This window comes from Lissotriton vulgaris, chromosome 2_1 (assembly GCF_964263255.1).
Source record: "Lissotriton vulgaris chromosome 2_1, aLisVul1.2, whole genome shotgun sequence".
NCBI classification, from domain to species: domain Eukaryota; kingdom Metazoa; phylum Chordata; class Amphibia; order Caudata; family Salamandridae; genus Lissotriton; species Lissotriton vulgaris.
The window spans coordinates 488,084,384-488,156,472 of NC_141687.1; positions in this window are offsets into that span (position 1 = coordinate 488,084,384).

Here is a 72,089-nt window from a genome sequence, read left to right on the forward strand (position 1 = left end):
GTTATCCACCTTCCATTGGATAACAGAAAGCTGATTGGCTCTCCGGTGTCTGTCAACATTCTAAATAGTCCGGAGCGGCCGCCATCTTATCTCTCAGTAGGATCGAGAGAGAAGAAGAGGTGAAAAACGAAGGGGGAATTTATTGAAAGGGGGCAAGGTATACCCCTCTTGACCCCCTAGGAATGTTGTTGGAGTTATTAAAGGGTCCCGTGGGGAAAATAAAAAAAAATTGATTTTTCACGGTAGAAGCGCTTCACGGGCCGCGAACTGGGCCGCAAACTGGTAGTGAAACGGGAATTCGCCATTTTGTGCTTCGTTTTAATTGTTTAGAGACAAAAATGATCGCCGCACATCGGCCACAATGCATGAATATCGCTGAAAAGTCAGCGATATTCATGCATTATCCAGCAAATGCTCTTAGCCATGTTATCCACCTTCCATTGGATAACATGGCTAAAAACCGCTCTGTGCGTGAGCTTTTTTTTTTTTTTTTTTTTTGCTGCGTGACGTTTGTTAACGTTCGATTCGATGGAAATCAGGAAGTGTTGAACACCATTTTGTCACTGCGAGTAAATATTTTGTTATAAATGAATCCTTATTGATAAACATTGTCTGCGCCATCTTGCGTTTTTGTCCAATGCCACAATTTTGTCGTGCACGGCAGCCATTTTAGATGCCTTGACCAGGGCCACTCTCTGCACGCCGTCGATTCTCAGCATGGCTCCCCACCCTCGCACGCATCTCCCCCACGCAATGGTCACCCCCGCTCTCTCTCTCATGCATGGGCCATATACTTCCCCCATCTGCGCTGCTCTTCTCTGAGAATCACACCCTGTGCCCGTTCGACACCTCCCTTTCACCCTATTCACTACCGCACCCTCTGACACTTCTCTTCCTCTGTGTCCGATTGTCCAGGCCGGACCTAGGCTATCACCTAGCCCTGCGGATGTAGTTTATGGCTCCAGCTGTAGAGTATCCAGACATGCCAACCCTCCCGATTCAGGTGTGAGACTACTGATTTCAGTGCTAGTCTTTCGCTTCCCGATTCCTGCAAGGAAAAACCCGGGGGCATATTTCCAACATCTAGCGGTAATTTTTGTCTCTAACTTGTTTAGAGACAATAATTATCGCCGCACTTTGGCGAATTTTATCGCACATAAACCTTGCTATTAGCAAGGTTTATCGCAAATGCGATAAAAAAACGGCCGCAATGCATGAATATCGCTGAAAAGTCAGCGATATTCATGCATTAGTCAGCAAATGCTCTTAGCCATGTTATCCACTTCCCATTGAACAAGCGCATGGTCTTTTATAGATTTGTGAAGTACTCGGGGCGGCGGTGTGTGTGTGTCCTCTTTCAGGAGCGGGCGGGGGGGCACTGGCAGCAATTAGCAGGCCAGGCAGTGTTCAACACGTGCATCACCTTTTCTCTGCCTGCTATTGCGCTCCATGCTTCGGAAAGGTAAGAAAAAGAACGTGCATTTGAGTTTGAAATGTCCGATCTTGTAGTAGTACACTTGCAAAGCCCACACATGACAATAACCCGATTCAAGGCCCCATTCACCCGATTTTTAAAAAAAATATAGTACTCCAAGACAGTTACATTTTAAAACTTTATTAATATTTAAATATAACGAACGCAACAAAAACTGTAAATATATTTAACCATTTTTTGAAATTAACCAGAACTATAACGATAACAACAACAACAATAATATAACTTTTATGCCTAAATTACGCAAACATTTAGCTAATCTGCTAAAGGGGGGAGTTGCCATTTCTTTACAATAATCAATAATGAAAAATCCACATCAATAGGGTTGCCCGTTTTCTCGATGCAGCACTATAGTGCAATATACACAGCACCTGGGGTGTCAAGAGTGAACAGGTCTTTCTTTGTTCCTTAAGATGTTATCTCCGAGAATGCTGATGCATTGGTGTCTGTACACTTCTTTGTCAATTCTGTCAAGATGATAACTGCTTTATAAACAGACGATATCTTTGTTTCGTCATTAGTGTTAAGTGTGTCTGAAACTACAGTGCCCTTCTGTTTTTTTTTCTTCAGGCTCTACAGAGTTTTGTGTGTTGTTCTTTTGAGCGACAATTATTCCAGAGGTTTCAGGTTCACTTGTTTTGTTCTGCAGTGAGTTAACAGCTTTAGAGAGTTCATGTTTATTTGCTATGTCCTGCTGTTCGTGAACTGCTTCAGAGACGTCAGCCACATTTTTTATGTTTCAGTAGATCCTGGACCTGCCCGGCCGCGCCCAAAATGGCGCCGGTGTAAATGGGACTCGTAACTGCTTGTTCTGTACTGGTTGCCCAACCTTGATATCACGAGATACATATGCAGTTTTGAAGCACATGGCGGAGGCTTGTCTGCTGTAGTGGGGCGCCCCTTTATCGTTTCAGTCGCCATTCCGTCCGCTTTTGCTACACTGTGCCTCATCCGCCATTCAGCTGTTTACCGCCCGCTCTTATGGCTACAGCGTCTCGCTCACCATGTAGTCGAGTTGTTTCCACTCTTGCGGTGCAGCGGTAGGCGGCTGCCACAGGACTCTTAAAATGGCGGCCGGCTCTTCGGATTTGGGCCTGGTCCAGTAAAATGGCCCTGGGACACCTTGGAACTCGGACGCTTGTCTGCCAGGGTTTGGGTTCCATTCTCGAAAGCGTCCCCTCAGCCTTGAAGATTGTACAAAAGTCTTGGGGGCCCTTCCGGTGGGGAGCGGCTGCCATGATTGCTTGCGGAATGGCCACGACGGAGCTACGAGATGGTGGTGCTCTCATGGTGACGCCAGCTTCAGTCTGAAACATTCAGAAACAAGGTGGGGCTTTCATCGTTTGGGGAAAAAAAATGTTTTAATCCAATGAAAAGTGTTATTTTTAGGTCACATGACCTAGTCTTACATAATTAGGAAAAGAAAAGTAAAATGAACCAATGAAAAGTTTTATTAACAAGTCACATGACCTGTTATGCTTACGTTACGCGCTGCGCGGCGCGCTCTGGATCGTTTCCGGGAAGCTGCGCCTTGCGCACCGGAGCACTTCCGGGTGCGCTAACGCGTCGCGTCATATGACGCATTACGCGACAATGCAGGTGCCGAATATAGTCAAAATGTCTCCACCAACTAGCGGTCGGAATTCCACCGCTTTCCGCAGTCCAAAAAGTTCGGTCAAATCTTAAGAGCGGGAGCAACTCAACTACATGGTGAGCGAGACGTTGTAGTCGCAAGAGCGAGCGGTAAACAGTTGAATGGTGGAAGAGGCACAGAGTACCAAAAGCGGGCGGAATGGCAACTAAAACGGTAAAGGGGCGCCCTACGACAGCGTGTCTTCAGGTGAAACGGATTGTGGGACAAGGTCCAGAATGAAAGATTCTTCAAAAGGGAAAAAATTCCGCCGGACCCCGGGAGCCGGCCGCCTATGCCGGGGGCGATCTCAGGCCTCACCAGGGCAACACGACTTGGGGAGGGGGCATGAGCCAAGCGCCCCCTCTCAGTCCGCGCCATCTCACCGCCCCTCGGGGGCCTCCGTCAAGCGGTTTAGGGAGGCACCGTATCACATTGTTTTCCAATGCAGTCAGGTCCACAAATGGACCCCACTTTGAATAGTGCAGCTGCAGCAGGTGCAAATAAGGTTTAAACAGTGTTACAAGAACTGCTTAGAATTCTGAAGTATGGCACTCAATAACCAAGACTTATGCCATTTATGTAAGGCAGTGACATGGAAGCAACTCAGGGACAAAAAGCATGAACGAACATTCACGTATGAAAATCTTATTTGGAGAAGGGGTAGAATCCAAACGCCCCCTGCCAGTTCGCGCCACTACACCGTATGTGGAAAATCTGAAGCCATCATTCTACAAACTCTCAACGCTTGTTATCAGTGCATGAGTTTCATGCTCGATCGATTGAGCTAGCCGGATCGGGCAATAAAAAGTATAAAATAGTTATGTAAATAGTTATTTAATAAAATGTTTTATTCTGTTTCTTTGGTGGTGTGTTGTGTATATTTATAATATTTGCATAGGGTTTGCCGTTATTTTGGGCGGTGTGGGTGGCGGAGTCGAGCTGTTTTGCAGCCCTCATGGTGTGGAGCTCAATTCATTTCACTATTTTCGTATTTCTCATGAAGGGTTATTCCTAATGTTTGTATTTTACCGAGGTTAAAAAGAGATCGAATTAGTGGCCTACTGATTTTGCTCGATTACTTTTATTTTTTTACACGATTTTTCACTATCTGCAAAGACTAAACAGAGTATTGCGACTTTGTGCTTGTTTGTAAATAGAGAATGATCCAAAGAGAACCAATTGTAAAACAGTAAATGCTTGGATAATAATCAATCAAATGGAGAGACAAGCAGGTACGACGGATTACAACAGGGGTAAAGGTCTGCGTTAACTACCGTTCACTATCTGCAAAGAGAGAGTACTACTAAGAGAAAAGAGGGGAGTGGGGAGGGGGGGCAGCGTTTAAAGCACATCAGCGTGCATAAACACGAAAACGTTTTTACCTATCACGTACTTGACATTTGACAGCTTTTGATGTTTGCTATTAAAAAACCATTGAAATTCACAGAAAAAACCATAGGTTATACTCCATATATAGTTAGGAATTTGCATTTACAAAACCTTGAAAATTCAATGAAAAAACCATTGGTTTTAGGCCATATATAGTTAGGGATTTGCATTTAGAAAACCTTATTTTACTCGCATAAAACCATTGAAATTCCATATATAGTTATAAGCGCTAACTATATATCGCGCACCCACAATCCACTGCTGATGATGTCACATATTACATCATTCATGACATGGTTAGTGACATCACTGATGACATCACTGATGACATCTCAAATGACATCACTGATGACATCACTGATAACATCTCATTTGACATGACTGATCACATCACTGATGATATCATTCATGTGATAATACCATGAACCTCTTCAGACTCTAATATAACCTTAGATACAATCAGTGTAAACAGACAGTCACTCATCCATGGAGTTACTCACACACCTAGTCAGTTATGCCAAAAATCAATCACACCTCCATTTTCTCAACTATACAGTTATACACACCTTACTTATTCAAACATATACTAACACATATTTACTTTACTCTCTTATACAATCTCTGATACATGTTCACAATGATCCATACAGCCACTCACACATTCACTGGCTCTTATGCACAGTTATTTATAGATGTCAACTCTCACATGTACTGTGTTTTACATATGTACTTAATTTGACATGTAGCACTGAGATATCCATTCACTCACTAATACACTCATGCACAGTCAACCGCCCATACAGCTGTTTCCACATGCAGTTTTGAATCTATACATATAGTGAATCAACTACTCACACATCTATGTACAGAGTCACACACCTCCCAGCCACCCATACACACACACTCAGTTTCCCATACAAATACTTGGACAACCAATCAATAACCCATACAGTTACTCATATAGCTACTGATCAACATATGCAGCAGTTTGTAGAACAACAGATATAATGATGTACAAATTAAGACAGTTTAGTCACTAACTCATGCCCTCAGTGAGACACATTTAATCACTCACTCATACAGTCAGTCATGCACCTACTAAATCCTTCATCCAGACACTTATATATCTACTCATTCTTCAATATGTAAAACATATTTTAACTTTACAGAAACATAGAGTCACTGGATGTTGTAATCAGTGATGTCATCAGTGATGTCATTTGAGATGTCATCAGTGATGTCATCAGTGATGTCACTAACCATGTCATGAATGATGTAATATGTGACATCATCAGCAGTGGATTGCGGGTGCGCGATATATAGTTAGCGCTTATAACTATATATGGAATTTCAATGGTTTTATGCGAGTAAAATAAGGTTTTCTAAATGCAAATCCCTAACTATATATGGCCTAAAACCAATGGTTTTTTCATTGAATATATATATAAATATGTTAGAAGAATAAATTTTGACTCTAAACTAACTCATTCCAGATATGAATTTAAATAAAATTTGAGTTAAAATCATTGATATACTGTCTTTGCCTACACATACCAGAAAACACGGCTGCATTATTTTGAAAATGACATCACGAGTCACATGGTGCATTTTAAACACTCTTAATGGTGAATTCAAACCTCTTTGTTGTAACCGTGAGCAAGTTATCAGGGGATAACGAAACGCCTCGGTTTTTGTGACCTGGGAATATTGATTTCTGATGAAATAAAGAAAGAATTGGGAACACGATTGTCCTGGCGAGTGCGTGTTCATTTTTCTCCTTGGAGGAAGTTGTGGTGAATATATATGTATCTATCAAGCTGCTGTACTCTGGAATTCTCTTCCTCTCCATATAAAGCAGATTGATAACATACTTAGCTTTAGGCAATCTCTGAAGACCTGGTTGTTTTCTCAAGCTTACTACTGATAGCACTGCTTGTCCTTTGACTGTCCTGTTTGGCTCCTTCTACAGCGCCATGAAGCCTCCGGGCGAACGAGCGCTTAACAAATTCCAACTAACATTGTAACATTGTATATATATATATATATATATATATATATATATATATATATATATATATATATATATATATATATATATATATATATATTTCCACTGAAAAAAACATAGGTTTCAGCCACGTCATAGTTAGGAATTAGCATTTAAAAAACACTGCAAAATCACTGAAAAGACCATAGGTTTCACACATGTTATAGTTAGCCTGACATTTCACTCATACAAAACCATTGAAATTCCTGATTTCGCCTCCAGCACACAGGATTCGAATCCAAAGAGACGATGCAGACCCAGATTTCGTGCAAATATTCCTTTTTTATTTCATTACTCGCCCAACACCACCGCCATGATGCGTTTCGGTCCCTCTCGGACCTTGATCACATATATATATATATATATATATATATATATATATATATATATATATATATATATATATTCACTGAAAAACCATAGGTTTCACACATGTTATAGTTAGCTGGACATTTCACTCATACGGACACTTAATGGCGAAGCTGTGGTCGGAACTATGTCCAAACCTATTTTCAGCTCAGGAGATGGGAATTCACTTACCAGGAACTCACTCTGGGGGCCCACGAAGGGTAACAAACATGCTGTAAAATCAAGGAAGATGACGAACCTTACTATCAGGGAATAACGGTGCTCGAGTGGACCACAAGTCCCTACATGCAGCACAGTGACCACGCCCACTGAGGGTTAAAAGCATGAAAATTATTGAAGCATCAAACAGTCCTTCCGAGCAGATTCCAAGCCAGCTATGATTAAGAGGCTGAAGCCTCGAAACGCGTCAGCAAAAGTGAGGAAACAAAGCAAAAGCAAGGATGCAAGGAAAATGAAATGGATCCAAATACCGGACTGAAGCTGCTGGTGTCCTTTTTAATAAATCGAAAGGTTTCATCACTGTGTGCGCGTCCTCAATGCTCTTGGACCATTGTGTAACATATATATATATATATATATATATATATATATTACCTACTGGCGGTCGCCAGTAGGTATATATAGTTAGGATTTTTTCCCTATGGGATTTCTGAAAATTCTATGTCTAATAACTTTGGCGTTTGTGGACGGAATCGGCTGAAATTTTCAGGAAAATGGCACATTTTGTTTCTGAGCAGCTCCTGGAAATTTGGGGGGGTTTCGTCAAGGGGGGGCTGAGAAAAAAGGGGGGTCCCAAAACACGTTTTTAACATTGAGTTTTCCATAGGGCGGTTGGACTCACTTTTAGCTCGAACGGCTGAATGGATTTGCACGAAACTTGGCAAAATTGTAGGGACTGTTAGCCCGATGTGCCTTTGCTAGGTCTCAATATATGTGCTTCAGTGGATTTTGAGAAATTAACGTTTAAATCAAGATATATATCTGTAACAGCGCTCCGGGCAGCGATCCGGTTCGCGTACTTTTCGCTTATCGGAACTTTGCGAAGCGAAGCTGATTGGCTCTCCGGTGTCTGTCAACATTCTAAACAGTCCGGTGCGGCCGCCATCTTGTCTCTCGGTAGGATCGAGAGACAAGAGGAGGCCAAAACAAAGGAGGAAATGAAGGAAAGGGGGCAAGGTAGACCCCTTCTGACCCCCTAGGATTGATGAGGGGATATTATAGAGCCACGCTGGGCCCAAAAAAAAAAAAAATTCTGTTTTTTTCGCCGTAGAGACGCGTCTTGGTACGCGAACCGGGCAGCTAACCGGGAAGCTAACCGGCAGTGTAACGGGAGTCTGACGAGTAGCTGATTGGCTGTCAACATTGTAAACAGTTCGGAGCGGCCGCCATCTTGTCTCTCGGTAGGATCGAGAGACAAGAGGAGGCCAAAACAAAGGGGGAAATGAAGGAAAGGGGCAAGGTAGACCCCTTCTGACCCCCTAGGATTGATGAGGGGATATTATAGAGCCACGCTGGGCCCAAAAACAAAATTCCGATTTTTTCGCCGTAGAGACGCGTCTTGGTACGCGAACCGGGCAGCTTACCGGCAGTGTAACGGGAGTCTGAGGAGAAGCTGATTGGCTGTTATCTTTGTAAACAGTCTGGAGCGGCCGCCATCTTGTCTCTCTGTGGGATCGAGAGACAAGAGGTGGAAAAAAGGTGTAAATGAATGAAAGGGGTAAGGCAGACCCCTCCTGAACCCCTAGGATTGATGAGGGGGCTATTAAAGTTCCCTGGGGGGTGAAAAAAAAAATGCGATTTTTCGCGGTAAAGGTGCTTCCTGGTACGTTAACCGGGCAGCTAACCGGCAGCGTAACGGGAGTCCGACATATTGTGTTTTTTGAACGTTTGTGATATGTGCACGTGTGGATTTTGTCTAATTAAGGTTAAAAAAATATATATATATCTTTAAGCGTGTTTTGGCGCGCTTACGTTTTGGGTTTGGTTTGCGCTGCAGAGACGATACGTCACGGTTATGCGATGCATCATGAGGCGTCTCATGGGCTACGTGATACGTCACTTAATAAAGAATATATTTTACAGCTATAGATATTAGCTTTTAAAAAACCAATGAAATTCACAGAAAAAACCATAGGTTATAGACCATATATAGTTAGGAATTTGCATTTACAAAACCTTGAAAATTCACTGAAAAAACCATAGGTTATAGACCATATATAGTTAGGGATTAGCATTTAAAAAACCTTATTTTATTTGCACAAAACCATTGAAATTCCATATATAGTTAGTTGCACTAACTATATATCGCGGACCCGCAATCCACTGCTAATGATGTCACATATTACATCATTCATGACATGGTCAGTGACATCACTGATGACATCACTGATGACATCTCAAATGACATCACTGATGACATCACTGATGAGATCTCAAATCACATCACTGATGACATCACTGACATCTCATTTGACATTACTGATTACATCACTGATGATATCATTTATGTGATAATACATCTTCAGACTCTAATATAACCTTAGATACACTCAGTGTAAACAGGCACTCACAGACTGTCACACATCCATGGAGTTACTCACACACCTAGTCAGTCATGCAAAGAATCAATCACACCTCCATTTCCTCAACTATACAGTTATACACACCTTACTTATTCAAACATATACTAACACATATTTACTCTCTTATACAATCACTGATACAAGTTCACAATGATTCATACAGCCACTCTCACATTCACTGGCTCTTATGTTCAGTTATTTATATATGTGAACTCTCACATGGAGTGTGTTTTACATATGTACTTACTTTGACATGTAGAACTGAGATATCCATTCACTCACCAATATACTCATGCACACAGTCAACTGTCCATACAGCTGTTTCTACATGCACTTTTGAAGCCATACACCTAGGGAATCAACTGCTCACACATCTATGCACAGAGTTATACACCTCCCAGCGCCCACACACATACTCAGTCTCCCATACAAATACTTGGGCAATCATTCAATAACCCATATAGTTACTGATATAGCTACTGATTTAAACATGCAGCAGTTTACAGAAGAACATAAATAATGATTGCCAAATTAAGACACTTTAATCACTAACCCATGCACTCAGTGAGACACATTTAATCATTCTCTCATACAGTCAGTCATGCACCTACTAAATCCTTCATCCAGACACTTATACACCCACTCATTCTTCAATATGTAAGACATATTTTAACTTTACAGAAACATACAGTCACTGGGTGTTGTCATCAGTGATGTCATTTGAGATGTCATCAGTGATGTCATCAGTGATGTCACTGACCATGTCATGAATGATGTAATATGTGACATCATTAGCAGTGGATTGCGGGTCCGCGATATATAGTTAGTGCAACTAACTATATATGGAATTTCAATGGTTTTGTGCAAATAAAATAAGGTTTTTTAAATGCTAATCCCTAACTATATATGGTCTATAACCTATGGTTTTTTCAGTGAATATATATATATATATATATATATATATATATATATATATATATATATATATATATATATATATATATATATATATATATATATATATATATATATATTACCTACTGGCGGTCGCCAGTAGGTATATATAGTTAGGATTTTTTCTCTATGGAACTTTTGAAAATTCTATGTCTAATAACTTTGGCGTTTGTGGACGGAATCGGCTGAAATTTTCAGGAAAATGGCACGTTTTGTTTCTGAGCAGCCCCTGAAAATATGGGGGGGTTCTGTCAAGGGGGGGGCCAAGAAAAAAGGGGGGTCCCAAAACGCGTTTTTCCCATTCATTTTTCCATAGGGCCTTTGGCCTCACTTTTAGCTCGAACGGCTGAATGGATTTACACGAAACTTGGCAAAATTATAGGGACTGTTAGCCTGATGTGCCTTTGCTGGGTCTCAATATATGTGCTCCAGTGGATTTTGAGAAATTAACGTTTAAAAAAACAGATATATCTGTGACAGCGTCCCAGATAGCGCATCCGATCGCATACTTTTCGCGTAACGGAGCTTTGTGTAGCGAAGCTGATTGGCTCTCCGGTGTCTGTCAACATTCTAAACAGTCCGGTGCGGCCGCCATCTTGTCTCTCGGTAGGATCGAGAGACAAGAGGAGGAGAAAAACAAAGGGGGAATTTAATGAAAGGGGGCAAGGTAGATCCTTCTTGACCCCCTAGGAATGATGTTGGGGTTATTAAAGGGTCCCGTGGGGCAAATAATAAAAATTTGATTTTTCGCGGTAGAAGCGCTTCTCGGTTCGCGAACCGGGTCGCAAACTGGTAGCGAAACGTGAATTCGCCATTTTGTGTTTCAATTTAATTAAATTACTAGGTATAAGGGGGTACGGGAGACGTATCCTGACCCCTTATGTTTTCTGAGGGTGGCTGAGGAGGCTCATATATGTTGATACATGTCTTCCAGTGGCTGTGCGTGAGCTTTTTTTTTTTTTTGCTGCGTGACGTCTGTTAACGTTCGATTCAATGGAAATCAGGAACTGTTGACCGCCATTTTGTCACTGCGAGTAAATATTTTGTTAAAAATAATTGTTATAAATTAATCCTTATTGATAAACATTGTCTGCGCCATCTTGCCTTTTTTGCAATGCCACACTTTTGTTGAGCACGGCAGCCATTTTAGATGCCTTGACCAGACCCACTCTCTGAACGCCGCTGATCCTCAGCATGGCTCCCCACCCTCGCAAGCATCTCCCCCACGCACTGGTCACCCCCGCTCTCTCTCTCATGCATGGGTCATAAACCTCCCCCCATTTGCACAGCTCTTCCCTGAGAATCACACCCTGTGCCCGCCCGACACCTCCCTTTCACCCTATTCACTACTGCACCCTCTGACACTCCTCTTCCTCTGTGTCCGATTGTCCAGGCCGGTTCCAGGCTATCACCTAGCCCTGCAGATGTAGTTTATGGCCCCAGCTGTAGAGAATCACCCCTCTTCAAAGGAGTTACAGTAGATCAAGGCCCCCACCCGATGAGATCCGTCAAAGTGAAAGTGAATTTTATCTGGCAATTTTTTTCTTTTCCTTCTCATGAAAAGAAAGTTAATGCCAGGTTCGTTACCTGCCTCATCTGCAAAAAAAAAACTCTCGAGAGGGACCGAAAAAAAATATAGCTATGGTAATCATACCATGCATCGGCACATGGAGAGGTGGCACTCTCTTAATTATTCTAAAGCACAACTTCGAGATTTGGTGGATAATCCCCGACCGGCAAAAACATCCACCAACGACTTAGCAATAAGTGAGTCAGAGGCAAGGGAAACGGTCCCAAATCTGTAAAAGAACTTTAGGCAGATGAAATTGACTTGTGTAGCATGTGGAAAATGTATTTCATGCGGAGAGATGAGTATTACTTTAATAAATACATCATATGAAAATCATCAATGTCCAAAACGTCCTAGAAAGTAATTTTTGTCATTTTTGAGGAAGAGAGATAACCTACAGTGGTACGGGGTCGTTTTCGTTCGTACTAGGGGGGCCAGGTGACATTCGTTCGGGGTGGCTTAGGGGCATTTAAAACAACTTCCCTGATACAGGTAGCATATAAAGTAGAGGCTAAATACCAGAATCTTTATCGATTGCTTTATGCTGTAGAAAAATGAAAAACACACAACAAACCTGGACCATTCATATTTTCAATGTTTCTGCGTACTATACTTTTTAACCCTTAACTAATTGAGCTGCTTCATTTCACCTGCTTTTTTTAAGAAAAAAAAATCGGAAACAGTGGCCATTTCTTCGAAACTTACCAATCTACGCGTTACAACTACGTTTGCTTTTTCAAAAACCTTTAATAAAAATGTTGGTGCCCAAATACGGGCTTACAACCCCGTGGGCCGGACATGGAGCAGGCTGGAACTGAAAATGGGGGGGGGGGTATTTATTTGTGGAAAACATAACAGAGAGTCAGTGGTCGTTGATTTCATAGTAAAAAGTGCGACAAGTGCAACAAAATCATATCGATATTTCATTGTGAGCAAGTACCAAAAGTGTCGACAATTCGAACCTTCAATAATAAATACAGTAATCAATGATGCATTAGAAGTTAATATCAATTCATTGTTCGAACGTGTAATCAGTACCCGTCCCATGTCAATTCATTGTTCAAACGTATAATCAATACCCATCCTGGATCAATTCATTGTCCGAACATATAATCAGTCTTATTCCATATCAATTAATGTGCTAAAAACTGCATACATATCTCATGATATCAAGGCTGAGCAATCGGGGCACAACAAGGAGTTGAGAGTTTCATTTGTACCGGCGCCATTTTGGGTGAGGTCAGGAAGGTCCAAGTATAGTCAAAATGTCTCCACCAACTCGTGGTTGGACCGGGACCTCTTTTGGCAGTCCAAAAGTTTTCGTTGAAGGGTAGCAGAGGGGACTGGTGAAATGAACCATCAGTGAAAGTGGGGTGGGAGGAAACAATCTCTCCTACCGGGTCATACTGGTGTCCCACCGGAACTGATCAAGTTGGTAGTCTTGCAGGATTTTGGTGATTTCAAGACTGAGGCCGGCGCTGGCATGAGCGCGCCGATGTCCCGCGGCTGCGTCGTGGTCGTTCCGTGGGTGATCCTGGCAGTCATTCCCCATCGGGGGTCGGGGGCCCCCGTGGCTCTTATAGAATCTTCAAAGTTGAGGGGAACGTTTCTGGACGCAGGAAACTAGAAGCGTCGTTGCACCGCAACAGTGGACGAGACCCCCGCTGGGTGAGCGGAGCATCATTGCCTCGCAATAGTGGATGAGACCTTTTGTCGGGTGAGTGCAGCGCCGCTGCATCGCAAGAGTGGAGGAACCCTTTTGTTGGGTGAGTGGAGCGTTGGGGGTGCAGCTGAGGGGCCCCCACCTGTGGAGGTGGGAGAGGCTCGTTCGCGCCGCCTCTCCCTCCCAGCGCACCCCACGCCGACACCTGGCGTTGATATCCGTGATGTCCGGACCAGGTGATAAGAGGGGGGGGTCGGAGGCAGAGGCAAGACATCCCCCCCGTGGCCTGCAGGGCGTCGCTTCAGGCCCGAACGGGGAGCTCATATCAAGCCCACGTGGGAAGCGGGTCAGCGAGCCAGTCTAGAAGAACACCCTCCGGCCTTGTTGCCTTAAACTTCATGGGCTCACGCCAGGAATTCAAGGCAGCGAGCACGTCGCCAAGTGTAGGAAAACCTTTACAGTATTCAGCAAACGTGCCGACACCTGGCGTTGATATCCGTGATGTCCGGACCAGGCGATAAGAGGGGGGGGGGGTTGGAGGCAGAGGCAAGACATCCCCCCCCGTGGCCTGCAAGGCGGCAGAAGAAGGGAATCCGAAGACCAGTACATTTTGGGCCATCCACCCCACGGCTGATGGCGGTTAGCCGGGCCCCGCCCTGCACGTGTCGAGGCCTCATCTTCCGGATGGGCGTAACCGTGGTCCTGTTGCACTTCGGGAGTTTCCGGAATGGGGGTAGGTATCTGCTGATTTGTATCTATTTCATGTTACCGTTGATGGGCGTGGCGGGCGGTGGGACAGACATGCTTGTAGCAGTGGGGGGGTGGCGGAGCCTAGCTACCTCGTGGCTGCCGTAACATCAATCTTGGCTTTTTTACCACTTCCATGTTTCTTAAGGTATTGGTGAATTATACTTCTCCGGAAATTTAAAACTCACAAATGTTTTATTTGTGTAATCGTTTCAGGTCAAACGGATTGTGGGACAATGTTCAGAATGGAAGAGTCACCAAAAGGCAAAAAGTAAATGGCGAAAAGGTATGTAGGCGCCTACATCCAGGGTCACATGTAGGTAAATTTACATTTACAGAATCGGAGAAATTGTTTTTGATGGTAAAATGATGTGACTCCTGCAATGCGTCGCTTTTGCGGAACAGATATATGATGTAATTGTGTTGTTAATGTTACGGTGTACATGTAAAAAATGATGCATAAGTGTTGCACGGGCATTGTAGATACTCTCCTATGTGTGCTTAGCAATTTCAAGTCACTTCCCCCAGGTTCAAGGGCCTTGTAAATACGTCCCCATGTGTGTCTGGTCATTTGAAGTCATTTTCCTTGTAGTGTAAGGCCCTTGTAAATACGCCCCATGTGTAAAATTAATTAATTTGCCCTTAAATGTTGCGTTTTCGGTAATTTTACCGATTCGGTAATTGTACCGAAATTGCAAGATTGAAATGTGGGTAGCCAATTTTCCATTGGCACATGGCTTTCAGAATCGGTATTTTACCATGGAATACAAATCCATGGTAAAATACTGATTCCTGTGTATATGCACATCTGTGCATGTACACATATGCCATGTGACAGACAGACGTGTCCTTAGGGCATGTCTGTGTGCCACATTGCACACATGCCCGTTTTGGGGGTGCTAGATGGTGTCAAAGTGATACCCCCTGCACCCTTGACAAATTCGGTATTTACCGATTCGGTAAATACTGAATCGGTATTTGAATTGAATCCTATGGGCTTCAAGGGCCATAGGATTCAATAGCAAATACCGATTCGGTATTTACCGAATCGGTAAATACCGAATTTTTAAGGAATCGGTAATAAATCTGATGTTGGTACTTACATCCCATTTACCGATTTTGAAATACCGAATCGGTAAAATTCGGTAATATTCGGTATTTCAAAATCGGTAAATGTGATTTACCTACATCTGGCCCTAGGTGTATTATTGTTTTACATAAAATGTTTTAAAACTTTGTTTGAAATCAAATGCATGCACACTTAGGGCCAGATGTAGGTGGTCGTTTCAGGCCATTTACCGACCGGTTACGATCGTTAAATGGCAAATCGGTATGTAGGGGCTTAAATCCAAGGCCACGTGTAGGTAAATCTACATTTACAGAATCGGAAAAATTATTTGTTCGGTAAAATACTGAAACGGTAATTTTACCGATTCTGTTAATTTGTTATGTAGGGGGGAGTCTTCTGAGTCCCAAAGGCCTTAACGAATCGGTATTTTAGCATGAAATCAAACTTCATGGTAAAATACCGATTCCGGTGTGCATGCACATGTGTGCTCGCACACCTATGTCATGTGAAAGGCAGACCTGCCCTTAGGGCTGGTTTGCTTGCCACATGGCACCTGTGCCTGTTTTGAGGGTGTCAGAGGGTGTCAAAGTGATACCCCCTGCACCCTTCTGCATACTTTTTTTTTTTTATAGCATTGTCGAATCTAGTTCTTACTGTTATTAATTTACTGTTTGGTAATAGTGGTTAATAACATTTTTTATTATATTTCACCACAGATTCAACTGCAGATTATTTGGGAATTAGACAATGCCGTCTAAAGATAGAAGTCGAAAGGCTACAAAACGTCAAAGACAGCTTGACCCCGGGAGCCGGCTGCCTATGTCGGGTGCGATCTCAGGCTACACCAGGGCTATAAGACTTGGGGAGGGGGTCGGAGCCAAGCGTCTTCTCCGAGTCCGTGCCATCACACCGCCCCTCGGGGGCCTCCGTCAAGCGGTTTAGGGAGGTACCGTATTACATTGTTTTCAAATGCAGTCAGGTCCACAAACGGCCCCCACTTACTTTGAGAATAGTGAAGCTGCAGCAGGTGCAAATAAGGTTTAGACAGTGTTACAAGTGCTGCTCAGAACTCTGAAGTATGGCACCCAACATCCAGGACTTACGCCATTTGTGCAAGGCAGTGACATCGAAGCAACTCAGGGACCAAAACCATGAACAAACACTCATGTATGAAAATCTTACTATTGATGCTTGACTGAGGCCAAGGAGATCAGAGTGCATGAGTCTCATGCTCGATCGATTGAGCTAGCCGGATCGGGCAACTAAAAGTATAAAATAGTTATGTAAATAGTTATTTAATAAAATGTTTTACCCTGTTACTTTGCTGGTGTGTTGTATATATTTATAATATTTGCATAGGGTTTGTCGTTATTTTGGGTGGGGTGGGTGGCGGAGCCGAGCTGTCTTGCAGCCATCATCGTGTGGAGCTCAGTTCATCTCACTAGTTTCGTATTTCTCATGAGGGGTTGTTCTTAATGTTTCTATTTTAGCTAGGTCAAAAAGAGATCCCATTAGTGGCCTACTGATTTTGCTTGATTATTGCGACTCTGTGCTTGTTTGTAAATAGAGAATGAACCAAAGAGAACCAATTCTAAAACAGTAAATGCTTGGATAACAATCAATCAAATGGAGAGAGAAGCAGACACGACGGATTAGAACGGGGGCAAAGGCCTGCGTTAACTACCCTTCACTATCTGCAAAGAGATAGTACTGCTAAGAGAAAAGCGAGAGGGGGGATGGTGGGGGGCAGCGTTCAAAGTACATCAGCGTGCATAAATACGAAAATGTTTTTACCTATCACGTACTTCACATTTGACAGCTTTTGATATTTGCTATTAAAAAACCATTGAAATTCACTGAAAAAACCATAGGTTTTAGGCCATATATAGTTAGGGATTAGCATTTACGAAACCTTAATTTACTCGCACAAAACCATAGAAATTTGCATATATAGTTAGATGCAATAACTATATATCGTGCACCCGCAATCCACTGCTGATGATGTCACATATTACATCATTCATGACATGGTCAGTGACATCACTGATGACATCAGCCGGAAATGCGGTGCTGCATGCGGCGAGCCACCATCCGACTCCCCTCAAGAGGAGCATCCCCTACGGGGAGTTGCTGAGGGCTCGCCGCAATTGCAGCACCGACATGGATTTCCATAAAGAACAGAAGGCCATGATGGAACGCTTCAGCCAGAGAGGATATAGCGAAGAGACTTTAAAAACTGCCCAGATTAAAGTCCAGGACCTAAAACATGAGGAAGTCCTATTTAGAACATCTAAGAGTGACTCCAAAAGGAAGGTAATGGAGAATAGGAGCCAACCTAGTGCACCCCGGATGATTACCAACTACAGTAGGGGAGCTTGGGCCCTGGAAAAGATAATGAGAGCCAATTGGAAATTAGTTACATCTGACCCAATTGTGGGAGGACTAGTGGGCAATAGACCTCAGATAACCTATCGCCGGGCACGATCTCTGAAAGACAGACTAGTGCATAGTTATCCCAAAGAATCGGCTAAAATGAAGTGGCCTCCGATTACGAATGGCTTCACCACTTGTGGCAGCTGCAAATGTGACCGCAATGGTAAATCATGCAAAAATTACAGAACAGAATCAGGTCAGATTAGAACCATCAATCAACAAATCAACTGCAATACTGAGTTCACTGTTTACGTGCTGGAATGCCCATGTGGGCTCCAGTACGTGGGCAGCACCAAACATCCCCTAAAAGTTAGGATTCTACAGCACCTCCGTGCGATCTCTAACAAAGATCACAACTATCCCATGGCGCGCCACTATGAAGAAATTCATGGTGGAAACAATGGTAGCCTGAAATTTTATGGCATAGACAAGATACCTAAAACCATTAGAGGTGGGGACCGCGAAACACAGCTGAGAATTAGAGAGTCCAGAAACATCATAGACATGGAGAGCAAGGCTCCTAAAGGACTGAATTATGGGGAAGAACTAGCATCCCACATAGGCTCCTAAAACTAACCAGTACAGAGTAGAGGCAAACCCGCAGTATGATGAATGTTGTTTTGTGTCACACTATCACGTTTTTATCATTAAAATCCCCCTATATATGTATATGTAATGCATAAGGGGTAGGAAAGGCATAACCAGTACTCATGTAATAGGTTGTATCCTGTGGTTCCTACTGTCTAATTTTCAATATTATAACATAGGGGAATGGCACCATACTCACAAAGATAGATTGTATGTTGGGTATTGTTGTTATTTTATTTTAATTGTATCACTTATTTTCACAATTTTTGACACATTCACTTAAATATATGCATCTCACCTTACACTCGTCCCTCATATAAAAGCACTCGAGCCCTGACCCTACCACCGCCAGTTACCATCTTACAAGCTACACATGACGGTCAGATTGCGAGGGGAGCTCTCCTCGATTGACATACCCGGCAATGATCCAATTAGTATAGTATCAGACCGGGTCCCAATGCCTACCCTTTGCTTCTAAATCCGGGAGCTCCCGTGATATAACTAAATTTCGAGACTACGGTCTCGAACCCACGTACTGTCACCGGCTAAACTACATTTCCCGGTAGACTTAGCGTTCGTCCGTCAATCCCCGGCCTTACATTGGTCGGGATTATCGTTACCGCGATATCACGGACTACTGCCTTAAAACCTGACGGGCTACAGCAATTTATGCGAGGCACACAATGAACTACAATTCCCCATAGATATACCGCCTGGGGTAGTTCACAGTCACTAACATCTGACCAGTATCGGAAATCCATCTCATGATAGGTAATGTGACTATTGCCAAACCCATTACACCACATGCTCCCACCAACTAATGGACCAACACTCATTTTCATGAACTTAAGTTTATCAAAAGTTTGTATATATTAGCTTTGAATGTTAAATGTGCTTATTAGGCATAATGTACCTAGCAGAGTGTTTTTTCTATGTTCATTGAGCAATGACACAAATGTGGGACTATAAGTTTGGCAAAATACAAGATGGTGGTTACTTCAAAAAGGCTTACGCCGAAACGCGTCGTCCTTGGTTAAAGAGTGCACAATAAAGGATTTGTGCAAGATTTCCTGGTGTGCCGTCTCTGTGTCCTTCTATATGGTGGGATCCAGTACTTGAAAAAAAAAAAATATATATATATGTGTATATATATATATATATATTACCTACTGGCTATCGCCAGTAGGTATATATAGTTAGGATTTTTTCCCTATGGGATTTTTGAAAATTCTATGTCTAATAACTTTGGCGTTTGTGGACGGAATCGGCTGAAATTTTCAGGAAAATGGCACATTTTGTTTCTGAGCAGCCCTTGAAAATTTGGGGGGGTTTTGTCGAGGGGGGGCCGAGAAAAAAGGGGGGTCCCAAAACGCGTTTTTCCCATGTTAATTTCCATAGGGCGGTTGGACTCACTTTTAGCTCGAACGGCTGAATGGATTTGCACGAAACTTGGCAACATTGTAGGGACTGTTAGCCCGATGTGCCTTTGCTAGGTCTCAATATATGTGCTCCAGTAGTTTTTGAGAAATTAACGTTCAAAACAAGATATATATCTGTAACAGCGCTCCGGGCAGCGATCCGGTCCGCTTACTTTTCGCGAAACGGAACTTTGCGCGCAGAAAGCTGATTGGCTCTCCGGTGTCTGTCAACATTCTAAACAGTCCAGAGCGGCCGCCATCTTATCTCTCGCTAGGATTGAGAGAGAAGAAGAGGTGAAAAACGAAGGGGGAATTTAATGAAAGGGGGCAAGGTATACCCCTCTTGACCCCCTAGGAATGTTGTTGGGGTTATTAAAGGGTCCCGTGGGGAAAATAAAAAAACAATGATTTTTCACGGTAGAAGCGCTTCACGGGCCGCGAACTGGGCCGCAAACTGGTAGCGAAACGGGAATTCGCCATTTTGTGCTTCGTTTTAATTGTTTAGAGACAAAAATTATCGCCGCACATCGGCCACAATGCATGAATATCGCTGAAAAGTCAGCGATATTCATGCATTATCCAGAAAATGCTCTTAGCCATGTTATCCACCTTCCATTGGATAACATGGCTAAAAACTGTTCTGTGCGTGAGCTGTTTTTTTTTTTTTTTGCTGCGTGACGTTTGTTAACGTTCGATTCGATGGAAATCAGGAAGTGTTGACCACCATTTTGTCACTGCGAGTAAATATTTTGTTATAAATGAATCCTTATTGATAAACATTGTCTGCGCCATCTTGCGTTTTTGTCCAATGCCGCAATTTTGTCGTGCACGGCAGCCATTTTAGATGCCTTGACCAGGGCCACTCTCTGCACGCCGCCGATCCTCAGCATGGCTCCCCACCCTCGCAAGCATCTCCCCCACGCACTGGTCACCCCCGCTCTTTCTCTCATGCATGGGCCATATACTTCCCCCCATCTGCGCTGCTCTTCTCTGAGAATCACACCCTGTGCCCGCCCGACACCTCCCTTTCACCCTATTCACTACCGCACCCTCTGACACTCCTCTTCCTCTGTGTCCGATTGTCCAGGCCGGACCTAGGCTATCACCTAGCCCTGCGGATGTAGTTTATGGCCCCAGCTGTAGAGTATCCAGACATGCCAACCCTCCCGATTCAGGCGTGAGACTACTGATTTCAGTGCTAGTCTCCCGCCTCCCGATTCCTGCAAGCAAAAACCCGGGGGCATATTACCAACAACTAGCGATAATTTTTGTCTCTAACTTGTTTAGAGACAAAAATTATCGCCGCACATCGGCGAATTTTATCGCACATAAACCTTGCTATTAGCAAGGTTTATCGCAAATGCGATAAAAAACGGCCGCAATGCATGAATATCGTTGAAAAGTCAGCGATATTCATGCATTATCCAGCAAATGCTCTTAGCCATGTTATCCACTTCCCATTGGATAACATGGCTAAAACTGCTCAGGGCAGGTGTTAGGTTTTGGAGATATTCGCGCTTAGCGCGAATATCTCCAAAAGTTGGTAATAGGAGATAGCGATGGTTAGGGACTGTTTCCAGTCGCTAAAATCTTGGCACGCCCACTTTGCATGTCATTAGTGATAAATATCACTGATATGCAAAGCGGGGCCCAAGATGGTCGCTATCTCCTTTTAGCTGTCACTAACTGGTGTTAGCGACAGCTTGGTAATAGGGAGATAATTTTATCTCTTTTTTTTTTGGCTTTTAAAGCCAAAAAAGCGGAAATAAACCCCCTTGATAATATGCCCCATGATTTCTCGGGGGTTTCAGCTGACAGGGCTTGGTATTGTGTTATGTGCTAATTCTTCCAGGAAACGTCAGAGGGTCGATGCAGGGGTTCTAGAAGGGGTAATAAACCATTTAAGCCTCATGAACAAGCGCATGGTCTTTTAAAGATTTGTGAAGTACTCGGGGCGGCGGTGTGTGTGTGCCCTCTTTCAGGAGCGGGCGGGGGGGGCACTGCCAGCAACTTGCCAGGCCAGGCAGTGTTCAACACGTGCATCACCCTTTCTCTGCCTGCTATTGCGCTCCATGCTTCGGAAAGGTAAGAAAAAGAACGTGCATTTGAGTTTGAAATGTCCGATCTTGTAGCAGTACACTTGCAAAGCCCACACATGACAATAACCTGATTCAAGGCCCCATTCACCCGATTTTTTAAACATATATAGCACTCCAACAAAGTTAGATTTTAAAACTTTATTAACTTTTAACTATAATGAACGGAACAAAAACTGTAAAAACATTTAAACATTTTTCACCCAAAAAAGCAACAATGGTCAGAAGCTGTTTTTTGTGCGAATAGTCCCAAGGCAGCACAACGTGCAGAGTTCTGGACGGCACCCAGGTGATGTCGCCTGGGTGCCGCACTGGTTTTGGGATCCTACAATGCTGCTCCGAAAATTGGCGTGGGGCGTCCCGGGTGGTGCGGGGGGAGGCCTCGTCAGTAGCGGTCTGTTGTGCGAATAGTCCCAAGGCAGCAGAACGCGCTGAGATGTTGATGGCACTCAGGTGATGTCCAGTAAACTGCCGCACTGGTTTTGCGGCTACAGCGTCTCGCTCACCATGTTGTTGAGTTGCTCCCACTCTTGCAGTGCAGCGATAGGCGCCTGCCACATGACTCTTAAAATGGCGGATGGCTCTTCGGTTTTGGGCCTGGTCCACTGAAATGGCCCTGGGACACCTTGGAACTCGGACGCTTGCCTGCTAGGGCTTGGGCTCCATTGTCGAAAAGCGTCCCCTCAGCCGTGAAGATTCTACAAAAGTCTTGGGGGCCACCGACTCCCGCAGGCTTCCGGTGGGGAGCGGCTGCCATGATTGCTCGCGGAATGACCACGACGGAGCCACGAGATGGTGGTGCTCTCATGCTGACGCCAGCTTCAGTCTGAATGATCCAGAAACAAGGTGGGGCTTTCATCGTTTGGGAAAAAAAAATGTTCTAAACCAATGAAAAGTGTTATTTTTAGGTCATATGACCAAGCCTTCCATCTTTAGGAAACCAAAAGTAAAATGATCCAATGAAAAGTTTTATAAACAAGTCACATGACCTGTTATGCGGCATAGGGCTACAAAAAGCGTAGAAAATCCATTGGCACGTGAGGCGGCGTCAGTAGCGGACCGATGTGCGAATAGGCCGAAGGCAGCACAACGCGTCGAGATCCGGATGGCACCGAGGTGGTGTCCAGCAAATTGCCGCACTGGTGTGGCCATCCTACAATGCTGCGCCAAAAGACGGCGTGTCCAGCTGAGTTGCGGTCACTCTTGCGGTACAGTGACTCGAACGAGCCGAGATCCGGATGGCACCGAGGTGGTGTCCAGCAAATTGCCGCACTGGTGTGGCCATCCTACAATGCTGCGCCGAAAGACGGCGTGTCCAGCTGAGTTCCGGTCACTCTTGCGGTACAGTGAGTCGAACGCGCCGAGATCCGGATGGCACCGAGGTTGTGTCCAGCAAGTTGCCGCACTGGTGTGGCCATCCTACAATGCTGTGCCGAAAGTCGGCGTGGGGTGCCCCGTTGGCTTATGAGGTGATGTCAGTAGTGGACCGATGTGTGAATAGGTCGGAACCAGCACAAGGCGCCAAGATCCGATTGGCAAGTCCTGGATGTTGAGTGCCATAGTTGAGAGTTCTGAGCAGTGCTTGTAAGACTATCTGAAGCTTATTTGCACCTGCTGCAGCTTCACTGTTGCCCAAGGTGGTGTCCAGCAAATTGCTGCACTGGTGTGGCCATCCTACAATGCTGCGCCGAAAGACGGCGTGTTCAGCTGAGTTCCGGTCACTCTTGCGGTACAGTGACTCGAACGCGCCGAGATCCGGATGGCACCGAGGTGGGGTCCAGCAAGTTGGCGCACTGGTATGGCCATCCTACAATGCTGCGCCGAAAGACGGCGTGACCAGCTGAGTTCCGGTCACTCTTGCGGTACAGTGACTCGAACGCTCCGAGATCCGGATGGCACAAAGGTGGTGTCCAGCAAGTTCCCGCACTGGTGTGGCCATCCTACAATGCTGCGCCGAAAGTCAGTGTGGGGTGCCCCGTTGGCTTATGAGGTGATGTCAGTAGTGGACTGATGTGTGAATAGGTCGGAACCAGCACAAGGCGCCCTGCACTGTTGAGCTTTTTTCAATGCCTGTTTTTTGTTGTTTCCCCTCCATCAAAAACAAAAAAAAAATATAAAACTGTGCAAAAATACAAAAAAATGTTTAGAAAAGCAGTGCTTGTAAGACTGTCTGAAGCTCTTTTGCACCTGCTGCAGCTTCACTATTGCCCTGGTGTGGACAAAGATCGCCCATGACTTAGGCTGATTGAGAGTTTGTAGAAAAATGGCTTCAGATTTTCCACATATTACTCTTCAACATTCTTCCTAAATGTAACAATGTGAGACTTACTAGGAGAACGGCTGTTTATCTTTCCTTTCAAAATGCTGCCAACAATATTTTCTGAATGGAAGACACCATCTTGTAGCATAAAGGGCCGAAAGGGGTTCTGGTCTGGCCGATTGTTGGTGGAGACATTTTGACTATATCTTGGACCTGCCCGGCCTCGCCCAAAATGGCGCCGGTATAAATGGGACTCGTAACTCCTTGCCCGCAAATGTATATCTAGAAAATTTTATTGTAAGTGGCCCTGTCTTATTTTAATTACAAAATGTACGTCCACCGATTCCGCAACTGTTAGACACCTTAGTTATTGCAACCTAATGGCCCGCTCGTTACGTTCCTCTACAGTGTAAATGTCTCCTCATCATATACGATTTCAGTTTGCTCCGTGGCCGGCCCAGGTGGTTATAGGCCCGTATTTGTATACTGACATTTTCACAATAAAGGTTTTTAAAACAAAACACGGTAGTAGTATTTACATTGGTAAAGTTTTTACTTTTAGTCACTGTTTTCGAATCAGTAAAAGGCAAGTGAAATAAAGCAGTCCAATTACATGACGGATAAAAGGTATAATATGTAGGAACGTAGTAAAGATAAATGGTCAAGGGCAGTTGTGTTTTCCACTCCTGCAACATAAAGTGATCGATAAGAATCTGATAATCAGGCGTATCAGCGACTAAGACAGCAGGCCGAGTCTCTTTTACTCAACGGCTCCGTCATGGAACGAAGAAACGCCCTTTTTCTCGAAAAAGGAATATATTTTACTTGCAGGACAGTTGTAAATTTTCCGGGAAAGTACATTAGCCTGGAATATTATAACATATATGTTTAAAAAAAATAATGTTCGAAAACAATAAAAAGCGTAATTTTTAGGTCATATGACCAAGCTTTTCATCATTAAAATAACAAAAGTAAAATGAACCAATGAAAAGTTTTATTAACAAGTCACATGACCTGTTATGCTTACGTTACGCGCTGCGCGCCGCGCCCCGGATCACTTCCGGGTGCGCTAACGCGGCGTGTCATATAACGCATTACGCGACAACGTAGGTCAAGAATATAGTCAAAATGTGTCAACACAACCCCTTTCAGCAGTCCAAAAAGTTCTGTTAAATGACAACAGAGGGGACAGGCAACAAGAACCATCAGTCAAAGAGGGGAGGGCAAGTTCTTCTCTTCCGGGTCATGTTGGGGCGCTACCGGAACTGATCGAATTGGTAGTCTACAGTGTTTCTGGATGTTTCAGACTAAAGCTGGCGTCAGCATGAGAGCACTACCATCTCGTAGCTCCGTCGTGGCCATTCCACGAGCAGACATGGCAGCCGCTCCCCACCAGAAGCCTGCGGGAGTCGGGGGCCCCCAAGACTTTTGTAGAATCTTCACGGCTGAGGGGACGCTTTCGAGAATGGGACCCAAGCCCTATCAGGGAAGCGTCCGAGTTCCAAGGTGTCCCAGGGCCATTTTAGTGGACCAGGCCCAAAACCGAAGAGCCGGCCGCCATTTTGAGAGTCCTGTGGCAGCCGCCTATCGCTGCACCGCAAGAGCGGGAGCAACTTAACTACATGGTGAGCGAGACGCTGTAGTCGCAAGAGCGGGCGGTAAACAGCTGAATGGCGGAAGAGGCACAGTGTAGCAAAAGCGGGCGGAATGGCAACTAAAACGGTAAAGGGGCGCCCCACTACAGCGTGTCTTCAGGTCAAACGGATTGTGGGACAAAGTCCAGAATAGAAGAGTCATCAAAAGGCAAAAAGTTCCGCCGGACCCCGGGAGCCGGCCGCCTATGTCGGGGGCGATCTCAGGCTACACCAGTGCTATAAGACTTGGGGAGGGGGTCGGAGCCAAGCGTCTTCTCCGAGTCCGTGCCATCACACCGCCCCTCGGGGGCCTCCGTCAAGCGGTTTAGGGAGGTACCATATAACATTGTTTTCAAATGCAGTCAGGTCCACAAACGACCCTCACTTACTTTGAGAATAGTGAAGCTGCAGTAGGTGGAAATAAGCTTCAGACAGTCTTACAAGCACTGCTTTTGTAAACATTTTTTGATTTTTTTGTATTTTTGCACAGTTTTATATTTTTTTTTTGTTTTTGATGGAGGGGAAACAACAAAGCACAGGCATTGAAAAGGGCTCAAACTCAGAACTCTGAACTATGGCACCCAACATCCAGGACTTTCCATCCGGATCTTGCGCCTTGTGCTGCTTCCGACCTATTCACACATCGGTCCACTACTGACATCATCTTATAAACCAACGTTATGTAAATAGTTATTTAATAAAATGTTTTACCCTGTTTCTTTGCTGGTGTGTTGTCTATATTTTTAATATTTGCATAGGGTTTGTCGTTATTTTGGGCGGGGTGGGTGACGGAGCCGAGCTGTCTTGCAGCCCTCATGGTGTGGAGCTCAGTTCATCTCACTATTTTCGTATTTCTCATGAAGGGTTGTTTATAATATTTCTATTTTAGCGAGGTCAAAAAGAGATCCAATTAGTGGCCTACTGATTTTGCTCGATTACTTTTATTTTTTTACACGATTTTTCACGATCTGCAAAGACTAAACAGAGTATTGCGACTTTGTGCTTGTTTGTAAATAGAGAATGAACCAAAGAGAATCAATTGTAAAACAGTAAATGCTTGGATAATAATCAATCAAATGGAGAGACAAGCAGGCAGGACGGATTACAACGGGGGTAAAGGCCTGCGTTAACTACTCTTCACTATCTGCAAAGAGAGAGTACTACTAAGAGAAAAGAGGGGAGGGGGGCAGCGTTCAAAGCACATCAGCGTGCATAAATACGAAAATGTTTTTATCTATCACGTACTTGACATTTTAAAGCTTTTCATATTTGCTATTAAAAAACCAATGAAATTCACAGAAAAAACCATAGGTTATAGTGGATATATAGTTAGGAATTTGCATTTACAAAACCTTGAAAATTCAATGAAAAAACCATTGGTTTTAGGCCATATATAGTTAGGGATTTGCATTTACAAAACCTTATTTTACTCGCATAAAACCATTGAAATTCCATATATAGTTATAAGCGCTAACTATATATCGCGCACCCGCAATCCACTGCTGATGATGTCACATATTACATCATTCATGACATGGTTAGTGACATCACTGATGACATCACTGATGACATCTCAAATGACATCACTGATGACATCACTGATTACAACATCCAGTGACTGTATGTTTCTGTAAAGTTAAAATATGTTTTACATATTGAAGAATGAGTGGATATATAAGTGTCTGGATGAAGGATTTACTAGGTGCATGACTGACTGATTGAGTGAGTGATTAAATGTGTCTCACTGAGTGCATGGGTTAGTGACTAAACTGTTTTAATTTGTGCATCATTATATCTGTTGTTCTACAAACTGCTGCATATGTTGATCAGTAGCTATATGAGTAACTGTATGGGTTATTGATTGGTTGTCCAAGTATTTGTATGGGAAACTGAGTGTGTGTGTATGGGTGGCTGGAAGGTGTGAATGTGAATGAACAATTAGCAGGCCTGGAATAGGTGGGCTAGGTCAGGTGGTATGTACTACGTAGGCTTAGTTAGTATTCTGGAATCAGAATGGAAGACTAATGATAAATAGTAAGTAGTCGATTTGCGAATCCCCCGATACTACTTGTTGACCAGATGAGATTTGTCAATTTATTTATTGCAATTGTTGTTTACATACATGTTTTTTTGAACATCCTTTAAAAATATTTTATTTGTTTCACACCAATCATCAACGGTTGTCTCTTTCTTATATCTTTCCTGTTCGGCACCCAGGGGCAGGCAGACGAGGTCGCAGTCGACGGGAGGAGCACAACAGCAGCAACAGGAGGACACCGACGCGGGCTCTTCTTCTGGCCCTAGTGAGTCTTCTTGTTTTTAATATTAATTATTCTTATTCCAGAACTTTTGCTTTTACTTTTCCTTTAATTTTTTTCCAAACTATTTTTTCCGTTTCCTAATGCTATTTTTTATCAACAATTATCCTTCGATCTGGACTATCTTTTTCAAAATTCTTGTTATCCCTGCCTCTAACTGCCGCTGCTATGTTGACTCTCTGTACTGCTACTATTAGTCTGTCTGTATTAGCTAAGCTCACCAAATTGGCCACTCTTTATTTAAAAGGTTTTAAATAAGACTCAGATTCACCAGTACCTCGAGCCATTGAGTCTAGTCCTTCAGGTTTTCTTCTTGTACTACTTGAGTCTTTTGTAATCTTGAGGCTTTTCGACAATTCCCACCAACAAATGCCCAACCAGATGTATTACTATTTTGATAGGATAGTACATACTACTACTGTTGTAGGGATTTTGCACATACAGAACTTTGCAGAAGAAAACAGGATCTGGTGATGGGAGGTTAGACCTTCCACACAACGTAATCAGAAGTGTCCATGTACCATTATCAGGATGTATCTCAGCAGCAATTTTATGTAATTTGGATATGGCATCATACACAGAAGGTGAATTATCTGGCACGTATACACAACAACTACTTCCGATTATGCGGCATGCTCCTCCACGATCAGCTAATACTACATCTAATACCATTCTGTTTTGGAGCATTACAATTCTGGTAATTTGAAGTTCCTCAGTTAAGTTTCCTAGAGCAAAAGCAGTATCATTAGCAACAGCTTCTACAACACAAGTTAACCGTCTTATTTTTCGACTATTCAAGCAGCTCCAACAAATGAAAAGAAACCCAAATTAAAATCGACATATTGTTGCAATGCACTGTCAGTTTGGTCAATGTCTTCAAGGACTAATGCTCTCTTTGCCCTATTCAATATGAAGTCATGATAAAGGACGTAATTGTTATGATACATAGGTGGGGCAATAAACACAGGGGGTAATACAAAAGATATATAACATTTTCCTAACCATCTCATAGGGAGACGGTGATAGCCTTTATTTCCACATAAAAAATACGTATTTCGGGAGGCCACAAATGAAATGCCATTTGGAGTGTCGAAGGTAAGAGTGGTGTTACATTCACTTCTGCCAACTGGGATTGTACCTTTATTACAAACACAGAGATCAGCTTTGGTATCGATAACAGTAAGTACATGTGAACTAGACATATTGACACTCCTTTGGTTATTGTAAACTCGTGGTGCTGACACGTTGTCAGGGCGGTACTCCTCCCATTCAAACTTAGTTCCTTCAGCCTGCGGATAACCATCTCGATCATTGTAGCATATTTTGTTGAGTCGAAAAAACAGCCCCCTTTCGTTGGCCATCGCAAAGTGAATAAGAGTGTATACCAGGCATTGCAAGAGCCATTATGGGAAAATGGGAGTGGGATAAGCGGTGTGCCCCCTTTCTTTTGATGTCCAGGCAACATCCCACATACCCAGCAGTTCGAAGTGTTAGTCATATTGTGGGTGTGATGCAGAATCTGAATAAAACTGTTGTTCAAATAAGTTTGTCGGTGTCACTCCTCATGATCAGTCCTTTCACATGGTTTGTCCTTTGTTCCAACCTTTAAAAATGAACTGTTCACCACCAAGTTGGAACTCTACAAGTTCTTTAGAGCGATCCGTCTTAAAAATTTATTTGCTGACAAAACCTCAACCGTGCCGGTTGATGTAACTGGTTTACGTCCATCATCTACTTTCTTTCCTACCAATAATATGGTTGCCAAGGAAATTATCACCTTTGAAAATGTTGTAATGACTCAAATAGAGCATCTATTGAAACAACCTAAATGGGTTCCATTTAACTTAACCAAAGCACAGCAAAAGGCACTTTTTCATCTACAATCTCTCCCAGACACTATTTTCAAACCGGCTGACAAAGGCGGTGGAATAGTACTCTGGGATGAGAAAGCCTATAACCTTGAATTAAAAAAACAACTTTCAGTAGTATCCAACTACCAAAGATTACCATGTAATCCAACCACAAAACTGGAGAAACGTATCCATGACCTAGCAAGGGCAGGTATCGATGGAGGTTGGTTAAGCGACAAAGAGGCATCATTTTTCATCAATAAAGCCCCAACCGTCCCTGCAATATATATATTGCCTAAAATCCATAAGAACCAAACCAATCCACCTGGACGTCCTATTGTGTCAGGGTGCAATTCCATCCTCAAGCCCCTGGCACAATATGCAGATTTTTTTATCCGTCCCTTTGCAACTGAGAATGACAACTATATTAGGGACACGATGGCAGTCATTAATAAGGTTGAAAATACTCCCTTTGACAGCAATGTAGAACTTTTAGTGTCCATGGACATTGAAATTTATACACTAACATCCCACAAGAGGAGATATTAAGCATTTTACTTTCTTTGCTTGATAGTAGACCAAGACCCCACCAGGTTCCATCGGAATATATTATTGATTGTTTGAGAATTCCCCTTTGTGAAAACTTTTTCATTTATGAAAAATCCTTTTATCAACAGCTGAAAGGAGTCGCCATGGGCGCAGTCTTTGCTCCGGATATTGCCAATATCTATGTGTCCAACTTCGAGGAAAATATCATCTATAGCTCTAACAACCCCTTCGCAGCCCATCTAAGATGTTGGCTGCGTTACATAGATGACATCTTTTTCATTTGGCATGGTAGTTCCACTGAACTTACCAGTTTTCATGATTGGATCAATTCTCAAAATTCTAATTTACAATTCACTATGGTTTCTGATAACCTTAGTATGGACTTTCTAGATATATCTATCAAAACCAATGAAGACAACACCTTGTATACTACCTTGTATACCAAACCAACTGCTAAAAACACCCTTTTAAAATATAACAGTTGCCATCCCCAAGCCCTTCGAGATGGCCTACCATTTGGTCAATTTCTACGTTTGCGTAGAAACTGTACTAGATGTGCTGACTACTTTAAAGAAGCACAAATACTTAAATTGAAGCTGCTCTCGAGAGGGTATCCAAATAGATTACTCAAACAGTCTTTAAAACGGGCTTGGTACAATGACCGAGACCTACTCTTACAGGTCAAAGAAAGAGACACTGAACCCAAATTGGTATGTGTTACAACTTTCGGTACATCCAGCAACTCAATTAAAAAGGTGATTTCAAAAAACTGGTCTCTTCTTTCAGATCTACCAGAATTGGTAGACAAACCAACGTTTGCCTTCAAAAGAGGCCGAAATCTTAGAGATAGGCTAGTACATGCTTATAAGAACAATGAAAGTGAACTAGTAGACAACATGAGACAACTAAGTCCATTAAAGGGACATTATAAATGCAACCACTGTGCTGCTTGTTCCACCACCGCCAATTTGAAACAATTCAATTTGAACAACAAGAATTTTCTCTTAAAGAACTTCTCAAATTGCAATACAACCAATGTTGTCTATTGCATAGAGTGCCCTTGTGGACTCAAATATTTTGGTAAAACTACACAGCCAATTAAAAAAAGAATTCTACAACATCAGTCAAGAATTCGCTGTCATTAGACCATTATTCTTCAAAAAATCACAGTGAATATGAACTTCTCTGGTATGTGGTAGAAGTGATAAAACCTACAATCAGGCAACCTAATGTTGACCATTTATTAACTCTTAAAGAACAACGCTGGATCTGCTTGGCAGACTCAGTTAGATATGGTCTAAATTCATGTACGGAATGGCATACCTTAGCATGCCTCTAGGTATAGGAAGTCTTTGGTCAACTATTGGTGCTATTTGAAGTATGTCAACAGTAAGAGATCAAGCTGGATATATATATGTTTGAATAACTACAATACTGTTGTAGCTGCTATTTAATAATGTATATTGAGCTGACTCTGCCACTTTTGTATTAATGATGAAGATCTATCTGCAATATGACTGACATTGTTTGTTCTGTCACAATGAATCCTGATACATAAGAACTCTGTCACAAAATTTGGTTTTACTATTTTTTCCTTTTTTTGATTAGATATTCTCTTTCCCGTTAAAAATACATTTTAGCGTGTAGTCAATTTGATCCATCGACAATAGCGATCCGTTTCAGAAGTATTTGTTTCCCAATCTAAGATGGCGACTACTTTAGTCTCTTCACGTTATAAATACTTAGGAATCCTCGAGTTGTTGCAAAAACCTGCACAGATAGACTCAGACATATGCCATTTACCTACCTCGAATAAACATGACATATACTGTATATAACCAAGGTTTGAATAAAATATATAATAAGCAAAGCGATTGAATAATGATTCACTTCCGGTTTACTTCCGTAACACTTCCGGTACACGGACATATAACCCCCCCGATTCGAGTCCACTCCATGTTTCCAAATAACTGATGACGACACGCCCGTATGCCGCTTTTGAATACTGCTTAAAAGTAAGTAGCCTGTTTCGTGGTGAGGGGGAACATAACTAACGCGAGTAAATTTCGTCCCTCGTTTTGAAAAAATCGGTCCTTATTTTCTTAAAACAGGTCAATACTCATTTCCATAGTTGTATTTATTATTCAGTTAAACCTAAAACGACTCATATGCCAATTGTGATAAATGCTTGCATTGTTCTGTCTCACATGGGCAATTCATTAGTATCGGTATTATTTGAAACTGATCGGGTTCCGACCAGCGGTAACTCATCCCCCTTTTCTGCTATGTGATGCCTACAGTTTAAATATAGATCAGTTCTAGCAGTGACTTTTGGCCACATTTGAACTATAAGTTAGCGCTATAGATTCAGAGTTACGCTTTTCAGACTCGCAATATAAATATTTCGCAGACCAATAAAACAACTAAACATTAATTTCCCACAGAAATCCTTGATGTTAATCTGCGCGTGAAATTTGGCAAACAGCCATAGCCCATGCTTCTTAAATATAAGGTACGGTGTTTTGTTCATCCAATCAAACAAATTGAGTTCTTGGTTGTTGACTGGCTCTTTATAGGACTCCACATTTTACTTATTTTTTAGTCGAAGCTCCGTGTCTGACATCTCTGCCACACGCCATTGCTGTTTCCGTACTTGTATGAGACATTTTTGCCACACGCCATTGCTGTTTCCGTGCTTATAAGAGATCCATTGAAGATTCAAGGTGACAAACCGAACTAACTATTTTGATTAATGCTCTGATAAATGCACCAATGTATTGACTTTTAGTCTAAACATGTCCTCACTCACTGTTTGCTCAAATTCACCCTTGGCCAGTGTATTTATTTGGCAAATTGAGGTGACAATCCAATCATATTGATTAATGCTCTGTGTAATGTGCCATTGGAACCAATGAAGAATGTATCAATCTTTGAGTGGCGATAATAATTTTTTTGTTTAGAAATGTTTGTATATATTTTTGCTTAATTCAAATGAAATCTTTGGCAACTTTTTTAATGAACATTAGTTCTTCTTTTTTATAAATGAATAACTATACACGTTTTCAAAATTGTTTTAACGTATTAGTTTTAGTAGTATCATGTGAAAGATACGCAGATATACTTTTGAGCTATACTGTCTCAGGTTTATTTTAGAAACCAATTCTCAGTGGTTACTAGGAAGGAGTGATCTCTGAGAATAAACGGATATATAAGTTTTATTCAACACATAGAGCATGTATATTTATGAATGTATTTTTAATTTTAAAGACATTTGTTTATAATATTGCATTTATTATTTTGTATAGGGAGTTTTTCCTGCATAGAAAAACACCGTCCTGATGATGGTCTATCTGACGACTGCTACTTAGACCGAAACGTCGACACTCCATCATCTCCTGTCACGTTGCTTTGTCACCAATTCACAACCTTTTTTTATTAATTAATTTCGGTTGTGTCTTTGAATATTTGGAGTTGATGTTCCTAGTTATGAACTGTAGTGAAAATTTGATTGACCTCTGTTCATGACCTTTTTGCTTTACTTCATTTGTATTTGTCTCCCTACTTTTGTTGCAGTAAAAAAACTTTTTTGAACACTGAATACGTTTCTTGCTCTATGTGTTCCTTTTGCCTTCCACCAATATATTTGATTCAGTTGATATAAGACGGTTATCCTGTTGATACACGAGAGTGTGTTACATATGTACAACTCATGAATGAATTTAAATCTTTTCTAAATAAGTCCCTTGTAGCACCCCTTGACTTAAACTACTTTGTGCCCAAGCCTACAAGGGTTTATTGGGTTTCCCCTGCCTTTAACAGTGTATTTGTGCAGATCGTTATCTGCTGTGGGTCACTTTTTTAAGTGGTGAACTTTTTGGATTTCTTTTCCATTCCGTAGTCTATTTCGGATATCTACATGTCTGAAGCCGAAACCTTGTCCTATACAGATGAGTACATTTTAAAAATCTCATCAGGCCCATCACTTTTGGGAACTAAAGGGCCTGCTGTTCCCCTACCCTGTGAATCTGATCTGAACCAACTAGAGCGACTACGTAAGAAATTGGTACGAACCGAACTACATGCCAAATTTCTTACCGACTGTTTAAGCGCCAACATCATCCCCACTGGCTTGCAGATTAGAAACATACCAATTATTTTCACAGAAGACGAAGACTTTAAGCTACACTTTAGCTTTGCTTCCAGCAAATGCTCATGCACCTGGATGGTGCTGAGCATCGAAACAGCCCTTAAACACATCAAAAGTCTAGTTAAAGACATTGAAGCATTGGAATTGAAAATCAACTCTGATTCCACTATTGTGAATGCCAAGGCTCTTCTAGATAAAATAAATCTCACCATCAAAGATTTTGAAACCTTCAACTCGCAAAAGAAGACATCCAAATTACAGTTAGACATCAAGAGATACAACAAAGAGAGGACCTACCCCTATCTTAATAATAACTTTTACAAACCCCAGGGGCAACAACAGGGTTTCTCTCGTGGCCAACAAAAGAGGGTCACCTTTTCAGGTACCGACTCAGATTCAGAAAACAAATCAGTATCAACTTATCAACAGAGAGGCGCACAGGAACAACCATCAACCTCTAGACAGCCTTTTTTAGGACAGGGCCAGAGAGGACAAGGCCAACCAATACGAGGCCAACAGAGACAATCCCGCAGAGGATGGGGGCGCAACAACTACACCCCAGGGTTCAGATGAACGAGGAACCAGTATTACGAGTGGTAAAAGAAAAAGAAAAAAATGTAAGTGTACCCATCTTTAATCTTTCCACACATCTTCTGTCAGCCGATGAAATATCAGTCCTTTCACATGGTTTGTCCTTTGTTCCAACCTTTAAAAATGAACTGTTCACCACCAAGTTGGAACTCTACAAGTTCTTTAGAGCGATCCGTCTTAAAAATTTCTTTGCTGACAAAACCTCAACCGTGCCGGTTGATGTAACTGGTTTACGTCCATCATCTACTTTCTTTCCTACCAATAATATGGTTGCCAAGGAAATTATCACCTTTGAAAATGTTGTAATGACTCAAATAGAGCCTCTATTGAAACAACCTAAATGGGTTCCATTTAACTTAACCAACGCACAACAAAAGGCACTTTTTCATCTACAATCTCTCCCAGACACTATTTTCAAACCGGCTGACAAAGGCGGTGGAATAGTACTCTGGGATGAGAAAGCCTATAACCTTGAATTAAAAAAACAACTTTCAGTAGTATCCAACTACCAAAGATTACCATGTAATCCAACCACAAAACTGGAGAAACGTATCCATGACCTAGCAAGGGCAGGTATCGATGGAGGTTGGTTAAGCGACAAAGAGGCATCATTTTTCATCAATAAAGCCCCAACCGTCCCTGCAATATATATATTGCCTAAAATCCATAAGAACCAAACCAATCCACCTGGACGTCCTATTGTGTCAGGGTGCAATTCCATCCTCAAGCCCCTGGCACAATATGCAGATTTTTTTATCCGTCCCTTTGCAACTGAGAATGACAACTATATTAGGGACACGATGGCAGTCATTAATAAGGTTGAAAATACTCCCTTTGACAGCAATGTAGAACTTTTAGTGTCCATGGACATTGAAAGTTTATACACTAACATCCCACAAGAGGAGATATTAAGCATTTTACTTTCTTTGCTTGATAGTAGACCAAGACCCCACCAGGTTCCATCGGAATATATTATTGATTGTTTGAGAATTCCCCTTTGTGAAAACTTTTTCATTTATGAAAAATCCTTTTATCAACAGCTGAAAGGAGTCGCCATGGGCGCAGTCTTTGCTCCGGATATTGCCAATATCTATGTGTCCAACTTCGAGGAAAATGTCATCTATAGCTCTAACAACCCCTTTGCAGCCCATCTAAGATGTTGGCTGCGTTACATAGATGACATCTTTTTTATTTGGCATGGTAGTTACACTGAACTTACCAGTTTTCATGATTGGATCAATTCTCAAAATTCTAATTTACAATTCACTATGGTTTCTGATAACCTTAGTATGGACTTTCTAGATATATCTATCAAAACCAATGAAGACAACACCTTGTATACTACCTTGTATACCAAACCAACTGCTAAAAACACCCTTTTAAAATATAACAGTTGCCATCCCCAAGCCCTTCGAGATGGCCTACCATTTGGTCAATTTCTACGTTTGCGTAGAAACTGTACTAGACGTGCTGACTACTTTAAAGAAGCACAAATACTTAAATTGAATCTGCTCTCGAGAGGGTATCCAAATAGATTACTCAAACAGTCTTTAAAACGGGCTTGGTACAATGACCGAGACCTACTCTTACAGGTCAAAGAAAGAGACACTGAACCCAAATTGGTATGTGTTACAACTTTCGGTACATCCAGCAACTCAATTAAAAAGGTGATTTCAAAAAACTGGTCTCTTCTTTCAGATCTACCAGAATTGGTAGACAAACCAACGTTTGCCTTCAAAAGAGGCCGAAATCTTAGAGATAGGCTAGTACATGCTTATAAGAACAATGAAAGTGAACTAGTAGACAACATGAGACAACTAAGTCCATTAAAGGGACATTATAAATGCAACCACTGTGCTGCTTGTTCCACCACCGCCAATTTGAAACAATTCAATTTGAACAACAAGAATTTTCTCTTAAAGAACTTCTCAAATTGCAATACAACCAATGTTGTCTATTGCATAGAGTGCCCTTGTGGACTCAAATATTTTGGTAAAACTACACAGCCAATTAAAAAAAGAATTCTACAACATCAGTCAAGAATTCGCTGTCAGACGGAAAATGCCCCATTAGTTGACCATTATTCTTCAAAAAATCACAGTGAATATGAACTTCTCTGGTATGTGGTAGAAGTGATAAAACCTACAATCAGGCAACCTAATGTTGACCATTTATTAACTCTTAAAGAACAACGCTGGATCTGCTTGGCAGACTCAGTTAGATATGGTCTAAATTCATGTACGGAATGGCATACCTTGGCATGCCTCTAGGTATAGGAAGTCTTTGGTCAACTATTGGTGCTATTTGAAGTATGTCAACAATAAGAGATCAAGCTGGATATATATATGTTTGAATAACTACAATACTGTTGTAGCTGCTATTTAATAATGTATATTGAGCTGACTCTGCCACTTTTGTATTAATGATGAAGATCTATCTGCAATATGACTGACATTGTTTGTTCTGTCACAATGAATCCTGATACATAAGCACTCTGTCACAAAATTTGGTGTTTACTATTTTTTCCTTTTTTTGATTAGATATTCTCTTTCCCGTTAAAAATACATTTTAGCGTGTAGTCAATTTGATCCATCGACAATAGCGATCCGTTTCAGAAGTATTTGTTTCCCAATCTAAGATGGCGACTACTTTAGTCTCTTCACGTTATAAATACTTAGGAATCCTCGAGTTGTTGCAAAAACCTGCACAGATAGACTCAGACATATGCCATTTACCTACCTCGAATAAACATGACATATACTGTATATAACCAAGGTTTGAATAAAATATATAATAAACAAAGCGATTGAATAATGATTCACTTCCGGTTTACTTCCGTAATACTTCTGGTACACGGACATATAACCCCCCGATTCGAGTCCACTCCATGTTTCCAAATAACTGATGACGACACGCCCGTATGCCGCTTTTGAATACTGCTTAAAAGTAAGTAGCCTGTTTCGTGGTGAGGGGGAACATAACTAACGCGAGTAAATTTCGTCCCTCGTTTTGAAAAAATCGGTCCTTATTTTTTTAAAACAGGTCAATACTCATTTTCCATAGTTGTATTTATTATTCAGTTAAACCTAAAACGACTCATATGCCAATTGTGATAAATGCTTGCATTGTTCTGTCTCACATGGGCAATTCATTAGTATCGGTATTATTTGAAACTGATCGGGTTCCGACCAGCGGTAACTCATCCCCCTTTTCTGCTATGTGATGCCTACAGTTTAAATATAGATCAGTTCTAGCAGTGACTTTTGGCCACATTTGAACTATAAGTTAGCGCTATAGATTCAGAGTTACGCTTTTCAGACTCGCAATATAAATATTTCGCAGACCAATAAAACAACTAAACATTTATTTCCCACAGAAATCCTTGATGTTAATCTGCGCGTGAAATTTGGCAAACAGCCATAGCCCATGCTTCTTAAATTTAAGGTACGGTGTTTTGTTCATCCAATCAAACAAATTGGGTTCTTGGTTGTTGACTGGCTCTTTATAGGACTCCACATTTTACTTATTTTTTAGTCGAAGCTCCGTGTCTGACATCTCTGCCACACGCCATTGCTGTTTCCGTACTTGTATGAGACATTTTTGCCACACGCCATTGCTGTTTCCGTGCTTATAAGAGATCCATTGAAGATTCAAGGTGACAAACCGAACTAACTATTTTTATTAATGCTCTGATAAATGCACCAATGTATTGACTTTTAGTCTAAACATGTCCTCACTCACTGTTTGCTAAAATTCACCCTTAGCCAGTGTATTTATTTGGCAATTTGAGGTGACAATCCAATCATATTGATTAATGCTCTGTGTAATGTGCCATTGGAACCAATGAAGGCCGGGTCTGGTGGCTCAGTGGACTAATGCATCCACTGCAGGGGCCTGTGTTCGACCTCATGGTCACAGGTTCGAATCCCGGCGGGTCCACTCAGCCTTTCATCCATCTGAGGTCGATAAAATGAGTACCATTGAGTTGGGTAACAACAAACATCTGTTATTCAGCGCCAAGATACCCGTAGTGGTGAACGTGCGCTTTACAAATACACATGTTATGTCATCAATCTTTGAGTGGCGATAATAATTTTTTTGTTTAGAAATGTTTGTATATATTTTTGCTTAATTCAAATGAAATCTTTGGCAACTTTTTTAATGAACATTAGTTCTTCTTTTTTATAAATGAATAACTATACACGTTTTCAAAATTGTTTTAACGTATTAGTTTTAGTAGTATCATGTGAAAGATACACAGATATACTTTTGAGCTATACTGTCTCAGGTTTATTTTAGAAACCAATTCTCAGTGGTTACTAGGAAGGAGTGATCTCTGAGAATAAACGGATATATAAGTTGTATTCGACACATAGAGCATGTATATTTATGAATGTATTTTTAATTTTAAAGACATTTGTTTATAATATTGCATTTATTATTTTATATAGGGAGTTTTTCCTGCATAGAAAAACACCGTCCTGATGATGGTCTATCTGACGACTGCTACTTAGACCGAAACGTCGACACTCCATCATCTCCTGTCACGTTGCTTTGTCACCAATTCACAACCTTTTTTTATTAATTAATTTCGATTGTGTCTTTGAATATTTGGAGTTGATGTTCCTAGTTATGAACTGTAGTGAAAATTTGATTGACCTCTGTTCATGACCTTTTTGCTTTACTTCATTTGTATTTGTCTCCCTACTTTTGTTGCAGTAAAAAAACTTTTTTGAACACTGAATACGTTTCTTGCTCTATGTGTTCCTTTTGCCTTCCACCAATATATTTGATTCAGTTGATATAAGACGGTTATCCTGTTGATACACGAGAGTGTGTTACATATGTACAACTCATGAATGAATTTAAATCTTTTCTAAATAAGTCCCTTGTAGCACCCCTTGACTTAAACTACTCCTCATGATAAGGCAGAGTAAAATGGAAATGTTCAGATTGAATCGGGGTAGTTGGCAACAAATGTTCTCGTACCGGCACCACAAGTTCTACTACCCAAGCTATCACAGCTATCACAACAAGTGTCAGAACAAATAGTACTGCGCCAAGAATTCTCTTGTCTCGTACTGCAGAAGATGCCATTGTTCAAAGTTCAAAATGTCTCAAAAACACAACTAAAAAATAAAAATATGAGTGCTGATCTCCGAGGTAGCCGTTGGTTTCTTCTCCGAGATTCAAGACGGGTGTCGCTACACCTGGCAGAACAGATCCCCCCCCTGATATTCCCGGCTTCCGTTTCACAAACCCCAGAGCGGTAACTCAACCAGTCTCGCACAAAAAAAACTGCTTATCGTGGTCGTAAGTTTTATCTCTCTCTTCCAGAAACAGTGTGGTCCGGGAAGGCTCCCTCCAATTCGGCAGACGTTACAGCTGGGCTCTTCTCCTCATCCAAGATGTCTCGATAATCAGACAGCACAGTTGGGTTCACCAGATCCGGAGAGACACGGCGGCAGTGAGTAGAGTGCACCCACCGCTTCCTGTTGGTGACTCGCACAGCCGTACGAGTTGCAAGCAATACCTGCTCGGGGCCACGCCACCTCGGTTCCAGGCTGCTTGTTCTCTTGAAAGAACGGATCATGACATGATCCCCAGGACGAAGATTATGAGCCTCTCCAATAGAATTGTCGGGGAGCGCTTCTCGAACGCTTATCTGCTTCAAAGATAGAACACTCTTTGGATTGCTCCGTCGACCCCGGCGCAGGCAGGTCTGCTGCTTTTTGCGCTTCCCGCAATCTGAACACCTCATCCCGTAGGTGGACCAACCGTCGGAAAAATTCATCCGCATCTGCAATAACAAATAAACCTTTACTGATATTCTCACGATGAACTGATATATCCTTAGGCTCTAAATCAGTTGAATTTTTCCTAAATCGTTCTACAACTTCATCTCCGAGAGCGCTTAAAAAATACAACTGTTCTCACTCTGACCACTTATTCATTTCATTTTTAATCTCTGACATAGTTATTTTATTCAAATTAAGTTTGCGAGCAAAACTGCGCAACTCCGCAGCTTCACCAGCAGTTAACCTCATACTCTTACTCCCGTACTCCTCATTGTCCGAGTCCTTGTCCGGGGCCGTAGGCGAAACGTACGGAGGCGGGCACCGATCTAGTAATGAAAAATCATCAACTTCATTAGTAAGGACAGGATAAAGCGGACGCCAAATAGGAAATTGACTGCTCGTTTGCAAATTACGTTCCCGTGCCTCCCTCTCTTTCTTTTCCTGCAACTCCTTCTCCTCCAGCTGTAGAGCCTTATCCCGAGCAGCCTTACGCTGCTCTTTCTCCACCAAGGCTATCTCACGCTTCATTCGTTCCCGCACTGCTTTCTCCCACATTCGTACACAATCAAACATATCTTGCCTAGACCTGCGAAGAAACAAACATAGCTCCACAAACTGAACCTTTCGTAAATCAAACGACCCATGTAGTGGCCATTGCAACTCGGGATCAGATCTGGTGTACTTATTCCATAATTTACAGTATAATATAGGGGGAAGGCCAAATTTTATGTACATCTCCCGATTGGGAGTCCCTTCTGGGGGAGCCGGCTGAGATTCATTTAATCGATAAGTGGTACCATTTCCAAGACAGCACATTCCTCGAAGTGTGCTTAAAACAGGCATGTTCAAAAAGTATCACAGAAACGTGATACCACAAAAATGGCACTTACTATACTTCACACAAATGTGCCGTTCAAACACAAACAATTTTAGAGAAATATCTCTACATGCCTGCCTATGTGAAGTGCATTGCACATATAGTTCAAATCATAGGATCAAATGTTAGCTAACTCAAAACATATTCATAGAACCACAGTAAGCGTCCGCAGACTACCTTACCAATCACACGCTTACCAAAATCTCAAATATCCAGATTTCAACTGCCACGGTCTGTGATCAAATCAGCCAAATCGGCACTGTACGACAACTTGAACGAGCAGGATCTCAGTCGGAGACCGGCGCCACCTGGAAGGTCAGATCAGAAGGAAAGGAAGATAACACCGTGGGTGCCAAGACTCGGGTCACTCAGAGGCAGCGTACGCGTCCATGGCGAGTTTCCAATCCTTCGTCACGACCTCTCCTTCAGGCATCCGAGTCGCCGATGAGTCCCTTCGTGGTCGCCAATTTGTGGTATTGGGTTCTCGAGGCCTACATATTCCGCAGAATACCCTCTACACCATAAGAACTGTTGGCACGGAAACTAGAAAATGCAAAAGACAAGTTTATTAAGACCCCATGGGGTGGTGGTACATTCCTACAGCACCCTTCGGTAATGCAAGAAGTATCACACCGAACATCGGTGCAAGTCCTTCTTTTATACAGTTTTACATTAATAAAAACATAGGCGGTACACAGTTACAGAGTTTTAGGTACATATATGGTCATTTTTGGAACACAGCCAACTCGTGGGAGGAGCTACAACACCACTGGTCAGTTTGGCGAAACATTCCTAAGTGATGACTGGTCAATCTAAACTGCGCATGTGTGAGCTTGACCATTACTAAAAATAGCCTTTTGCTGGGCAAACTCGAGTGGTCAGTGGTACAGAGGAAGGACAAAGGGCATGCTGACCACGAGGCAACGCATTCAACTAAAATGGCCGCCGATACATACAAAATGGCGTCCGACAACTATAGTCAAGATGAGGGAAAAGTATGTGTAGCAAAGCTTAACGCTAACCCGATCACCGTCCAATTACGACACGGCACTCGGCACTGTACGACAACTCGAACGAGCAGGATCTCAGTCGAGGACCGGCGCCACCTGGAAGGTCAGATCAGAAGGAAAGGAAGAAAACACCGTGGGTGCCAAGACTCGGGTCACTCAGAGGCAGCGTACGCGTCCATGGCGAGTTTCCAATCCTTCGTCACGACCTCTCCTTCAGGCATCCGAGTCGCCGATGAGTCCCTTCGTGGTCGCCAATTTGTGGTATTGGGTTCTCGAGGCCTACATATTCCGCAGAATACCCTCTACACCATAAGAACTGTTGGCACGGAAACTAGAAAATGCAAAAGACAAGTTTATTAAGACCCCATGGGGTGGTGGTACATTCCTACAGCACCCTTCGGTAATGCAAGAAGTATCACACCGAACATCGGTGCAAGTCCTACTTTTATACAGTTTTACATTAATAAAAACATAGGCGGTACACAGTTACAGAGTTTTAGGTACATATATGGTCATTTTTGGAACACAGCCAACTCGTGGGAGGAGCTACAACACCACTGGTCAGTTTGGCGAAACATTCCTAAGTGATGACTGGTCAATCTAAACTGCGCATGTGTAAGCTTGACCATTACTAAAAATAGCCTTTTGCTGGGCAAACTCGAGTGGTCAGTGGTACAGAGGAAGGACAAAGGGCATGCTGACCACGAGGCAACGCATTCAACTAAAATGGCCGCCGATACATACAAAATGGCGTCCGACAACTATAGTCAAGATGAGGGAAAAGTATGTGTAGCAAAGCTTAACGCTAACCCGATCACCGTCCAATTACGACACGGGAACAACGTAATCAGCGTGGTCGAGGAGGTGGAAGGACACGGAATAGTTATTCAGGAGCGAGGGGTGGAGCAAGTGATCGCAGCAGGTTTGAAGCGATTGGTCGTGGTCGGGCTGATGATAATGCTTTTGATCGACGGAATCAGTATCAGATATCGGAAGGTGAGAATGTGGAGTCTCAGGACTATGTGGATGCATAGGATTACGTAGGATGGGGTGTGGAATCGGTTGAAGTACCTGTAGATCAAAGAGGTCCATATGTATCAGCGGGCGTTTTGGGTTCTACTGATCAGTTCCTGGTTGATACAGGAGCTACTCGTAGTGCTCTGTCTAAAAACTTGGTTCTAAGGGCTCCCCTGTCTGGCGAAACAATTACATCTATAGGGTTCGATGGAACACCCTCTCTTAGCCCATTGTCACAACCCCTTACATTTTACATTGACAGATTCTTTGGTCCGTGCCAGTTTTTATTGTCACCAAATACTCCAGACAATATTATGGGAATAGATTTGCTCAAATACTTCCGAGCAACAATACGCTGCGCTCCTGAAGGAGTGCGGGTTATTTTGAATGACAATTACCCAGATGTAGAGAGATTGTGTACTATGCAAGAAATTGAAGCGCTGGCCTCCCTCCCACAAACGCTATGGGCCACTTCAGACAATGATGTGGGACAGATGCTTATCCCCCCAATGCGAATAACTGTCAAGGAGGGAGTGCCTCTGCCTCGTGTACCACAGTACAGAATTTCCAGGGAAGGTGAAGTTGCCTTAACTCATATTGTACACAATTTGATTATCGCAGGTGTTGTGGAAGAAGTTCCCTATAATGTCTGTAATAGCCCTATTCTTCCGATCTTAAAGAAAGATACTGATGACAAAGTCTATCGATTTATTATTGATTTGAGGGAAATTAATAAGATTGTAGTTCCCCAGTACCCGGTGGTGTCTGATATTACCACCTTACTTACTCTGATTCCGCCCACTGCTACCACATTCACCGTGATTGACCTCAAAAATGCCTTCTTTTCTATTCCCATCCATCCCGATAGCAGATATCTATTTGGTTTCACTTTAAATAATAAATCGTATAGATTTTGTCGAGTTCCTCAAGGTTATACAGAAAGTCCTAGCATTTATAGCCAGGCTCTAAAAAGACAGCTCGATTCTTTTGATTTGCAGCCTGGCGTGGCTCTCATTCAGTATGTCGATGACATTATACTTGCAGCAGATATGCAAGAACAGTGTGAGGAGAGTACTCTTGCTTTGCTCTCCTTTCTTGCTCAGAATAATCACAAGGTATCTAGGAAAAAACTTCAATATTGTAGACCAAAGGTGACGTACCTCGGTCATCTTTTGTCTAAGGAGGGGCGTGCATTAACATCTGATCGAATTCAAGCGATTTTAGATACACCAGTCCCCCGCACCCAGAGAGATGTGCGTGCTTTTATAGGCCTAACGTCTTTTTGTAGGTAGTGGATAATGGGGTTTTCACACATTATAAAACCTTTGTTAGTGTTATTGTCCAAAACTACACCAATGCCCCTTGAATGGACAGATGAGTGCCAGAATGCGTTTGAGCAATTGAGACAAGCCCTTTGTTCTGCACCAGTGTTAGGTACACCAGACTACACGAAGATTTTCACATTGTGTGTACACGAGAAGGATGGGTGTGCATTGTCAGTCCTAGTGCAGACACACGGGGATAAACAGAGGCCCTGAGTGTATTTCTCGGCAATACTGGACCCCGTAGCACGAGGATTACCTGGGTGTTTTCGAGCAGTTGCAGCAACAGCAGTGGCCATACGGCAGAGTGAGGGAATAGTTTTGTCACATAAATTGCTGGTGTTAGTTCCCCATGCGGTAGATGCTCTGTTAAATCAAACAAAGACCCAGTATCTCACGAGTGCACGTTTAACAGGATATGAGCTCACACTGTTGGAACCGCACATCACACTAAAGAGATGTGCTACCCTGAACCCTGCTACTTTATTGCTGTATCCAGTTGCTGAGGGCCAGGAGGAAGAACACCATGATTGTGTTTTCCTGACTGAAGAACAAACAAAGGGTCATGTAGACTTACAGGATACGCCACTTCCAGATGTGGATGGGGAACTGTGGGTTGATGGATCGTGTTTAAGGCTGCCAGATGGTACAACTTCCGCAGCTTATGCGATCACGACACTAAAGACAGTGGTAGAATCAGCGCGAATACCACAGAAATCGGCCCAGGCAGCGGAACTGATAGCCTTAACAAGAGCATGTGAATTGAGTGCTGGCTTGTGTGTGAACATTTACACTGATAGTCGGTACGCCTTTGGAGTAGAGCATGATTTTGGCCTACTCTGGAGAGAGCGAGGGTTTCTGACTTCACATGGAGTGCACATCATGCACGGAGATCTAGTGCATGACCTTCTGAATGCGCTACTCTGTCCAAAGAAAGTGGCGATAATCAAATGTAATGCACATAAGAAAGTGACAGACAAAGTAGGACAAGGAAACGCCTTTGCAGATTGCATAGCGAGGAAAACTGCTATGTTACGAAATACCTCGCCAATGTATGTAGTGAAATCGCAGGCTGAGCGATGGCATGATGCTAGAGAGGAGATACTAGACATTCAGAAATCAGCGTCTGAAGCAGAACTCGCAACCTGGGCAACGGAGGGAGTGTTGGACGATGAGGGTTGTTGGAGAATTAAAGATATGGAGAGATGGAAATTGGCTGCAGCTTACTTACAGACAATGGTCCAAATGACACATGGATTGGCACATGTTGGAGCTCTCGCAATTAGTAGATTGCTTACGCGAGTCTGGGAGCATCCTGAGATTGCCAATACGGCCAAAAGAGTAGTGCAGACCTGTCTGATATGCTTGCAACATAATCCTGCTAAAGGGACGTATACTCCGAAAGGAGGGTTTGTTCCACCTACTGCACCGTTTGAAGTGCTGCAAATGGATTACATCCAGCTTGAGCGTTGTAATAACCTTAAGACCTCTGAGTGGAAACAAGCAGTGGTCAATCCCATCCGGAAAAATACCTCTTTGCCCTGGTCTGACCTGTCTAATCTCAGACCCATCTCCCTCCTACCCTACCTCAGTAAACTCACCGAGAAGCATGTGAATACCCACTTGTCAAAATACATCGAGGCAGCGGAAGGCCTAGACCTTTCCCAATCTGGTTTTAGGCCTAATCACAGCACTGAATCAGCCCTCCTTTCCGTGACCGACAACATCAGGATGTCACTGGATAAGGGGGACTCAGTGATTCTAGTGCTGTTAGATTTGTCCGCTGCCTTCGACACGGTATCACATGAACTTCTTCTCGAAAGACTGAGTGATGTGGGGGTAGGAGGAATGGCCCTATCGTGGCTACAAAGTTTCCTCACAGGCCGCACTCAAGGAGTCAGACTGGGATCCCACGTCTCACCTTCCAGGGAGTTAACCAAGGGAGTGCCACAGGGCTCGTGCCTTAGCCCCACGCTTTTTAACATTTATGTGGCCCCCTTAGCAAATCTAATAAGATCATATGGATTTTCTCCGGTGTCGTACGCTGACGACACCCAGCTCCTGTTTCCCTTTCAAACTCTGACACCTGCAATTCAGTCCACCTTCGCAGATGGGATGAGAGCGGTGGCGCATTGGATGGCTCAGAACTTCCTCAAATGCAATGTGTCCAAAACCGAGGTTATGTTGTTCGGGGGGGCGACTCTCTTGTGGTCCCCAGATTGGTGGCCCTTGGAGCTAGGCCCAGTTCCCAACCCCAAACCAATAGCAAAAAATCTGGGTGTCAAATTAGATCAGGCACTCCGGTTTAAGGAGCACACCAATCAGGTGGCAGGTGCCTGCCTCCACACGGTGGGGCTACTGCGACGCGTATTCCCATTCCTCCCTGACAGTCACAGGAAAACGCTCATACAAACCCTCATAATAAGCAGAATAGATTACTGCAACGGATTATACCTATCAGCAAATGAGGAACAACTGGACAAACTTCAGGTTGTCCAAAATACGGCAGCCAGACTGGCCCTCAATGCTCCTCCAAGAACACCATCCCGTCCTCTTCTTCGCCAACTTCATTGGCTGCCAGTAAAACAGCGTATTAAGTTCAAAATCTGTAGCATGATTTATAGATGCCTGTTTGGATCTAGTCCAAAATACTTAAAAGAAATATTCGTCCCATACATCCCTGGACGTTCACTTCGCTCAAGAAATCTTCAACTGCTACAGGTTCCAAAAATAAAAAGAGCTAGACAAGGCGGGCGTGCCTTGTCTTACAAAGGACCCATCCTATGGAACTCCCTACCCACTGAACTCAAACAGATCAGCAATCTTGAACATTTTAGAAAAAAACTTAAAACCTATCTCTTCACCCTGCCATAATCCGAGGCAATCTTCCAGCACAGCTCCTCTCGCATAGTAAAACTGTCCAGTACAAGCAACAGCGCAGAGATATCCCTTCGGGAATTGACTCAGGCGCTCTATAAGCGAATAAATAAATAAATAAATAAAGTATGTTCTAGTGGTGGTGTGTGCCTTCAGTAAGTGGATTGAGGCCTTCCCCACGATGGATAATACAGCCCTGACAACAGCTAAGGTTTTGCTCAAGGAGTACTTCCCACGCTATGGTGTTTGCAAATTTTTGTGGAGCGATAATGGTCCTCATTTTGTCGGGAAAATTGTGGAATATGTGATGAAGGGATTGGGAATTCAGCAGAAATTCCATGCTGTATTCCACCCGCAGCCAGCAGGTCTTGTGGAAATGTATAATGCTACTCTGAAATTGAAGCTAGCAAAGATCGTGGCATCCACGTCTTTGAAATGGCCAGATGCTCTGCCTCTAGCATTGTTATCTATCAGATCAGTGCCCCATTCCCGAACTGGCCTCACACCCTATGATGTGGTGTTTGGAAGGCCTATGAATATATGGGGAGTTCCTAAGCCTCGATTGTTAGCACGATTAACAAATGATTTACTTTCCATTCATCAACAGGTTCGAGAAGCGCTCCCCGACAATTCCATTGGAGAGGCTCACAATCTTCGTCCTGGCGACCATGTGATGGTCCGGTCCTTTGAGAGAGCAAGCAGCTTGGAGCCGAGGTGGCGTGGGCCCGAGTAAGTGCTACTTGCAACACGAACGGCTGTGCGAGTTACTAACAGGAAACGATGGGTGCATTCGACTCATTGTCGTCGAGTCTCTCCGGACCTGGTGAGCCCAACTGTGCTGTCTGATTATCAAGACATCTTGGACGAGGAGAAGAGCCCAGCTGTCACGTCTACTGAATCGGAGGGAGCCTTCCCGGACCACACCGTTTTTGGAAAAGAAAGATACAATTTGCGACCAAGAAAAGCAGTTGTTTTGTGCGAGACTGGTTGAGTTACCGCTCCAGGTTTGTGAAACGGAAGCCGTGAATATCAAGGGGGGGATCTGTTCTGCCAAGTGTAGCGACACCCGTCTTGAATCTCGGAGAAGAAACCAACGGCTACCTCAGAGCTCAGCACTCATATTTTTATTTTTTAGTTATTTCTTTAGACATTCTGAACTTTGAACTATGGCATCTTCTGCAACACGAAATAAGAGAATCCTTGGGGCAGTACTCTTTGTTATGACAATTGTGGTGATAGCTGTGATAGCTTGGGTAGTAGAACTCCTGGTGCCGGCAAGAGAACACTTATTGCCAACACCAGGGTGAAATTCAAGTCACTCTGCATCGCCCACAAAGTTCTGCACGGGGTAGGTCCACCTATTCTGGAGGAGATGGTCCAGCCCTACAAGGCCTCTCGCTCTCTTCGCTCTGACCACCAACATCTCCTTCAGGTTGGCAGGGTGAAAAAGGCAAGAACTGGTGGCAGAAGGTTTTCAATAAATGTGGCCTCCTTGTGGAACTCATTGCCCCTACAACTGCGCTCGGAAGCCAGCCTTCTCAGGTTCCGTAAACTTTTAAAAACCTTTTTGTTCTCCGCTTAATCCCTGCATTCTTTTAGTAGTGTTATGTTCTGATAAGCGCTGGGATGCCTATTGGTAACCAGGCGCTATACAAAACTCAGAATAATAATAATAATAATAATAATAATACTACCCCAATTGCATCTGAACATTTTCATTTTACTATGCCTTATCATGAAGAACGACACAGACAGACTTATCTGAACAATAGCTTCATCCAGATTCTGCATCACACTCATAACATGACGAACACTTCGAACTGTTGGGTATGTGGGATGTTGCCTGGACATCAAAAGAAAGGAGGCACTCCGCTTATCCCACTTCCTTTTTCCTATAATGGTTCTTGCAATGCTTGGTATACTCTCCTATTTACTTTGCGATGCCCGACAAAAGGTGGACTACTTTTCCGACTCAACAAGGTCTGTTTTAATGATTGAGATGGTTATCCACATGCTGAAGGAACTAAGTTTGAATGGGAAGAATACCGGCCCGACAATGTATCCTCGCCACGAATCTATAGTAACCAACGAAATGTAAATATGTCTAATCTACATGTAATTACTGTTATTGATACAAAAGCCGACTTGTGCGTCCGAAATAAAGGTACAATCCCAGTAGGAAGAAGTGAATGTAATACTACTCTCACCTTTGACACTCCGAATGGTATCACCTTTGTGGCTTCACGAAACACGTATTTTATCTGTGGAAATAAAGGTTATCACCGTCTCCGTATAGGTTGGTTAGGAACATGTTATATATCTTTTGTATTACCCCCGGTGTTCATTGCCCCACCTATGTATCATAATGATTTCATTCTGTATCACAACTTTATACTGAATAGAGTGAAGAGAGCATTAGCTCTCGATGACGTTGATCAAACTGACACTTCTCTGCAACAGTATGTTGATTTTAATTTAGGCCTCTTCTCATTTGTTGGAGCTGCTTTGAACAGCCGAAAAATAAGACGATTGGCACGTGTTGTAGAAGCTGTTGCTAATGAGACAGTTTTTGCTTTAGGGAACTTAACTGAGGAACTTCAGATTACCAGAATTGTGACGCTCCAGAACCAAATTGTTCTAGACGCAGTATTAGCTGACCGTGGGAGTGCATGTCGCATTATCGGAAGTAGTTGCTGTGTATACGTGCCAGATAATTCACCTTCTGTATATGATCTAATATCTAAGTTACACAAGATAGCTGCTGAGATACATCCTGATAATGGTACTTGGACACTTTCGGGATGGTTTTGGACGTTACTTAGTACTTGGGGTTGGAAGTTGTTGACAATCTTGTGTGTAATAATTGGGATATTATTTTTCCTATGTCTTTGTATTCAATGTGGCCCTATGTTGTGTTCCATGTGCCTTTCTGCTTGTATTCCATCCAGACAAGCTATTACTAAGAATGAACAAATGATTCATAGAGAAGTAGCAAAAATTATGTCCATTGATATTGAGGATGAATACCCTGATTATGTCCACTATGAGGTAGCTTCAGCTGAACGCTAAAAGGGTCGTCTGTCGTAATTTGACGGTGATCGGGTTAGCGTTAAGCTTTGCTACACGCATTTCCCTTAACTTGACTATGGTGTTCGGAAGCCATTTTGAACACACTGGCGGCCATTTCATATGAATGCGTCGCCTCATGGCCAGCATATCCTTTGTCCTTTCTCTGTATCTTTGACCACTTGAATTTGCCCAGCAACAGGCTATTTTTAGTACTGGTCAAGCACGCGCATGCGCAGTTAACCCCTCTGTACTAGTGGATAGTCATCGCTTAGAAATGTCCCTCCAAACTGACCAGTGGTGTTGTAACTCCTCCCATGAGTTGGCTGTGTCCCAAAAATGACCATATATGTACCTAAAACTGAGCAAAATGTGTTCCGCCTACTCTTTTATTGCTGTAAAACTGTATAAAAGATGTCTCGCACTGATGTTCGGTGTGATACTTCTTGCATTACCGAAGGGTGCTGTAGGAATGTACCACCAGCCCATGGGGTCTTAATAAACTTGTCTTTTGCATTTTCCAGTTTCCGTGCCAACATTCGTATTATGGTGTAGGGGGTTTTGCGGAATATGTAGGCCTGGAGAACCCAATACCACACCGCCACCCCCCGGGGCTTCGTTTTTAGGTAAAAAATTAAATAAATCTTGTGTGGTATATGTATAAATACATAACCCTCAGTCTCTCTCGTTCCTGACTATTTGTTTGGATGAGTTTCTTGAATTTTTCTCATGTCTCTGCTTCATATTTAATGGCCTTCCTCCCTATTCTTTGTTTGTTCTGGTGCTGTAGGATTTCTTCTTTATGCTATCATGAGTGAATGACTTGTGTCCTTGCATTGCTTACCTTCATGAAAATATTTTTCAGCTTTAACTGTCTCACCAGCCTTTTGTTTTGACAAAGTTAATACATGAATAAATGAATTAAATATATATTTTATACCGTGCACAGCTAGTCCGAAGAGTGTACCGGCACAAGCTCAAAACAAGTGCAGACTTTCGAGCGTCACATTCCAGTCTCAAAAATCCTTGAGGGATTTGTCGTATGCAGGTTTGTGTTTAATGCTGCAGAACATGACAGGGAGGTTATTCCAAGCTTGCACACCAAAATAAAAGGGAGAGCCTCTTTTCCTAGGTCGTGTAAACTTAGAAGTTTCTACAAGTAAACTGTCAGAATAGTGTGATACCCACTGAGGATGACTGTAAATGAAGGTTGCTGTGAAATATTGTTGATCAGAACCAGAAAAGGCCTAGTGCACAAATAAGGATCTTGAATAGGATGCTTGTTACTGCCTAGGAGTTTTTTCACATACATTATTATCCCTGTCCTAGGAGTAGAGTTTCACTCTAGTTTTCAGGGGGTCCTTGCTTTGCACAATCCTTTAATGCGTGACAGCCATTGAAGGGCAATGAGGTGATTGAAGATATATGTTGGTGATGAGGAATGCTCATCAGGAAACGAGTGACTGCATTTTGTAATCATCTGCATATAGTTAATCACCAACATCGCTAAGCCCACATAGAGCATATTTGCATAGCCCAATCTTAATGTAATCCACGCATGGACAACCATTTCCGTAACGTGTAGCAGAAGAAGAAAAATATATTTCTCCTAGTTCCTTGGTATTGCAAAGCTGGATCCCACCACTTCATGATCTGAGCTAGAAATGACTGCTGACAATCTAACTTAACTCCACAATTCTCAACCACCTCAAAATCTCCATCTTGCCAGGGTTACAATGAAAATTACTGGAAAACATCCAAACATGGACCAACCTCAGACAGCATTAAAACATCTCCTAGGAGTTCAAACACTCTTTTTTCAAAAGAGAGGAACAGCTACATATCATCTGCAAACGAAGTAATCTTTACCCCAAAAGCCTCCATCAGAGGGGCCAACAGATATTAAACATTATAATAATCAAAATGAGACCTGAGGCACCATGAGGTTGAATGATTTGATTTCTGTTTTTAAAAAAAGAGGCATATAAATAATAGCTTGCCTTCTGTTTTCCAACAAAAAGGGGATCCACCGCCAGACCCTTGATTAGGGAGGATGTAACAACCGGTATATTTGAGATACTCAGAGAGTTTGCCAGCTTTTCTACCATTTTAGAAGTCACCAGCGTCAGTAAAAAGGGATGGACATTAGAAAGTCGGGATCAGTTTGTTTTAGACCATACATCACATTTATAATGGGTATGCATGGAGAAAGGGGGTGACAATCTCAGTGATTGGTTTGCTCAAGTCACAATCACAATCTAGATCACCTCACAGTTTCCATATGAATAGTGACCTATAGGACTGACAGCTGCAACCTCCCACCAGTGAGTAAGATTTTGATCAGCCCATAGGGGAGCTAGTTGCCTTTTCAGTGTCAGGTAATTTGTGTGATGCTATTGTGGCTACTTACCTTTGCCTCTGTAAGGCAAAGAAGTATACTCGGTGGCACAAAAATTAATTAACAAATTAATGCATCAGAACATCTTCTGACAATACATGAGAGGGTCTATTGCAAGTCATCCTGGGCACCCCATTTATTGTGTTTGCTGACTGGTACAGGTGGTATCTAAATCTGACTGTCTCCGGGGTCTGCACAGAAGTAGTGGTAATAAAACACTTAGAATTCATTGAAAACAAATACGTACCCTAGGGTACACTAAGGGTACACTATGGGTTAGAGTATCCCTGTGACTGACATGACCTCCCTATAAAGCCCTAGTACATAATAGGGCAGGGGATCAAAACTACCTTTAAATCCCTAATATAAAATTGAGGCCAGCAGCCTTTTATATACTTGCATTTTTGCACTACAGAGGTCTGAGCGGAGTTTACAAGCCACCCTGTGTTGCAGGGCTGCTTTTAACATGTAAATTGTGCCCACATTGACTCTGGTGTTTGGGGCACTTAAGCATTGATAAACTACAATATGTGGGCATATTAGATACCCCATTGTCCCCCATAGGTGTTCCAATGGTGGGGAGTGGAGGGTCAGGTAGTTATAATTTAATTTATAAGGAGGACCCTTATAAAATTGGTCTTATATGCCTTGGGTTTGGTGAAATTGCACATTTCACTTCCCCCATTATAGTAACATGCTTCTCAAAAATCGACTTTTGTGCTAGAAGCACTGTGGAGTGAGGATCTGCAATATTACAATAGTTTTACATATTCAGAACCCCTAAAATCTCCCCTAGGTGTTCCAGGGGTGTGGAGGGTCCTGTAGATATAGGCAGGGTCTTTCTAAAAGACGTTTTATAAGCCCTGGTGTTGGAGGAATTGCCCAATTCATTTTCCTGATTGCAGACCCCAAACCACGTAGGCTAACATTGCATAAAGTTATTAACTAATAATGCCCAGCAAGAAACCCAGAAAATATCATTCAAGGACTTACTAGAATGGTATTGTAAAATCTAACATGTTATTGTTGTATGTGTCATAAAATGTACAAACTGCTGTAGTTGTAGGACAATCGCACTCCTAAATGTACATGAAGGTTAGAAATGTTCTGTGCAGTTAAGTTGGTGCTATTCGGTAATCCTTTCGGGACTGAAGGACCAAGTTACAATGCTGAGTTGCGCTATCCCAGACGTGGGTAGCGACACCGGATGCACACAAAAAGAAAAATTTCATGCAAGGTTGTTATGTGTTTGAAGTTGGTTTATTACGAATAAAGTTTTTTTCAAATCTGGATGTTAGATTCACTCCATAAAGTTCATGAAAAACATCAATCTTCGTTTCTTATTAATTCATTCAAAATTTCCCCACGATTTCCCAATGCATTTCGGGCTCAGTGCCCTTCATCAGGGGGATTTAACAGTACTGTATAAAGAAAGTTAGAAGGTACCCTGCCAGTTATTTATAGAGGTCCCAGCTGGGGGATCCTACTGTGATAAAGTGAGGGGGTGGTTAACTCAGAGGCTGAGGCTGCACAGGACAAAACTAAGTCATTCCAACCAAAATAGACAACATGTTTTGAAAAAATACATATTTTTTTATTTTCTCTCTTCTTAAATATATTCAAAAGACATACATATATAAATTTAAATAATCATTGATATTTCACAAAATACATAAGCAAAATTCTTTTCAGGATTAGGGTCTGCCCACACTTCAATCAATCTACCACACTCATTCACACAGGGAGTTTCCTAGCTACAATAGGGACATTCGACTCTCATTCATCCATTCTTATAGTCCTGGCGCAGGCAACAATAGATATTAAATAAGTTGCCTAAAACGGGGGGTTAAACCAGGAGGGTGGTATTAATACGGGTCCTGATGTTTTCTTGGAACGGTTGCCGTATTCCTGGGACAACGTGCCGACGCGCGTTTCGGTGGAAGGCCAATATGGCCACACCTTCGTCAGGGCCAAGGTAGTATGCTGGGCAGGGGTAAGGAGTAAAAAATCTAAAAGTAAAAGAATCATGTCTTAGTGCTACAAATTTTGATAAATGGATACAAAAGAGACACAAAAGAGACATATGCTATCATTTCATTTACTTAAATTTCCATCACTCTACCAAACAATTTTGAAAAGAGTTGATTAAATATATACCAGGATGACATTTTTGACACTGTGCATAAACAGACCACCTGAAGACACTCCCCAAGTCAGAATTCCCTATTTCGTGGAATCCAAAAGAAGGCATACAGATAGCCTTAGCCAAATGAATAGTAGAGTTAATTTACAACGACATATAACATCACACACATTTTTCTTTAATCTCACATGCTTAGTTTCATCCACCTAAGACCTCTAGTTTCACCAAGACAGTTTCTCATTTGTTTTTTTAAAAAAAACAAAGAAGGTTGCTAATGGAAAAAGACGGGAATCATTTACGACAGAGGGATAGCCAGATTGCATTATCTACCTGGAACAGATTATGGCTATTTGGTACATACTCTGATACCCGATAATTCACTTTAATAATTGTTACCTGTTTAGGTCATTGGAGACGCCTACGAAGAAAGGATCACCTTCACCATTTTTAGGAGGGGGTAAGTTTCTTTTATCACCTTAATGAGAAGGTACATTCAGTCACCAATTGTAATCAGAAATTAATTGAACTCTCTCAGATACTAGATAAAGAAATATTCATTTACCCCGGTTTAAGGAGTCCACCCGTGGCCCCTCCTATAGGGTTATCAGGTCAATTAATTCGGATGAATCCTATCACTTCGGACAGACAGAGATATCAGGTCCTTCTAGGTATAGAGAAGATAAGGGGATTAAATACGCCATCCATTCGTTTTTAACGGGATAGTCACGCCACACCATTGATAAGAAAGTTAGCATGAAGATCTACCTTCCGGTTTGTTGCTCAGTTAGTTAGTTATAGCTTCTTCATTAAATACTGCCGGGCATCAGGAAAAGGGATAGTTGATAGATATTCCTATTAATAACATGGCACAATAATGCGTATTTGTTAGTTTCGAGGTTTGCCCATATTGCTGTAATTTAAACCCAGGGATTCATCTATGTTTTATTACCTGTATTTTCTAATCCTTTACTTTCGATGCCATAGGTCGGGTAAAATAATATTATAGTGCGTCTGGTATTTCCGTAACTAATACACACAAAGAAACAGATGGAAATAAAGGGTGTAGTTAAACATCTCTTCTCTTGCTGTTATGAAACCCTGGTGGTACACTTTAATGCCCGAGTCAGTTTTAAAATAACTCGTTTGTTACTTTCCATGATGCGACTTTCCCCCGAAGTTTAGTAAGGAGAGGGCAGATACACAAACTGACACGAGCCCATTGGTGTAAAGGGCTATACATCTAAGAAAAATCATAGGTTTACTGAGCAGTAGTCGCAATAACAGTATTTACCTTAGAGTTAAATCGAGCCCGGTTTTAATTTATGGATTCCACCGACAGAATTTTTAGAACCATCGCGGGGGACCGCATCCGCGGGTTCCTACACAAGGGCGAGAAGAGATACAAACGCCCGTTATGCAGTGTTTTTTACCCACGTAGCTTTACAGGTTAACATCCCTATTTGCTCGCTCTTCCGCGCTTACCGTCTAATAGTCGGTCGTTTTCATCAGATGGGGTTCCGCCGGCTGCCTCGGTCGGCCAACTTCGTGATACAGGACACTCGCCTGTGCGTTTTGAGTTTGCATTTAAATACGCCTTATTTCGCGCTATTGCCAACACTCTACAGCTGTGCCCCGTAATTGGTGGACAGTGAAGGAGGACTTCTCGATCTGCATACACCATCTCCGCCATCTTGGTTAAACCAACATTAAGCGGTCGATCGGCTGTTTGCGGTAATACAGCCAATCCACAAACCGGGTCCGCCATATTGTGTAAACCTATTTTTCTAAGGTTTGATCCCGGATAGAATTATCGTAGCTATATAACCATATTACGCTGAACCTTTTTATTAATGAAGTTAGATGTTCTAAAAAAGCTAATTGGCGAAGCCGGATTATGTCACTTTTTAAGGATGTTATATTTAAATAAAAAGGGTAATTACAGTATATGGCCCATGTCTTCTATGCTTTATAGAATAATTACAAAAGTCACATCGGGTTCTTTTCTATAAAGTTATACTGGGTGTAAGAATAACATCTTCCATCCGGTTGGTTCTCCACATTTCCCCTCGTATGATACCGTCAATTCTTCAGCATATATGCCTTCAGTTAGTCAATTTCTATAAGATGGCTTGGTGCCACGGACATTCTTCATTTAGCCCTTTTTCCACCGCATTGAGATAAAAAATCCAGAATACCTCCCGTTTTTTTCTTAGGCTTGTGGTGTCGGTTCCAGGGTTGGTTCTTATTTTTTCCAGGATAAACCATCGAAGTTCTTGCTCTGTGTGGTTATTTTCCATCCAATGGGTTACTAATGGGGCGGTCAGCTTTTGGTTCCTGATATTAGATTTATGCTCACCAATTCGTGTCCTACATTCCCTACCAGTTTCTCCAACATAAGGGAGATTGCAGGGACACAATATCAAATAGATAATGTTGCTGGTCCGGCAATTAGTCATATTTTTGTTTCGTATTACAGACACTGTGCGGGTATTTGTGCTTACAGTCCCGCCAATAATGGCTTGTGGGCAAATATGACAAGTCCCACATTTGTGGTTGCCATATATTGGCTCCAAGCCAGTGATGGTTGCTTGTCTCTTCATAGGGTTTTCTTGAATCTTACCCCGAACCAGATGGTTTTTAAGGTTGGGGTTCTTTTTGAACGCAAAGATGGGACGATGTAGGTGTATCTTGTCATTTTCCAGATTCAAAAGGTGCCAACTTGAGTTGATCGCTTGTCTTATTTTATGATTCAGTTCTGAATGGCGGGTCACACATACAAGTTGCTTTAGTTTTTCTGGTTCCCTTTCAACAAACATGGCCTCCCGGTCCGTGTATCTCGCTCGTTTGAATGACTCTTTAATGAGTCTTGGTGGATACCCCCGGAATAGTAGTTTCTCTTGCAAAATGTCGGCTTGGTTTAAAAAGTCATCCATGTATGTGCAGTTCCTTCTAATACGAAGGAACTGACTGTACGGAATACTGTCCCTCTGACTCCGTGGATGGTAACTCGCATATTGGAGTAGAGTGTTCCGCGCTGTGGGTTTGGTGTAAAGTGAGACCTTAATGATGTTGTCGTGGTGTTCAATCCAAATATCAAGGAATTCTATTCTGGTTGTGCTCAGGTGGCTGGTAAATCTCAGATTGGCATCCGCCGCATTGATCCACTCAATGAATTCGTGAAGCTGTTCCTCGGCCCCCTTCCAGATAAAGAAAATATCATCGATAAATCTTTTCCAGCTTTTAACATTTTCATAGAAGGGGGCCATTTCATTAAAGACATTGGTTCTTTCGAACTCACCCATGTACAGGCAGGCTATGCTTGGGGCGCAACTTGCTCCCATACTTACTCCAGATGCCTGTCTGTATATGGTGGTATCAAACTCAAAGTAGTTCTCAAATAGAACTATTTTGACACAATCCATAATGAAATCCTTGTTTGTAATTTCAGTGTTCCTAGAGATGACAGAATCAATGGCATCGTACGCTCCTTTCTGGGGTATGTTAGAATACAATGATTCTACATCAAGTGTGACCATGATTTCAGAGTTCTCAAAGAATTGAGTGCCTTCCACCTGCTGAATGAAGTGTCCTGTATCACGCACGTACGATTCAAGTTTAGTCACCATAGGATTTAAAAATTTGTCGATATATTTAGACAATGGCTCGGTGGCTGAACCAATCGTCGAGACAATAGGTCGCAACGGTGGATCCGTACTGCACTTATGGGTCTTGGGTAGCCCATAGATTATGGGTAGTTTGGTGTTACTAGGGGTCAGAAATTCCGCCTCATCCTCACAGATATGGTTCTGTGATACAGCTTTCTGGACCATTTTTAGAATACGCTTTTTTAGGGCGTTTTCAGGGTTGCGAGTGACCCTTATGTAGTGGCCTGATGATGATAGAAGCTCGGTCATTCTCCTTTTGTAATCAGCTGTATCAAGTAGTGCGATTCCTCCCCCTTTATCACAAGGTTTTATTGTGATGTCCCGGTTTGTTTCAAGTTCTTTGAGTGCTCTGTTCTCTATGGCTTGCATGTTGGCTTTGGGAATGGGCACATATTTAGTCATTTTGTTTATTTTCCGCATGACTGTTTTTTCAAAGATGTTGACTTCAGGGCCGACCATTTCTAAGGTCGGGGTGAATGAGGATGGTGGTTTACAACCAGATTTATTTTGGTCATTATTGGGGGGTGGTGCCTCCAAGAAAAATTTCTGAAGTCGGACCTTCCTGAAGAAAAGCTGTAAGTCTTTATTCAGTTCAAATTTACTGAAATTCGCTGATGGAACAAAGGACAGGCCCCTAGATAGAAGTTTGGTAACTGCTGGATCTATACTCTCACTGGACAGGTTGAACACAGGGAGTCCCCTTATGTTCGCCAATATTGATGGTGGCGGGTCTGCACATACATTTGTGGTTGACCCCGACCCTGATGGTAGTTCCTCGTTTGTGGGGCTCTCGACGGTGGTCGGGAATTGCCACGGCGGTTCCCTAAAAAACGGTTTTGATGATGATTGCGGTCGAATCCTCCATTTCTATTGCCTCTATTGGTATTGTGACCACGGTTAGAGTTGTGGCTTTGGTCATAGCCAGGGTCGTAGCTGGGGTCATATTCATCGGGGGCTTCCCCCTCAGAGTCCGTTGTTTCCGAGAAGGTAGTGACCTTCCTTCCTTGACCCCATCTGGGTGCCTGTCCGCGAGGTGCGTTTTCTTCTTGGGTAGTGTAAAATTCACTTCCCAAATAGGGGTATGCCCTTTCTTGAGTAAACATTCGGATGTCCTTTCTTAACTTTTCTGTTTTCCTTTTAAGCAGATAGTCAGAGAAGGATTCCAACTCAAATTGGATCTCTTCTAATTTTCTCTTCCCCTCGTCTACTGCATCTCCGTCTTTCAGTTTGTCCTCCAGCTCGCGAATTTCTTTATTTAGAATTTCAATGATGGTACGGGCCGTTTCCACAATCAGCATCATCCAGTCCCTGGAGCAACGGTTCGAAATAAGGGCCCATCGCTCCAGGAACTGTCTGATTTCCACGAACATCCCTGGGATGTTTCGGACTCGAAGTCCGATGGGGATCGTGCCTGCTCGTAGATAATCGAGCATAAATTTGGCATGGAGTTCTGTTCTTTTGGTTTTTTTACGGAGATTAAGTAACTTGTTCCAGTCTCCATTCAATCCTCTAGGTACTGTAAATTCTTGGTTACCATCTGTAGGGAGACCAAGCATCGTGGCAAAGTCATCGTCAGTAAACCCAAAAGTTTTTATGGTATCCATTGGTGGTTCTTTAAATGGGTTTAAGTCAAGATCGAATATTTAGTCTTATTTATTCAGAACAAGTCTAATTATTCACGAAAGGTCAAAGGTGTTTCACATCTACACACACATTCGTTCTATCTCATTCGTATCTCTCACTCACAGTATCTACTAATTCATTTGGCGTGAGACCCAAGTAACCCCCACAGCTCAAGGCTGTGAGAAACAACAACAATAGAAGGGGGCTCCCCGTAGGGTATCTTAAAGATATAGGCAGGCCAAGGGGGAAGGACAACTGTATAAAGAAAGTTAGAAGGTACCCTGCCAGTTATTTATAGAGGTCCCAGCTGGGGGATCCTACTGTGATAAAGTGAGGGGGTGGTTAACTCAGAGGCTGAGGCTGCACAGGACAAAACTAAGTCATTCCAACCAAAATAGACAACATGTTTTGAAAAAATACATATTTTTTTATTTTCTCTCTTCTTAAATATATTCAAAAGACATACATATATAAATTTAAATAATCATTGATATTTCACAAAATACATAAGCAAAATTCTTTTCAGGATTAGGGTCTGCCCACACTTCAATCAATCTTTTTTGCTGACTATGTAAATCTAAGCATATATATATCAGACCCCTGTTTTCTGTACTCCTTAGAATGCCTCCTACAGTTCCTGAGGGTTCTGTGTGATGTAGTCTCCCTCATCTGAGGTTAATAAATGTCTTTTATATAACAACTTCTGTGCCAATCTCTTCATTGTTGGTTTAAAAGGACCAGGTGTATCAGTGAGACCCCTGAGAAGGTTTCTATTTTCAATAGTGAAATCTGTTAACCTGCAGCCTGCAGAGTGCATTCTTTAATCATTTTGAAGCAGTTTTGTTCCATGGGGCTGTAGCTCCAGAGTGTGCAGCAGGCACAGTCAGTCAGAGTGCAGGGCCTAGTTGGTGCAAATCAAACCTCTCAGCATCAATCCTTCTTTTTCCATTGGTTTCAAGCAACAGATCTGAGAGCCAATGCCCCCCTTAGATACTTATTCAGTGTTCTCCGGGGTTGCACAAGAGGGCATTCCTGTCCAATGAGGTGAAGGACAATGGTCTCCCAGAAAGCATTATTTATCCAAAATCCAATGTGGCTGAAGTCTCAGCAGAGAGGCAATAGATGGCTTAACCAACCTCCAGCATGCATGGCTCATCTTTATAGACTCCCTCCCCCTGGCATTTGCACATTCCTTCCTTAAGCCTGCCATCTGGCTGTGTTTTGAGGGCAGGGGCGTACATGAAACTGGTGTCTTCTGCCTGTCTCCTCCTTCTTTTGAAGATCATTGTTTATGACCCCCTCCCCCTTACTCTGGTATTCCTATTCAGCAGAACCCCCTCCTACCATAATGACTCTTTCATCCCAGAGGCTAGATATCACTTCATAAAAACAGCCTGGCTGATCTACATAACTCCGAGCAATCAGTGCAGATCACTGAAGGCTGAATTTTGGCTTACATACAAGGTAGTCTTGTAACTGTGTGTCTGTACATTTTATGATGCTGAGTTGCGCTATCCCAGACGTGGGTAGCGACACCGGATGCACACAAAAAGAAAAATTTCATACGAGGTTGTTATGCGTTTGAAGTTGGTTTATTACGAATAAAGTTTTTTTCAAATCTGGATGTTAGATTCACACCATAAAGTTCATGAAAAACATCAATCTTCGTTTCTTATTAATTCATTCAAAATTTCCCCACGATTTCCCAATGCATTTCGGGCTCAGTGCCCTTCATCAGGGGGATTTAACAGTACTGTTGGCAAAAAATAATACACAAAATTAGTACGCAACATAATGTACATCAGATCAATTCAAAAGCGAAAATAATCACTTTATCTAAGTTTTTTCGAAGATACACTCCTAGCTTCGACCCACCCAGTATAAAGAAAATAGTGCAAGCTTAACCCCTGTTACCATGGGATACTATTCAAAATGGAAAAAGCTGCCATGTTCCCCTTGAAGTTTGAAAATACTGGAATACAAGAAAAGGTACGGGTATCTGTGATGAGAGCTCGTGTCGGCTCTGTGGTGTAACAACGTGTGGGTTACGAACAGGATGTGTGGTTCAACAAGTTTGGAATAGCCAAATGAAACCGAGCAGATAAAAACATCTTGTGTGGGGTGACACGCCTTGGTTGTATGAACCGTCATGAACCTGGTTCGTAGTGGTTGTAACCCGGAGGGGAAAGTTATAGCAGTGGCAAAAGGAATCAGAACGATCCTGGCAAAGTGAGCGGCTCGTTGGTATAACCGCTAATACCTAACGAGTAAACGAGGTTGCTTACTGATCTCAATGCGAAGCACTGGAAACAAAGTAACCCTTCATGTGCGTCGGCGGGATGGAATGCGGAAGTCCCGACCAAGTATTAACGTAAACGTCGAGTGACGCATGTGGTCATGTGACTAATGGTGTTAGAAAACAGACTGGAATGAGTCTGAATTACGTGAATAGTCGTGTAACGTTGGGAAAGTGCAACAAATGGTGGATCGTGATGTAGAATAAAAATAAAAAAAGGGTCATAACATTAAGCGCTGCTAGGCAAGCCCAGAAAATACATGAACAAAGGTGTTGGGTCATGTGATGAAAATGCTAAATATTTAAGAAAACATTCTAAACAGATCCAATAAACATGTATCAAAGCGTAGTGTTCCAATGAGTAAGAGAGTCATAATATATACAAAAGTACCATGATACTCGTAAATCTGATTACAAAAAGCAATGAAAGTCCATGCGATCATTTAATCCTTTCGGATGGGTCGTGGTAAGACGATTTATCCAAAATATTTCTCGTCTCAACAGGTATTGGCCATTGTCTCTGCCTGGTAGAATACCCAGTTGTTCCAATACAAGGAATCTCAGTTGACTGGGAGTATGATTGTGTAGATCAAAATGTGCTGCCAAAGGGGATTTAGAACTTTTAGTTCGAATATTACTCTTGTGTTCTGTGAGTCTGGTTTTTATTTTTCGTTCAGTTTTGCCAACATAGGCCAAGCCACAGAAGCAAATTTACGCCTCCAACAAGTCACAAAGTACTTGATGCCTATGAGAAGGTGATTTCTAAAGAAATTGAAGCAATATACAAACAACCTTTATCCAAATCTACCAACATGTCAAAAAAAGAATACCAAGCTCTGAAGAAACTGGCAGAGATTACGGAGATAACAATTCTAAAGGCTGACAAGGGGGGCGCCCTTGTTATCCTGGACACAGAATAATACAAACAACAAATTGATGACCACGTTACAGATACCAATATATATCACAAAATTTCAAATGACCCAACAAAACAATTCATTGTGACATTGACAACCATCATCGACAAAGCCATTGACCTCAACATCATCGGAACTAGAGAGAAGAACTACATCATCAAAGACAATCCATCAGTCCCCTACATATATATGTTCCCCAAGGTTCATAAACATCCTACCCACCCGCCATGCCGGCCTATTGTTTCAACGGTAAATTCTATCCATGAACCGGTAGGAAGATACCTCGACAAACATTTGCAACCCACCGTGCAAAAGATGTCCACAAACATCAAGGATACCACCAACTTTTTGAACATTTTGGAAGAATGTGCATCGACATACACCAAGGAGATGTTACTTTGCACCATTGATGTACAATCTTTGTACACTACAATTCTCCATAACCTAGGAATGGAAGCAGTGGCATCTTTTTTGATGTTATCAGAAATGTTGGAGAATTTCATGATATTTCTCATGGAATTATTAAATTTCACTTTGTACCACAGCTACTTTCAATGGAACAACAAGTACTACATCCAATTCTCCGGCACCGCCATGGGAAATTGTGTCGCGCCGGCTTACGCTAATCTTTTTATGTACAGGTACGAACTGGATCACATATTGAATAACCACACATGGACAGACAACCTAATTCTATACAAAAGGTATATAGATTACATTTTTATCCAGTGGAAAGGATCAAGTCAAACCCTTACCGATGCCATCAAGGATTTGAATGAGGTGAACGAAAGAATCCAATTCACTCACAACATACAGAACCAAAAAATATCTTTCTTAGATGTCATGATTGAAAACAAACTGGGCAAATTAGAAACCACAATCTTCACCAAGCCTACGGACAGAAATAACCTATTACATTTTCAAAGTTTTCACCAACCTTCACTTAAACAACATCTCCCGTACTGACAGTTATTAAGAGTGAAGAGAATATCTTCATCAGAGCAAATCTACAATGAAAATACACCAAACCTCATGGATAAATTCCTGGAGCGAGGTTATCCAACGGCAATCCTCGAGAAAGCAACAGCGAAGGCATCCAATATTTCTAGATCTACACTATTGAAAGATAAGGAAATTACCAAGCAGCAAGAGAGAACTGTATTTACATCTAAATATTCTACAGAAAGCTACCGCACCAGAAAGATATTACATATTGCATTATTTACAGCCACAGTGCATGGCAAGCTCACAGTATCTGATAGGATGTTTGTGAGAGCTTAAACCTGCTGGAAATGAACGCCTGGATTGCTTGATACCAATGCACAGTAGGCTCCCTAATGCTCCAATTTCGACAAGCGCCATGTGCATATATTGACTGAATAAATGGGATGCCCTGTTCCTCAAATGCCTCTTGTGAAGTGTTATTACCGTCAGTGAACTGTGTTTTGGCTGACCAAACCCCTGGGTAAGCTGGTATTGGTTCTTTTGCCCCTCGTGAGTGCCGAAGGGGAGCTTTCAGGTCACTGTCCAAAATTCTAAGCAACCCTGAGAAGGAGCTAACGATCGCAATGGATACCAAAGATCAAGGAACCCTCAAGAGACTTAAATCAGATCACTCGAACCCGGGATCACCAAACAAACCAAAGAAAGTTACCCCGGACGCACTTGACATGATATTGAATAGGTTAGATGAAGTGAAGGACCTAGCCAAAGCCACTAAGGAGGAAGTGGTAGCAATCCGTCAAGACATCAGAGATACTAATGCGCGCCTAACAGAAACAGAATCCCCAATCAGTCGCCTGGAGGACATAGAGGTTGAAACCACCAAGGCTCTGAAGCACCTACACATCTCCTGTGACCAGACAACTAGACGACTGGCCGAGTTGGAAGACAGGAATAGGAGGGGGAACCTACGCATTTTTGGAATTCCGGAAGGTTCCGAGGAGTCGGAAGGTTCATGCGTTCAATTTTTGGAATCATGGTTCACTAAAGCCACGAACCTGACTTTTACCAACCCTCTTGAATTAGATAGGGCACACAGAGTACCAGGGAGAATCACTAAGACACAGAGAGGACCAAGGCCCATTGTATGTAAACCGTTACGCTACCAACATGTTGAGCAAATCCTGGCCTTCGTGAGGAAGCACAATCATATTCTGTGGAAGGATACCAAGGTCTACATTTCTCAAGACTACAGTAAGGAAACCGTAGAAATAAGGAAGGGCTTCCTTGCGCTACGTCAACAACTGTCAACGAAGGGATATCAATATGGCTTTGTGGGCCCAGCAAAGTACAGGGTGACAATACGTGGATCGTCTTCCTACTTCACGGACCCCAGGAAACTCAGACGTATGCTTGAAGACGTGGAAGAACGGGACATGGAACGCGATATGGAAACTAATAACCCAGAAAGTCAAGCAGCCTCGGCCTCGGCGTCAGGTTACAGATGACCACATCTGAGGTTTAGTGCTCTCACTAGGATATCTCTGCTATGTTAATTCCACAAAGCCCAACGAGCTTGTCAATTGCAAGTCCACCATACTGTATGGTTTCAAGTTGACGGATGCCTCGTTGCACCGAGAACTCTACGTTGCCTGAAAGGTGGCCCGAAGATCTGAACTAAGGTCCTGGAGTCTCCTTACTTTATTTCCCTAGGTTGTACTTGACGTGGCCTAATGCTAGTGATCTAAACTTTTTGATTGGAGCTGGTCTGCCCTGTTTGATTAAAATGAGGAAGATACCGGTGTAAGATGTGTTAAGTCGTGTATGGCTGAATCCAAAATCCGGTGCATTGGCAGGATTGATCAGAATAGACTGGTTTCAGACTGGCCGTGCTGGGGCTCTTTGTTTAAGGAACGATTACTGGCAGGTTTTCGTTTTTGACTAGGTTCTTCACCACTGATGCATAAACCTAGATACCAATAACCATTAGGGGCCCTATGCTGAGGGTATGAAGCTATAATACCTTCCAATAGGCTATGTGGCTGTATTGTCAAATTTTTGCTCGGCAGCATCACTTTGGTAGATATACTGTAGGTATATTGGTTTGTTTCTGATTTATCAAAAATGTGCAGAAGGAACGTTTTACTATATCTAAGTTAGTTCTGCCACATCACTCCAATATTACACTGTTTGCATAATGTTGCATAATGTTTGTCGGCACTCTACGTTGTGCATAGCTGTTCCAATGTTTATACATGACTAGTTCTAGACGGTAGGGTTACTGCGGTTTTCCTCACGTCGCCATGCTTCTGTACTACAGTTGGGGAGGGTGGGGTGGGGAGATGTGGGGTATTGGGGGGGGGGTGGGTGTTATGTTCTATGGTTTGCATTTTTTGTACTTTCCCTTCTCTCTCCCTCTTATTCCTTTCCTCTTCTCTTTTCCTTGCTTTTTCTTTCCCCTCTGACCTGTCTCTTTGCTCTTATCTGGACAAGCTGTATCATGCATATGTTGTATTTGTATACCGGTACCCAGACCAGCCATGCCCCATCCCTGGGCGCCCAGATGATGGACCATGGTCTCCGCCTGTTATACACCATAGGGGGCAAAGCAATGTGTTCCTTCCATAATGCGCTGTGTAACATGTCTTTCCAGGGCTCTCGTGGAGCACTCATGATACCTACACTGTTATAAATGTCACTAACAACACTTTCCACTCCGCTTGGGACAACCTCACTTGATCGATTAAAGATTCTGTCTATGAATGTTAAAGGTTTAAATCAGCCCGTTAAAAAACAAAAGATATTAGACTATGTGCGCAGGCAGAAGGGAGACATTGTACTGCTGCAAGAGACCAAACTAGATGTTAAACAATTTTACACTCTGCGCAATAAGTTTTATTCAGAGGTTGTAGGTTCTGGTGCAGTTGGAAGAAAGAATGGTGTTCTGGTACTATTGTCAAGAAAGTCCAAGGTAGAATTACTGTCTTCCTCATCAGATGAAAAGGGTCGTTGGGTCACAGTGAAACTTTCCAAAGATAACACAGAATTCTTTGTCACTAACGTTTATGCACCTAATGTTAATGACTTAGAATTTTGGCAAGACTTAGCCAAGCAGATTGCAACGATACCTGATACGGCGGTGAATATCCTTGGGGGTGATTTCAATCTTCCATTTGACCCGGCCTTAGACAGGGACTCAAAATGTGTATTCAAACCAAGCAGATCACATAATGCCTTTATCAAATTATGCCAACAATTTCACTTAATTGACACATGGAGAATACAAAACCCTACTGATAGGGACTATACTTTCTACTCTTCCCCTCACGATTCGTGTCTCCCGCATTGATTACATATTCATTACACAAAATGGCGTTGCAAGGATAGAGGATACTTCAATTGAACCTAGGGTTCTATCAGACCACTCATGCATATCTCTATCCATCACTAACATTAAACCGTCCCCTAAACAAACGTCCTGGAGACTCAATGAGGAAATCTTGAGTAAAGAACAAAACATTAGGTCTTATTTGGAGATTAATGCGAAAGGGGACACTTCTGACCTAGTGCGTTGGGAGGCTTTGAAAAGTACAATTAGGGGGGTGTGTATCAAAATTCGTTCAGCAATGAACAGAGATTGTAATGCAAAGCTAGAAGGGTTAGAGACGGAAATAGCCATCCTAGAGAACGAACACCAAATGACGAGAGACCGGGAGACATTCAATACCATGACCAACAAAAAATACGAATATAACAAGCTAGTAAGCGAAAGGGCGGGGGTGTGGCTAGACAGAAAGCGAAGGTTCAAGCTATGTGAATCTAATAAAGCCGGCAAGAGCCTGGCGGCATATTTGAAATTTAAGGTCCAAAGGAATGCTATTAATGTTATCAAGGACTCGGCGGGAGTTACTCACTCGGATCCCCAAAAAATAACCGAAGTCTTTAAAGACTTCTATAAGGACTAATACGCCAAAAACGAATTGGTGGCTGAAGACAAAATTCAAGAATATCTTCAGGAGTGTGTATTACCAAAGTTAAAGCCCGAGGAACAACTCAGTCTTAATGAGCCGATCTCGGCTACTGAGGTGGAAAAGGCGATTAGGGGACTGAAATGTGGGAAGGCATCGGGCCCGGATGGCTTTACTGCCAAATTTTACAAAACCTTTCAATCAGACTTGGTTGACCCTCTTCTGAGCCTCTTCCACGAATTTACTGAGTCGGGGGAAGTGAGGGGTACGTTAGCAGAAGCGACTATTGCAGTTCTGCCAAAGGACGGCAAAGACCCGTCGCTACCAAAAAACTATAGGCCGATTTCCCTGATTAATTTGGACTGTAATTGTTGGCCATGATTCTATCAGCTCGCTTACAAAAGGTCCTTCCCACTCTTGTACACCCATCTCAGGCGGGTTTCTTAAAACATAGACTGTCTAGTGATAACACCAGGGTGCTAGCCCATGCCCTAGAGAAAGCAAAACTTCTGAATACTCCCACGGTAGCTGTCACGCTGGATGCAGAAAAAGCATTCGACAAGGTGGATTGGTCCTTCCTTAAGGCGGTGTTACACCATTTTAACTTAGGAGAAACGTTCACTAAACTCGTTATGGCTTTGTACGCTGGCCCCACTGCAAAAGTCAGAGCAGGTGGCTCCTTCTCATCCTCTTTCTGCCTGAAAACAAGGGACGAGGCAAGGTTGCCCACTATCACCATCTCTGTTCTTACTGGCAATAGAACCCTTTTTGTGGCATATTAGACATAACGAAGTCATCGCTGGTATCCCATTTGATGACTGCACTGTAAAATTGACGGCCTACGCCGATGATGTGCTGATCTTAACGGAAAAAGCCGACGAGGCTATCCCGGCCTTGATGGACACAATCGAGGGGTTCTCTAGAGTTTCAGGACATAAACTGAATAAGGACAAAACAGAAGTTAAATTGTTAAACAATATCGGGAGTAAAGACATTCTAGGCTCCTCTGGCCTTACCTGGCAACCGAAAGCTTTTAAATATCTGGGCTTAGACTTTGAAAGGGATTTGATTACGACTCTGAAGTTAAATGAAGACTTAACATTAAAAAAGATATCCACATTGCTAGATAGCTGGTCACCAAAATATCTATCCTGGTGGGGTAGGGCTGAGACCCTTAAAATGATGTGCACGCCTCTAGTTAACTATCTAGCCTGCATGCTCCCTATGACTTTTTCAGAATAATTCATCAAGAAGGTGGACAGGTTGTTCGGTGAGATCCTGTGGCGAGGGAAAAAAGCCAGGATATCACTAAAAAAGCTGCAGTTAGCAAAAGACAAAGGCGGCCTGGGCCTGCCCTCGTTCAGGAACTACCAAACAGCCTTCCTCTGTAAACAAGGGGCCCTTTGGCTAGTTGATGATACACCCTACACTCCAGTGTGGCTAAATATCGAAAGGTCGTTAATGACGCGTGCACCCCTCTCGGCTCTCCTCACCATGGATTTGACCCATATACCTCACTCTAAATACATTCTACTAAATACTAGAAGAGCACTCCTCCGACTTGACCAATCCCATAAGACTGCTTTGGTGATTAAGAGATCTACTCTACTCTCATTATGGCATAACCCTATGCTCAGGATAGAGGGGAAGACCCTTTACTGGGAACTGTGGGCGACTAAGGGTATACATATAGTGAATGACCTCTATGAAAGTGGTAGGCCTCTACCCTTTTCGATATTGCAAGAGAGATTTGAATTGCCTCACATAGAATTTTACCAATTCCTGAAATTGAAAGCTGCTATCTCCAAACGTCCCCTTTCTACAGACCCGCCTTGGCTGGTGAACCGCCTCCGATTACTGTACCATGCTGGTCATTTTGTTTCTAGAGTATATAAACTGCTCCTCCCCCTGCCCAAGAAGCCATATAAGTTGTCCGAAACCAAGTGGGAATCAGAGCCTAACTCCACAGGAATAGTGATCGATTGGGAGGTCATACATAACACCGCACTAACAAACAAGGTTTCCCCGATCCTATGCCAAACGAAATTTATGTTGTTGAACAGAGTGTTCTGGACCCCTCAGAAGCTGTTTAAATGTAATCTGAGGGACACGCCTAATTGTTGGAACTGCCAAGAAGCGCCAGGTGACTTGGCACACATGCTTTTTAACTGTTCCCTACTGCGTCCATTCTGGAATAAAGTATTTTCATATATTCAACAGATATTTGGAATAACTCCTACTCAAGAATTTATATATGTCATTCTGGGCCCTCTGGAGGAACAATTGCCAGAGACTCATGATAGACAATTGCTTGATGTCATGTTAACATTGGCGTGCAAGATCATACTTTACAAGTGGAAAAATTTTGCTGAAGTCAACTTTAAAATGTGGCTGGAATGGCTTTCCTTTCTAAGAGGGGCGGACAATCCTGCGCTACAGTCAGCCACTTGGAAGCCTTCGAACAACAAACTCTGGTCATCCCTGGATGCGTCATCCTGCCACTTTGAACCCCCATGAGGCACATCTCAATGGTCAACTTGTTCCATAGAATTGTTATTGAATTTTAGTGTGTTCAACCATATATGCTTACTGTATACTTCCTAATACATGCATGCCGAACCAGGTTTGGGTAAACTGGTTATGACCGCTCTATGGATACACCTGTCCTCTCTCTTCTCTACTCTCTTCTCTTCTCTCTCGTTCCTCCTCTCCTTTTCTCTCCCACTTTTCTTCTATCTCCTCTTTGACTTGATTTGATTACTGTAAGT